Source organism: Podarcis pityusensis (genome assembly GCF_964106645.2).
Source record: "Podarcis pityusensis genome assembly, chromosome: 17".
NCBI classification, from domain to species: domain Eukaryota; kingdom Metazoa; phylum Chordata; class Lepidosauria; order Squamata; family Lacertidae; genus Podarcis; species Podarcis pityusensis.
Window position 1 is genome coordinate 1,811,829 of NC_138042.1, and position 60,948 is coordinate 1,872,776.

Sequence of the window (60,948 nt, forward strand, 5' to 3'; positions counted from 1 at the left end):
ACAAGAAATTTTCATTAAAATGCTCACAATTGTTAATAAGGAATCCTTTTAAAAAACATCATCACAAATGCAAAATGTGGATAACTGAACAGAAGGCCGGGAAAATGAGAAACCGAGATAAAGCAAAATTGATAGATTCACCTCCTCCCCCAACTCTTTCTCTTACTAAAAGCAGTTGCTTTGGCTAGGCTGTACCTAGCCTGCTCCTCCAGAATGTTCTTTCTAGGCACTCTTGAGTTTTGCTGACTTATCTTCCTCTAGCAGAAAGGATACAGCGCCCTCAGCCCACCACCAGCAGAAGCCTTCTTATCTTTCCTGCATGTTGCTTGCTCTCCTTATATTCATATAGCTCATCCTGCAGTCTCACAGCAAGGAGAGAACACCAGCCTCACCGCCTGCCATTTGTCTTGCTTGGGTGCTCTTTACTCTTCCAGCCACTTTTGTGACTATCCCGGCAGGTAAGTGAGCCAGCCCCCTCTGTGTCACTTTTTGGAGACTGGGAAAAGTGCACAAACCCTGGGATTTCCTGTTCTAGCTAGCCAGAGGTGGGGGTGGATAATGGAAGCCAAACTGCTGCCTTTGACAGAAGCTGCTTGGGTGGTCTTGTTTGGCCCATCATTCTTTCAGCCTGGCCAACCTGACACGGCAGTTGTTGAGAATAAAATTGAATAACCTCATGTATATCTTTGAGTTTCATAGAGCAAGGGGAGGAGAGGAACATGGTGAAGGAAAAGAAGTAAATCTATGGGATTTGTGTTGCTACTTAATAGAAAAACAAAGTCAATTCAATTGTTTATCTGCTATGTATATATCCCTTACCTCATTGAAAAAGATTACAAAACTGATTAAAAATTAAAATCAGTTAAAAAGACAGCAAGAAGTCAAAATGAAAGGAAAGAATTAAGTTAGAATAAGTATGGCTGCAATCACACAAAGGAGAAAGTCCCTTTGAACTTAGTGGGACTTACTTCTATGATTGAAGATGCCCACACTTGCACGGCAAGTAAGTAATTAATGCCCTGCTCTGCTACTCAAAGGGTATTCAGGGTAGCTTCACACCATGAAAATGCAGAGGGGAAAATAGGCGTCAGAGAGGCAAAAGATCATGTTTAAACTGCAGTAATCTAAAGGAAAACAGAAAGCAGCAGCAACAAACTTTAAACATTACAAGACTGCTGAAAAAGAAAAAGAAATCAACTTGGAGTGTAAAAAAAACTAGATTGGGATCCTGACAGATCTTCACTGAGAGGATGTTTGAAAAGAGAATTGACAGTACTGGACACAATGGACCCAAAGCGGCTTCATATGCCCCTGATGAGAAAATTGCTGGTTATATATTTATATTTCTTGACATTATTTCATGTACATTCCTAAGCATTTGGGTTGGTGTTGATGACAACTTTACAAACTCATCGATGGGTCATTGGGCAATGCTTCTAAACCAGAAGAAGTAAGCCAAGGGGAAAACCTTGGATTCCTTTTAAAGGTTGGTTGGAGATAATTCTTTTGGAAGCTAAAACTCTGCTTTTCTCTCTTTCTTAACAGTAATGAGATCCTGGAAGCTCTGCATTGACTTTCTGTGGTGTGCTGTGACCCTCACGGCATTTCCAGGTCGGTGCTCCGAAACTGGGACTGTACACTCAGCTCAACCCCATTTCAAAAGGCTCCTCCAGAGAAGCTATTTATTCAGCATTTGCAATGATTTGCTTGCACAAAGCATATTTAGCGGTTATTGATATTCATTCTGATTTGCTGGGAAGTCAAGTTGTACTGCAATGAGCATTTATTCTGATATGCCTGTGGGTTGTTTAGAGGGGCTTGTCCACTTTGGGGCATCGTTTAGAGGCTGACCCCCCCAGTCCACAGCCACACATACTGTGTATGAAGAGCAGCTTAGGTCTTTCCCATCCATAGCAGCAGGCATTCCCTTTTGTGTTTGTCCCTGCCTTCTAATTTGTTGGTTCTGCTATACTATGAAATACAGATGGGGCAGGCACACAGATGGCTGCATGGGCACCATGGTGGGTTAAAAACACACACAAAAAACTCCACCCAGCAAATACACAAAAGTGTACAGTCAGGCCATTTCTGGCACACCATTTTTCATGTACCGTATTTTTCCATGTATAACAAGCCCCTGTGTATAACATGACCCCTATTTTGGGGGACTCCAGATAAGGAAATCCCCCATATGCACTATCTGTGTATAAGACAACCCCCAATTTTAAACTTGAAAAAATATATACATGGAAAAATACAGTAATTTGTGCAAATAGCTGGTTTTGTGCAAATCTGAGGCGTCAAAAGGGAGAAAACTTATAAGGCCACGCTCCATTCAGGAGCACACCAGAAATATTTATGAGCATGGCTGAAAATGAAAGCAATGTGAAAGCAGCGGGCACTGAAAGGAGAGTAGCAGAAAGTGAAAATTGATTCACCCAACCCAAGACACCAAATCAAATTGTCTGTGACTCTCTTTGGTCTGGAGCCTCATTTCTGATGCACAGTGTAAATTAATAATGCAGAGTTTTTAAGTGAAAGAATAAGAGCTTTATTGAGTTAAAATAAACTTCTTCATAAACAACATGCTTCCAAACAGTTTGACTGAGATTCCATACTGACTCTGCTCACAACTGAGGCGGACGGACTCTGACTGAAATCTTACAGAGAGAACAAAAGAGAAAATGGCTGCCAAGTCCCCTGCCAGAGTGACTCCCCAGTTAGCAGTTATGCCTGAATAACTTTAGGAGGCCCAAATGACTGTGCCGTCCCAGCCCTTCCCAGCCTGCTTGGCTGCTTCTGCTCTCAGAACGTGACAATTTCCCCTGATTTATAGAAAAGACCTGTATCTCTATTGGCAGCAAGGATGCCACCTTGCCACCACAATTTAAGGGGCTGGTGCCACGTGACATGCACGAGTGATGTCAGCACATCATGCGCATGCCACAGGGTGTGTGAGAGTGGCGTGAGCACGCCAGCAGGCTGCACAATTAAAATCAGCATGTGCAGCGTGTGCACACGCTGCTGAGGACCCCCCCCTCCCCCATGTCTGGTACAGAGTTCCACAGGAGTGGGTGGATAAGATTAAAGGCTTGGTTTCTCATTGTTGTCATATGAGCCTCACCAGCGCAGGGAATGACTAGAGACACTCCTGCAGATGGTCCTGAGGTCGTTCAGGGCTTTGTAATCAATACAAGAACCTTGAACATGGCTTGGTATCAGATAGGCAGCCAGGGGCAGCAGTTTTAACAATGGTGTCACATGTTCTCAACCAGAAGCTCCCAACAGCCTTCTGGCCACGGTGTTCAGCACCAGCTGGAGCTTCTGAACTAGATCCAGGGCAACCCCACATGGTCAGCAATCTAGCCTCAAGGTCACAAACATGTACTACAGTGAACAGACTTTCCCTGTCTGGGAATGGCTGTCCGTGGCAAACCAGGCAGGTGGTAAAGGGCCCTCCTAGCCACAAAGGACAGTTGGGCCTCCAGTGATCTCCTGGCCTGCTACACTCTCCCCAAGTTCGCCCATCCCTGGCATACCTTTTTCTGTCTTTTGTCTGTTCCTCTCTTATGGGATACAGTTTTCTGCTTGACCCGTGCTTTCCAGGCACGAGTCTGAGCAGTTTTCCCTTTGCCCTCTCCTTTCCCAGGGAAAACCTGTCCTTTCGTACTAAATTGGAACAAACGTCAATCTGGAGAAAACTTGAGTTGCCATTTGCTCTGACTGAGTGCCAAAGAGTGGTTTTCCCCAGGGGAAAGCAGTGGAGCAAGAGGAACTGTGGACAAGCCCTTACTTCCTCCCGCAATTAAGGAGGCCCAGGGCCACGCAACGTCAGCACACTGTACGCACATTCCCTGTGGCAGGTATTCAAGATGTCAGCACCCGCCGCAGCATGCTGACATCATTCACACACGCTCTGGGGCATGCTGATGTTCTGCGGTTTGCGCATGTGATGCAAGCATGTGATGCAAAGAACTTGGGGTGTCCTGGCCCTTTAATCAGAAATATGGGGGCCTGGCCCCCCACTCCCCCCTACTCAGTGCCCCTGCTTCCCCCAAACATTTCCTCAACATTTATATACCCTCCCCGCTATATTATTGCATTTTCATACAAGTTGTATCTGTTGTGTTTTCAGGGGCTCCGCAGGAGCAGGAGTTTCTGAGGATTTGGCCCATGAAGCCTGTGGTGGAATTTGGAGGCTCCATTGTATTAAACTGCAGTGCCAGTTGCAAGAACATTGCCCTGGAGACCAGCTTAAACAATGCTCCAGCAGGGGACGGACCTACTTGGAGAGCCTTCAGCCTCACCAACATCAGCAGCTGGGAACCAAAACCACAGTGTTATGCTACATGTCAAAGTAATACATTTCAGGAAGCAGCCATCACCGTTTACCGTAAGTCATATTTTAGACTGCCTTGGAATAATCATTCAGCTCACCTTGAAGGGAAGTGGAGCTTACTCAGTGAAATACAGGGGGGGGGGGGGTTCCTCTGCTTAGAGCCACAGATTCAAATCCGGCAGGAGTCCAGACTAGAAAGTGGTTGAATGTGCACCCCACTGGCAGGGAAGTCTTTCTTTTTCCAGCAGCCCTTTACTGACTGCTTTTGTTGAAAGGGCTGGTGCTGTGCTGCTTTTATGGTAACTATTGGTATGTTTTAAACAGATTTCATATAGTTATATCGTTTTAATTCTACCAATATTCAGCTGTATTTTAATAATGGACTTTTTAATGGTTCTTGTTCTTATCTGTAAGCTGTCGTGAGTCCTGTCAAGGAAAATAAGAAATACAGAGTCAGACCATCGGCCCACCTGGCTCAGTATTGTCTGCACTGACAGGCAGTGGATCTCCGGGGGTTTCAGGCAGGGGACATTCCCAGCTCCACCTCCGCCAGCTCAGTTTAGCCCTAAAACAACGTTGTGAATTCCCCTGAGATCTGCAGGTGAAGGGCGGTATACAAAACAAACAAAGACGGGTGATGATGATAATCCTAAAACAGAAATAGCTTTTAGGAGATGCATGGATTCTGACTTTCTTGAAGGAAAGAATTCCACATTGAAAGATAACCAGTAGGAAAACCTCCCCCTGCAAAGCCCATCCAGTCTGGTTTTGGCACCCATCAAGGAAGTCTGGCTTCAGGGACTTGAAGTGAGAACATTTGTGATGGAAGCAAACAAAGCAAATTTCCATTTCCCCGTTATTTGTGCATGTCAGGATGCTGTTTTGCATAATTCAGCTGATTATTTTACAGAATGTACATACAGGAGCTCTGTCTCTTGTGTGCATCCTGAAGGAGTTGGACACTAAATGCCCCATGATCCCTGGATGGAGGGGTGGTGGTGAAACATGCCTAAACATGACAAGACCAGCAGGCCCTTGCTCCAGCTTTGCGCTCCTTTCCTCAGGTAGCACAGGGCCAAAAGCCCACAAAAGATCAAAACAAGTCCTCTTCAGTGACTTCTTGCTCGCCTTGCGTTCTGCTGAGGTCCTCTCACGACAGCAAACACAGGGCCCCAGAGTTTGTTAGTGGATTGGTGACAGCCTCTTTCCAGCTCCTGAGCCCCTTGGTGCCAGAGCAGCCTTTCCCCAGGCTATGGGACTCCAGGAGGGACAGGTCCAGTGGACCCCCTTGAGTGGCGCTTCTTGTGCCGGGGCCACAGTAGCCTCTCCGCTGGTGGCGGGGGCAGGAGACGCCTCTTGGCAGAGCCCCCTGTCCCTTGCTGCTGGCCGGGGAAGGGACTTCCCTCAGCCAGCCAGCCTCTGTCTCTCTCAACCTCTCCATTTGTCCGGACGGAAGCAGCTCTTCCCGCCTTGCCCATCTTTGGCCAGGCTGCTGCGCTGGGAGTCTCCCCTTCTCGCTGGAAGGAGACCCAAGGAGACGGTGTCCTCACGGCTTCTACTTCTCCTGGCTCAGCCTTAGCCCTCCGGTTAGCTCCTGTCTGAATGCTCTCCCAAGACACTCCACACTGTCTTCCAGGCTAAGCCAAAAGAAGAAGAAGAAGAGTTTGGATTTGATATCCCGCCTTTCACTCCCTTCAGGAGTCTCAAAGCGGCACACATTCTCCTTTCCCTTCCTCTCCCAGAAGGTGAGTGGGGCTGAGAGACTTCAGAGAAGTGTGACTGGCCCAAGGTCACGCAGCAGCTGCATGTGGAGGAGCGGAGATGCGAACCCAGTTCCCCAGATTACGAGTCTACCGCTCTGAACCACTACACCCCACTGGCTCTCTCCTTTCTCTCGCTGTAGATAATTTCCGCAGAGTGGATGTTACACACATTGGGCAGAATCAACTCAACAACTCTTCCTCCCAAAACTGTCCCTGAAAATTCTATCTCTAGCTTTATCTCTGGGCCTGGCCAAGGGAGGGCAATGGGAAATCAAGGAAAGCAAGAGAAATGCTTAACTAACTGACCAAAACCCCGGCCTCTATCTCTAGCTCAGAAAATGCTCTTTTTATTCTCCCTCCCTCCCCTCTGGCTGGCTCTCGCCCTCTGGTGGAATTCTGAGGGACTGCATGCCCAGACTGCTCTGGCTCTGCTGTCCGTCCCAAGAGGCCTGGTGGGAGGGGTGGGGTGTAGGTACACTAGAGAAGGATGTCAAAGGCGCCAGAGTGATCAGTTCCAGAGCTTTGTAAAGAAAGGTATAGACTTACCTACTGCAAATCAGCCTGCCAGCTTCCCAAGCCTTTGCAGATGTGGGACAGACACCACAGCAGAGAGATGGCTTGTCTGTGCCCAAGCAAAGGTGCATAACATTCTTCACACACAAAGCAGCATTTGTCACTTTGCCTAAGGCTTCCCGTTGCTTCACCTGCCCAGATGAGGGCATAGGTGGCAAATACCCAAGTCTGACAGGTAGTTCCCCTTCCTGGGCTCAGAGCCCAGTATCCCAAGCCCACAGGTAAGGATAGCATCACAGCAAAGCCATTTAGCCTATATCAAAGCAAGTGAATATAAGCATAAATCAGCTCACTGCTACAACAACCACCAGTTAATTGTGGGGTTATCTTGACTACCAAGTTGGTGTTAGCAAAGCTTCTGGAACAGTTCACCTTTGGTTCAACACACTTTGCAAAGGAGGAAGCTGGAAGTGGGCTGAGAGGGGCTGCCTCATGACCTCATGGGCCTCATCCTTAAGGCCTGGGCACACCACCCTCTGTCCTGGGAGCACGCAGGAAGAATTATTTCCAGAGGAGACACAGAGAGGCAGAACCTTCACCCTTATGTTCTTCTGCCCCCTCTAAAATAGATAAACAAATGAAGAGTTGTCACTTTTTATTCTGTTCCAGGAGCTCCGGAGCGCGTAGTGTTGGATCCGCTGCCCGAGGTGGAGGTGGGTAAGGAGTATAATGTGACTTGCCGAGTTTTCAATGTTGCCCCCATCCGGAACCTCACCGTGACCTTGTATCAAGGGGAGAGGAGGCTGTATGTGGAGACCTTTGAGGACCACAGGAATCCTGAAGCCGGCAGTGTTGTGGTGACAAGCAACAGCATCACCGCTCAGCAGAAGGACCACGGGGAGGAAGTCACCTGCCATGCAGCTCTGGACCTGAGGCCGGAAGGGCCCTTCTTGGAAAAGGCATCAAATAATCAAAGTAGAGTGGCATGTAAGTGTCTGTACCAGGGAAAGTTTGGGGCATGGTGGCTATGGCAGCACAAGTGTCTGGTTTTGAGGAGTTAAGGGCTTATCCACACTTTCCTCTTGTCCTACTGCTTTTCCCCAGGGAAACCACTCTTTAGTGCTCAATCGGAGCAAACGGCAATTCAGGTTTTTCCCAGATTTCCATTTGTTCCAATTTATCGCTAAAGAGTGGGTTATCCCTTGGAATGGAACGGGGCAAGAGGAAAACCTTTTGGGCCCGTACTTTCTAGATGTGGGACAAGCAGAAGTCTGTACAAGCACAGGTTTTTGTGAGGCTTACTGGGCCTCTACAACCTACGTAGCCTTGTCTCAATGTTGTATCTGAGGACTAATCCACACTTCCTCTTGTCCTGCTGCTTTTCTCTGGAGAAAACTGTTCTTTCACATTCAGTTGGAGCAAATGGCAATTTGGGTTTTCTCTGGATTGATGTTTGCTCTGATTTAGAGCTGAAGAGCAAATTTTCCTTAGGAAGGGTGTGGAGAAAGTGACAAGTCTCCTAGAGATCCATGCTCTCTAGGAACAGAACAAGTGTGGGTGAGCCTGAGAGTACCTTTTCTCCCCCTCTGGGAGCCAGTGTGGTGTAGTGGTTAAGAGCGATAGACTCACAATCTGGGGAACCGGGTTCGAGTCTCCGCTCCTCCACATGCAGCTGCTGGGTGACCTTGGGCCAGTCACACTTCTCTGAAGTCTCTGAGCCCCACTCACCTCACAGAGTGTTTGTTGTGGGGGAGGAAGGGAAAGGAGAATGTTAGCCGCTTTGAGACTCCTTCGGGTAGTGATAAAGCGGGATATCACATCCAAACTCTTCTTCTTCTACTTCTCTCACCACCCAGTCAGGAGCTGCACTGGGGGGGGGGGGGAATGGGAGCCACCCATTATTTTTTTTAAAAAGTGTCCCTCTACACTCTCATACATGTGACTTGATATAGATATTATTACAGAGGCCATCACAATCCCTTCCGAGAGGTAGCAAGATCCCAGAGGTCCTGGCACTTAACCAGGGTTGCATTTCTGTTGAGAAATTAAGGCACAGTGGAGATCAGTGTCTTTAAGATATATGGTTCATTGTACACAATTCGCAACTTGAGTCTTGATGGAGGGAGAGTTCACAGCATTCTCCTTCCCAGCAGCACAGCAGCAGTGGATTCAGAGGCATCCTAAGCACCATCCCCTCATCCCTCTGCCACAGCCTGCTTCTGCCAGCCAGCCAGGCTGGCTGCTGCCCTTCCGTCCCTGCATGGAGCTCTGCCCATTCCCTCCCCTTCTTCCCAGAAACCCTTCCACCCAAAATCTCTGTTGGAAAAGGACACCCTCTGCCCCCGTTTACCCTGGCAACCTTCCCCTCTCAGTTCTTCTGCTTCTGCCCACTTCTCATCTGCATGGTCCGTTGGTCTTAATGGCCTGCCACTTAGTTCTCCTTGTGCTTATTTTAATGGCATCTCTTTTTGCAATCTCCTGAACTGATTTAGCCTGTATTCCCACTGACCTGGCATCTTCCCTGCATACTCCCAAAATCAGCTAAATTTACTACATTTAGGATTATGAGGAGTCTTCCACCTGCCACAAAATCATAACATTTTAAAGCTATAGGCAGGGGTGGGGGTACCTCAGGTCTGGAGACTAAATGTCCCCCCCACCCCAGCCTCTTTTCTGACCCTCAGGGTGACCCCACCCATGCCACGTCCCTCTCAGACTCCCTCCTGCATCCTCCTGGAGGAATCTGTCCTTGAACTATGACAATGTCTGTCGCTTGCCTGGAGGGTGGATGAAGAGGTGTGCTTGCGGTCTGTATGTGTGTGGAAACCTCTGGCGTTTGCAGGCTTCAGATGTAGCTCTGCAAGGGTAAGAGTCACAGTCGTTGCTCAGCTCACTCTTGCCTCTGGCTCACCACTGCCATGTGGCCCTTGGAAGATTAGGCAGTGCTCTCTTTGGGCCACATGCCTGCTGTTGGTAAATATTTATAATAAAATGGACAAGTCAGTCTATTTCTGTCCCATGTCAGTTTTGTACACGCTTACTCACAAACCTGTTCTGTCCCATTTTCATATTAATCTATAATTTTAAACAAAACAATCAGTATGAAAATTAGCATTTAAATACAGGCTTTAAACACATTTTTCTCCCCCAAAATTGCAATTCTAAATGTATTTTCTGCCCTGCAATACTAGTTTTAAGATTTATTTTGGTAATGTTTTTGAACTAAGAATTGTACCAGCAGATTTGGAAGGTGGCAATCTGCACCAAGCATATTCTGGGAGGTGCGGATTAGGTCAATTTGTACAGTGATTCAAATTTGTTTGCTAAAAACCATTGGCCATCACAAACCTGCAAACCATCAGGCAAGAGATCCTTTTAAAAATAAAAAGCTTAGATGATCTTCAGCACATGCGCATTGTCCCCCATGGGTCTGATGAGGATGGTGTAGTCAACACTAACAAGTTCAGTGTGAATCAAGGGTGGCACTGCCAAGAGGCATTTGACGCATTCAGATCTTGGCAGTGCAGTGGACAGAGGAGAGGAACATGGAAGCCCAGTGGGCTGCCTGGCAATCTTAATGTTTCCCTTGCTTTATGTGTTATTTCAGACCCTCCAGAGCAGGTGATCATGGAGCTCCAGAAGTCTTCCACAGGCCAAAGCTGGCACTATAACCTGAAATGCCACATTGTAAGAGTGGCCCCCCTCAGCAAGCTCACAGTGACCTTCTTCAAAGGGGCGGAGAGGCTACATTCACAGAAACTCTGGAACTATACCAGGCCTGAGCGTGCCAACGTTACAGTCACCCACCCCATCACCCTGGGACCGTGGGACCATGGAAAGGCGGCCACCTGTCATGTAATGCTGGATTTCAGCCCCAACGAAAAGCCCTTCACTGCCGCATCCCACAAGGTGGCACTCAGGACTGCTGGTGAGTTTGTAGGCATAACGTGCTCTGAGTCACCTTATTAACAAACCAACCAGCCACTGTTTTATTTGAATCAATGCTTCAGCTTAGGGCTTGCAACATTTAAGTGAGTTTCTCCACTTTGGGATTGTGCAGCTTCAGTCTCACCATAATGTATAAGAACCATTGTCCTCAAGTAGCATAAGTGCATAGCTGCCACAGATAATTTAAGCGCACAAACAAATACAAATACATTGATGAGAGAACAGATTCCTTCCTAACCAACCAGCCTTCTCCAGCTTTGCAAGTGTTTTGGACTACATCAGCCCCCCCCCCCAGTTGAGGCTGATGGGAACTGTAGTCCAAAATAGCTAGAGAGTGCCAGGTTGAGGGAGGCTGCTCATCTACTGTCTTCTCCCTTCTCTGAGTGACAAGGGCAAGTGAGTGGGCACAGTTCAGGTAAAGTGTTGCAGCATAAGGTTTCACTCATATATCCAAAGTGCCTTATATGTCCAGCATGCTCTGTAATTACTATTCAGACTGGCAGCCACTCTCCAGCATCTTACCCACCCTTACCTGCCCGCCACACTTTCCAAGGCACAGCTCCATGTCCAAGCACTCTTTGTGTGTGCGTGTTTTGCTCCAGAGCTTTCCTCTCCTCCGAGGGCCTTCTGGCAGCTCCCTCACTGTGAGAAGTGAAGTTACAGGGAACCAGGCAGAGGGGCTTCTCGGTGGTGGCACCTGCCCTGTGGAATGCCCTCCCTTCAGATGCCTAGGAAATTAAGAACTACATAATTTTTAGAAGACATCTGAAGGCAGCCCTGTATCAGGAAGTTTTTAATGTTTGATGCTTTATTATGTTTTATATATTATGTAAGCCGCCCAGATGGGCGGGGTATAAATAATAAAATTTGTATTAGTATTCCCTGTGAAGACCCACTCTTTAAAGCTAAATCAGAGTAAATGGCAATCTGGGGGAAATCTGAATTCCCCTTTGTTGTGCTTCAGCTTTAAAGAGCAGATTTTTGCAGGGCAACCTCCAAAGTACAATATAACTTTTCAGGTACTGAAAGTTGATGCTGACATATAATCAGATATGCCCATTCAGCAATAATGTTCTCTAAATTCACTGCATGTTCAGAGCTAATTTTGTGGGACATAAAGTGACATTGAATTTACTGTTTGAGAACTGTGACACCAAGTTTGTTGAACACATTGAAACTGAGGTATTCAATTTGCTCATTAATGTTCCGGAGAACCTTGGCCTAAGTTGGGCAATATGATGAATGTTTGTGTTTTTTCTCTCCCTTGGATCTAGATCAGAGGTGGGGAACCTTTGGCCCTCCAGATGTTGTTGGACTACAACTCCCATCAACCTTCTCTCTTGGTCATGCTGGCTGGGGTTGATGGGAGATGCATTTCAGCAACATCTGCAGGGCCACAGGCTCCCCACTGCTGATTTAGTTTGCCTGTTACCTTTGCTGATGTTTAGGGACATTGCCTGCCCCGCCTCCCTGCTTTCCTCTTCTCTTACATTTCTTCTCACTTTCAGAATCCTGCACAGCTATAGTTGTAGCTGCTTCTTCTATAGCCATGCTATCTCTCCTGCTGGTGAGCATTCTTGTCTACTATCTGGTCTGGGTGCCTGCAGCTTCTAAATAGAACCCAGGAGGGCAGAACAAATGTCAAGCTAAGTAAGTCGAAAAAGCTTTGTCACAGTGATAAAGACGACCGCACAACTTGTGTTTTATGAACATCCAATACAGAAGCAATGAGCATAAAGCAACTATGAAGCATTTTGTACATGGAAAAGTACTGTGAACCTTTTTTAAAAAAAAGTAACACAAGCCGGAATCACAATCGGTCTTGAGCCTGACACCCAGGGGAGGTGGGGAGAGGCATGTTGTCAGGCCAATAGCCTTATTTCCCTCCACTGCTCTCTTCCTTCTCCTGGAGGTGCACCAATCAGATGCCCAAGTGACACAGTAGCTGTCTGAATGATGTGCCACCCATTCATTGTTTTTAAGGACCTCTCATATTTCAGAAGCTTTGTCTACAACCAGCTGCACGAATATAAGATGGGGAACTCCTGGCTTGCCTATAGAATTGTAGAGTTGGAAGCGACCCCAAGGGTCATCTAGTCCAACCCCCTGCAATGCAGAAATCTCAACTAAAGCATCCATGACAGGTGGCCATCCAGCCTCTGCTTAAAAACCTCCAAGGAAGAAGAGTCCACCGCCTCCCGAGGGAGTCCATTCCATGGTTGAACAGCTCTTACTGTCAGAAAGTTTTTTCTGATGTTTAGTTGGAATCTCATTTCCTGCAGCTTGAAGCCATTGTTTCAAATCCTGCCCTCCAGAGCATGAGAAAACAAGCTTGTTCCATGTGACAGACCTCAAGATATTGGAAGATGGCTATCATATCTCCTCTCAATCTCCTCTTTTCTAGGCTAAACATATCCAGCTCCTCCAACTGTTCCTCATCAGGCTTGGTTTCCAGACCCTTGATCATCTTGGTTGCCCTCCTCTGCACACATTCCAGCTTGTCAACATCCTCCTTAAACTCTGGTGCACAGTTGTCACCAACTGACACTGAGTCACTTTGATAGGGAAAGTTTGAGCTCAAATGCATACCAACCTGATCTCGTTTTTTGACAGAATTACAAGCCTGGTAGATGAAGGGAACGCAGTGGATGTAGCCTACCTTGATTTCAGCAAGGCATTTGACAAGGTGCCCCATGATATTCTTGTAAAGAAGCTGGTAAAATGCGGTCTTGACTATGCTACCACTCAGTGGATTTGTAACTGGCTGACTGACCAAACCCAAAGGGTGCTCATCAATGGTTCCTCTTCATCCTGGAGAAGAGTGACTAGTGGGGTGCCACAGGGTTCTGTCTTGGGCCCGGTCTTATTCAACATCTTTATCAACGACTTGGATGATGGACTCAAGGGCATCCTGATCAAATTTGCAGGTGACACCAAACTGGGAGGGGTGGCTAACACCCCAGAAGACAGGATCACACTTCAAAACGACCTTGACAGATTAGAGAACTGGGCCAAAACAAACAAGATGAATTTTAACAGGGAGAAATATAAAGTATTGCACTTGGGCAAAAAAAATGAGAGGCACAAATACAAGATGGGGGACACCTGGCTTGAGAGCAGTACATGTGAAAAGGATCTAGGAGTCTTGGTTGACCACAAACTTGACATGAGCCAACAGTGTGACGCGGCAGCTAAAAAAGCCAATGCAATTCTGGGCTGCATCAATAGGAGTATAGCATCTAGATCAAAGGAAGTAATAGTGCCACTGTATTCTGCTCTGGTCAGACCTCACCTGGAGTACTGTGTCCAATTCTGGGCACCACAGTTCAAGAAGGACACTGACAAACTGGAACATGTCCAGAGGAGGGCAACCAAAATGGTCAAAGGCCTGGAAACGATGCCTTATGAGGAATGGCTAAGGGAGCTGGGCATGTTTAGCCTGGAGAAGAGGAGGTTAAGGGGTGATATGATAGCCATGTTCAAATATATAAAAGGATGTCCCATAGAGGAGGGAGAAAGGTTGTTTTCTGCTGCTCCAGAGAAGCGGACACGAAGCAATGGATCCAAACTACAAGAAAGAAGATTCCACCTAAACATTAGGAAGAACTTCCTGACAGTAAGAGCTGTTTGCCAGTGGAATTTGCTGCCAAGGAGTGTGGTGGAGTCTCCTTCTTTGGAGGTCTTTAAGCAGAGGCTTGACAACCATATGTCAGGAGTGCTCTGATGGTGTTTCCTGCTTGGCAGGGGGTTGGACTCGATGGCCCTTGTGGTCTCTTCCAACTCTATGATTCTATGATTCAATGAAAGAAAAACAAAAAGGGCATTTTTTTCCTTGAGGTGGGAAAGGTTCTCCTTTAGAGGAATCTTTGCGCATTGCATCCAAGTGAAGAAACAAGAAAAGTGCAGGGAAGCTTTTTATGTCCTATTTGTCTTGCCCCACTGCTACAGTGCATGACTTCAACTCAGTCGTGTTAAAGGGGAACAAGTCTATATTTGTGGTTTTCCTTCATTTGATTTATTGCTACCCTTCACCATAAGGTCCCTGGGCAGCAATTTATCAGGTCAGACTAGGATACGGCTGCTATCACCAGAACCTCCTTTACACCCAGGTGTTTGAGAAGCTCAGGCAGACCTGTGCAGAGCTTGTCTGAGACCTGGGGCAGGAGTCTTGTTCATGAGATGTCACCACCTCATCTGATCTAGGTGCACAGTAACACTATCGAAGCCTTGCAGTGCATAAGGACTGGCAGGGGCATTTTGTCCATTCAGTCTGTGGTCAGCTGGGGTGTTCTGGCATGGGGCGTTCTTGCCATGACAGCGTAGGTTTGGCAGGGCTCCTCAGCCGCCTTCGTCCTCCAAGGCCTGGGGCAAGCGAAGCTGGCTGTCCCCACCTCTCTGCACAAGCCTGAACTCGGGATCCCAGGTGGTTTGCTAGCTTCTTAAAAGTCTGGACAAGTGTGCTCCACGCAAGGGCAGGCCGACTCATGATGTGGCGGAAGGACTTGCCTCCAAACACCAGATCTGGGATGCAGTTTGCTCTTCCACCTCAGGCTGCAGCACGTCTTGCTCCAGGCTCATGCAAGCAAGCCAAGGCACATGCCACATTCTTTCTGAAAAATATCAACTTCCAACTCTCAAAGGTGTGTCACTGCTTCACCCCTCTCCATGCAAGTACAAGACGAAGGTGACAGAGCCAAGGTTATGCAGTACCTTTATTGGAAGATTTTGGTCAGTGTCCACAGGTCAGTGAGACCACCATTTTAAAAATTTATTTTATTGTTACATTTATATCTCACCTTTGCTCCAAGGAGTCTAGATGGCATACATGGTCCTTCCCTTCCCCATTTTATCCTTGCATTTTATCCCTGTAAGTTAGATTAAGCTAAAAAAAGGTGACTGCCCCAAGGTCACCCAGGGAGTTTCATGGCTGAGTGAGGATCTGAACCCTGGTCTCTCAGTTCCTGGTCGAACACTCTAACCACTACGCCACACCTGAGAATTGTGGCACCCCACCATCCACTGGAGCTATGTATGACAAATACATTTGATATTAAACAGCTTTTTCTCAGCTGGAACTCACCGAAACTCAGTTCTACCTTTCAGGTAGGCGCCATTGCCCTGGTAAGAGAACGAGGGAGGTGTTCATGGTGCGTTCTGGCACCTTTTTTTCTAGAAACAGCACTGATCTTGAACATAAAGTGAGTGGGAATGTAGGAACCTATGTAGGGAAAGCTATTTTTAAAATTTGTGAGTTTTTTGTGGGGTTTTTGCATATTACAGAATTATTTTGTATAAAGTGTTTCAGTGTAGAATTAGCACAAAATCTGCATGGTCCTCATCACTTCTGGGAGTCTTCCATTCGGGTGGATTCTTGAAGACTCAGATTGGGTACAGTGTCTCAGTATGTGTGTAATATATGTACTTGCACTGAAAAACCTGTTCATGTGTTCTACACATGGGTTCCACTCATCCCTGTGTTGAATTATTCTTAGTCATAAGGGTCCTTTTCAAAGAAAGGGGGAAGATATATCAATATCCCACTCTGAAATGCCGCAAGGTGAATTCTGCACCTCTATGAAGCATCTTGGATGTTATTGAAGATGGTGTTAAAAGCAAATAGACAACTTTGGATCTTATATGTTTGCTTGTTTTGCTTTTTCAGATAGGTGTGGTATATCAGGACTGTGGCAGAATTTAACACTTTGCTTCCCCACAATCCTGATCCAATTCAGGGGAGAGTGGGTGCTCACCCGACAAACCTTAAATACACGAATAATATCATTTCTAGTTTGGTGGGCCCTCACTTATCAGGAGTACCTAGGCAAACAGTATGGGCAGGTAGGAGGAGAATGTGATAAAAGGAGTAGGAAGAGCGTGGATTACAGATGAAATATGTTTGCACAGAGTCTGCTTGGCACTGTCACCTCCCTGGCACATGGGAAAAGAGTATCAGGTTTGCAGTGGCGTAGCCTGGAGGGGCTGCAGGGGTCATGGCCCTGGATGCATTTTTTGAGAGGGCACAACCAGGCGCCCCCACAACAGGCTCCCTCATCAAGGCTAGAGCTGTGGGGCAGGAAGCCGTGCCTAGGCAGGGCCTCCAGGGCCTGGCTCCGGTGCGTGAGGGAGCTGTGGAAGCAGCTTCCTTGTGTGATGGCCCAGCGCCACCAGCTGGCCGCAGCTCCACTCTGGGTCAGGCCTGACCCAGGGGCGGGAGAGGAGAGTCGGCAGCAATGTTGCTGTCCCTCTCCTCTGCTGGGCTCTGGCACATGAGGGAGGGCTGGCAAAGCCCCACTGGGCTCCCTCTTCGCCCTTGCTCCTGTGCGTCCTGCGTGTCACAGACCTGCCCTGGGTGGCGATAGCATACGCTCTGCTGTGGCAGATTTGTGCTTAAAGAGAAAATTCTCTCTCTCACCCACCCACACCAATTTAAGTCCTTTTTGTCTGGAGTGAACTGAAAGGAAAGCAAGGTGGGATTGGCAGGGAAGATATCACAAAGTCACGAGGCTGGAGGCGGCTGCACTCAGCCCTTAATCTCTTCCTCACTTGCTTTGTTTGGAGTCCCCACGCGTGTGAGTCATGCTCCTGCTGCCTCAGATAGGTCAAGGGCCACCTCCAGCAGGCACAAAAGTGGCTCAGTGTGACACACAGCCTGGAGGAAGTTGCTGGAGCTCTCCAGTGCCTAGTGGGGAAGGGAGTCACCAGAGGAAATCGACCTGGGGGACTGGGATGCCAGGCATGAAAAAGAGAAGAGAGCAGAGCTGTGCAGTGGCAGTTATGTACCCTACATGCACCCTACACTTGTCTACCAGGATCAAACACCTCCCTTCCAACTTCCAGTGTTTATTTCTCTGCTTTCTTCATTCTCCTGAGTCCTTCATTTCGCCAGTCATCCCTCCTGCAACTGAACTGAGATACCGCTCCATATACGGCCTTTGCCAGCCGGGTGGGTACCTTCTAGGCTGGGCTGATGGAAAGTTGTTTTTTAAAACATCTGGAGGGTAGCAGGCTGGCGAAAGCTGCAGTTGTGATTATGTCATTGCAAAGCTGCACTGGCTGAAATTCCCCATCTGTTAAATATTGTTACAAAAGCTGGGCGCTAGCCCTACTCTCTGTCAAGCAACAGCAGAAGTCTATGGGGTTCCAGGCACTGACACAGGGCCTGTGTTCTTTGGAGAATTGAGACACGGCAAATGGGGCTTGTTCACCACAGCAGTGCAGCCCTGGAGTCAAAGCCATCTCTCCAGTCTTCAGCCAACCTACCAAAGATGGATCCTAGTCTTTTATCTCACCCTTCTTCCCAGCACATATTGCTCAAAAGACTCTCTTTTTGTGTCACCTCAAACACACACCCCATCACCATGGCAACTTCTGTCTGCCCAGGCTCAAGATTCCTTTTGGATGGGCCATCAACACCTTTTGTCATGTTAATGGCTCTATCCCAGGTTAGTCCCTGACTTGGAAAGAAAAATTAGCCTGTACTTTTCCACCGACCTCCTGTTGTCCCTACAATACTTGGGGTATTCAGTGGTCTGTGTTTGCCTGAGCTTGAGTCTGGACTAAGGATTCTGAGCTCCTGTGTTCTGATTCAATACATGTAGTCCAATCACAGAACATTTCAGGATTTAGACCTCTGCCATTGGCCCTTGAACTCTGAGTCGTGATTAGCAGTTTGGGAGTTTAGACAGCCAATCACATTGGGAGTGGGAGTGGCCCAGGCCTTCAGAAATGTATATAAGCAGTTGCTTTGCCCCTGTTTCCCAGTTATGTAGTTCAATAAAGGTTATTGTAGTTGACTGTGTCTTGCCTCATGGGAACCCACCTACACTTCACTTCAAATAATTAAAATCCTATCATTTAGGCCCCCCCCCCCACAAATCTATAGCAGTATAAAGCCACCCTATACTTCTTCACATTTGGTCTCCTTATGTGTGGTGATTACTATAAGCAGAAATACTATGCATCTCACAGTAACAGGGAGACCGTCACCAGGTGCTCAGTCTGCTGCCCAGAACAACTTATTGTTGGTGGGCAGCTGCAACCCCCCATCACTGATTGTAGCTTTGTTTAAAAAAATCTGTGTGTGCCCTTTTAAATTAGGGTCCGTGATAATTCCCCAAGTGCTTGGTAGAAAAGAGGTTGAAAATGGATCTCTGCCTGGGTGTAACTCATAACACCTAACTAGCACCAATGAGGGAGACACCAAGGGTTCGCCAAGAATTTCACTTGACCTGTCTTTTGATTGCATTGTGTGCCATCAAATTTCCCCAGGTCTTATTGTCTTTCGTAGTTGTGCCTTGCAAAAATCCAATCTTACCTGCTGAATTGGATCTTATCAGGTTCGTGGGAAATCCGAAGAGATATTTCACTAAACAGAGCTTCAGTTCAGCAGGTGCGCTCAGATTTTCACAAGGCCCAGCAATGGAGCAGCAAGAAAAATCTCAGGTCCAGGGGAATTAATCGGTGCACAATGTGATCAAAAGATGGGTCAAGCAAAAAGGTGGATGAGCCCTAAATTAAACCAATTTAATTTGCCCCTGAGGAGTCTTGCCCAAACATCTTTACAGTTCAGTGAAGGGAACAGCCCCAAATTTGTGTCAAAATAACTATACAGTTCAGTAAGAGTACATACTTGGCCAAATTCCTATCTGTTCATAACGGATATTCCCACAATATAACAGGGTTCTCTCCATGGGAGTATCAAGGATTTATGGGGGGGGGGGGGGAGAGGCTTTATGTTAGGGGGACAGAACCAAGCTATCTGTGGCAGGATTGGTCAGTTAGGTATTTTTATTTACTTACTTGATTTAGGGGGGCCGCTGCCCCTTGGCTACACCGATGCCCCCCCCGGGTGGTTTTTTTGGGAGGGGGTGCAGTTCATCTCTACGTGATTCAAGAGTGTGCTTTTGGGTTGGAATTTGAAATAGCAAGCCTGCGCGCCTCCCCAAAAAGGCTTTTTGCAACCATCTGGCACCTTCAAGTGCAGGCTGAAACTGCCCCCATATGCCCAGACTACAATTCCTATTACTGAGATGCAGGCTGCTGCTAGGAATAACCCTTGCAGCCGCTTGTTCCCAATCAGACTATAAGAGCATAATCTTGTGCATGCTTACTCATAAGTAACTCACTGAGTTGAATGGAGCTTTCTGCAAGCGTGTCAAGGATTATAGAATAAGCCATCTGAGAAGCACCTGCCACACAAAAAAGCAATTGCAAGCATATCAAGCCAGCACACAGCTTGAGGTGAGAGAAGGGAAGGGGCCAGCAGCAGACATTTATCCAGTTGTTCAATATTGTTTTATCCTGCCTTTCAACACTAAATTTCCAAGGTGGCATAAAACCTATTTTTAAACCAATTTACAACAGAACAATTAAGACAAATAGCAGAATGCTCTGGGCTTGTTTAAAAACTAACCACCGAAAACTTATTCAAAAGCCATTAAAAAGCCAATTTTGTTGTTGTTGTTGGCATTCATCTGTCTTGAGAGACAATGGAGTGAGTCTCCAGGGGTGAAGAGGAACGGCTGGAAAATCACCGTGCCTGCTGTGGCTGCCGAGACTGGTAGCCCGTAACTGCTGCCTCCTACATTGTATTTGCTGTGCTAGCAGCACTGAAGTGACCTTCATGGGTCACAAGCCTGCCTGTGGCAGTGTGCAGGGAGGTCCTGGGCTGCCCAGAGAAGATCAGCTTAACTGATGTGGTCCTAAGGAAAGCAGAGCAATACACTTGGCACCAGCTTGGCTGCAGGAGCTGGCACAAAACTCAGGAAAAAATAACAATTTTTACCAGACAGATAAAAACCACCCCACTTTATGCCAGGTAAGGAAATAAGTGAGGGGGGCATCATAGGCACCAGTGTGCCAGAACCACAAAAGGCCTGTCTCAGGCTATTATTATTCTTAATAATTAAATTTATATACCACCCTATACCTGAGGTCTCAGGGCAGTTTACAAGATAAAATTACTATGTAAAAACAGAAACAGCCAAATAACCTCCCCCACAATACACAAAACAGTTAAAAACAATTGAAAACTATAAAAATAAAAAACACATGTCTGTGCACCATCTGAATATTCCAAATGACACATCACAACCAACCCACCTTTAAAATGTGCTTAAACTGGCTACTTTTATTTTGAAGAAAAAGTGGCCACAAGGCTTCCTGGATCTGGATTCCATGCCAATTTCTGCCTGAAAAAAATCCCTGTTTTAGCTGCAATTTGCTCTGAAGGTACTGCAGCTGTTTGCTAATTTCAGGGCAAATAGCAGTTGAGAAGGGGAATGTTTTTTTTAAAGCAGAAAGCTGATGCAGAACCCCAGCCAGAACATCTTATCAATTTAAACACTTTTAAAAGGATGCATAAACTGATCAAACTGATCAAAACCATAGAAAGCTATTTTTAAAAATGGGTTTATTGGAGCATGTCATTTGGCTCTGTTCCGGAGCTGGATTTTCCATGTTACATCTTGCATCTTTCCTTCTAGTTTCTGAGCTAAAGCATCTAATCACATAGCCAAGCTGAAGATGTACCTTGCACCTTTGGGAACAAGAGATGTCCATGGGGCAGGTGGACTTTGCCCTTAAACGTCATTGCCATCCATGCATTGTGAATCTCGAGGCTGGAAAACTATGAACATATCAGTGCTGCAGGGTCTTTCCTTGGTCCTAGCAAGCTTCCTCCTGCTTGTCACAAGGGATTACTTCCCAAATGTAGATTCATAACCAGCATTTGCTACTGCGGAGGCATTGGCTACGCCAGGTGTGAGGTAGTTTTGGCCCTCCAGATGTTGCTAAACTGCAACTCCCATGCTTGCTGGAGCTGATGGGAGTTGTACTTCAGCAACACCTGGAGGACCAAAGGTTCCTCACACCTGGGCTACAGATGGATGGTGATGCTTTCATAGAACCTGTTAGGACTGGTGGTCCAGGGGAGGAGGCTCCGTAGCCAAATTAGCCACTGAGCGGGCAGGCTGAATGAGGAAGCCAGCAAAGCTGAGGGTATACTGGTGAGCTGGCAGTCTCTCAATAGCTTAGGATTGGCATCAGAGCTGGCACCAGGGGTTGACATTGTTGGGCACCTGCTTAGGCCCCCCATCCAAGCAAGGGACCCACTGCACTGACCCCAAAGCCCTGGGCTATGCCCCTCCACTTGCTGCTGACCACCTTCCCTCTCTCAGCAGTGAGAAGAGCAACCTTCACCTTCACCTTCACCTGCCTTGCCTTTTCCTTTTGGACAAGGCAGAAGATATGGCCCAAAGGGAGAGTGGCAAGGGGCACCTCTCTCACTGAGGGCACGTTCTCTAAGGACGGCCTTCCCTGCAAAATAAAAGTAAAAAATGAAGTGGACACATTGGGCCACAGCAGACAGGTACATGCACAGGCATTTCACCACTACACCTGCTGATTCCCACAACGGTGTTGCTGGTCAGTGCTAGTCAACTTGCCCTAAATAGCTCTTCCCTTTGGAAGCTCCTGTTTCAGAGGCAGGAGGCAGAGCCGTAGCCGGGTGATCTTGCGCCCCTGGCAGAACCATCCAGATTGTGCCCCCCCAGCCACTGACAAGTTAGCTCTTAGAATCATAGAATCATAGAGTTGGAAGAGACCACAAGGGCCATCGAGTCCAACCCCCTGCCAAGCAGGAAATACCATCAGAGCACTCCTGACATATGGTTGTCAAGCCTCTGCTTAAAGACCTCCAAAGAAGGAGACTCCACCACACTCCTTGGCAGCAAATTCCACTGTCAAACAGCTCTTACTGTCAGGAAGTTCTTCCTAATGTTGAGGTGGAATCGTCTTTCTTGTAGTTTGGATCCATTGCTCCGTGTCCGCTTCTCTGGAGCAGCAGAAAACAACCTTTCTCCCTCCTCTATGGGACATCCTTTTATATATTTGAACATGGCTATCATATCACCCCTTAACCTCCTCTTCTCCAGGCTAAACATGCCCAGCTCCCTTAGCCGTTCCTCATAAGGCATCGTTTCCAGGCCTTTGACCATTTTGGTTGCCCTCCTCTGGACACGTTCCAGTTTGTCAGTGTCCTTCTTGAACTGTGGTGCCCAGAACTGGACACAGTACTCCAGGTGAGGTCTGACCAGAGCAGAATACAGTGGCACTATTACTTCCCTTGATCTAGATGCTATACTCCTATTGATGCAGCCCAGAATTGCATTGGCTTTTTTAACTGCCGCGTCACACTGTTGGCTCATGTCAAGTTTGTGGTCAACCAAGACTCCTAGATCCTTTTCACATGTACTGCTCTCAAGCCAGGTGTCCCCCATCTTGTATTTGTGCCTCTCATTTTTTTTGCCCAAGCGCAATACTTTACATTTCTCCCTGTTAAAATTCATCTTGTTTGTTTTGGCCCAGTTCTCTAATCTGTCAAGGTCGTTTTGAAGTGTGATCCTGTCTTCTGGGGTGTTAGCCACCCCTCCCAGTTTGGTGTCACCTGCAAATTTGATCAGGATGCCCTTGAGTCCATCATCCAAGTCGTTGATAAAGATGTTGAATAAGACCGGGCCCAAGACAGAACCCTGTGGCACCCCACTAGTCACTCTTCTCCAGGATGAAGAGGAACCATTGATGAGCACCCTTTGGGTTTGGTCAGTCAGCCAGTTACAAATCCACTGAGTGGTAGCATAGTCAAGACCGCATTTTACCAGCTTCTTTACAAGAATATCACGGGGCACCTTGTCAAATGCCTTGCTGAAATCAAGGTAGGCTACATCCACTGCGTTCCCTTCATCTACCAGGCTTGTAATTCTGTCAAAAAACGAGATCAGGTTAGTCTGACGACTTATTTTTCAGAAATCCATGCTGACTATTGGTGATCACTGCATTCCTTTCTAGGTGCTCACAGACTGTTTGCTTAATGATCTGCTCCAGAATCTTCCCTGGTATTGATGTCAGACTGACTGGGCGGTAATTATTTGGGTCCTCTCTTTTCCCCTTTTTGAAAATAGGGACAACATTTGCCCTCCTCCAGTCTGCCGGGACTTCGCCTGTTCTCCAGGAATTCTCAAAGATGACTGCCAGTGGTTCTGAGATCACATCTGCCAGTTCTTCTCTTCTTTCCACCTCTCCTCCAAACCCCCTCCCTTCCAACTATTCAATTCACCCTCTATTTAAAACCATTTCTTATGAGGCAATAATTGATATTTATATTTATGGACATAATTTTAGCTGATTTTGCGCCCCCCCAATTGCCTGTGCCCCTGGTGGGGGCCCACCTCACCATCCCCTAGTTACGGCCATGGTAGGAGGGGAATATGGGGGCGGGGAGAGATGGTTGCCACCTGAGTCCTTATGGCAACAGAGCTAATTTATGCACATGCACACAATTCCAGAAGCAGGTATGGGCCGAGGCAAGAATGAGTGGCACCTAAGCCAGGGTCAGGCCACTTTGAAGTGCTTTCTAGCTGTACCTGCTGCACAGTTTGCATTTCGGAGTTGGGGAAGGTTGCCCTGTGCTTGGAATTGAGAGGTTCTCTGAAAGTTTGCCTTGTGTCCCAGAGAGGAGAGCAAAATGAAATGGATCTAGGCAGCCTAGCTTTTGCCATTGGAACAACCTTTGAACAAGAAGGCTTGCCAAAGAATCCTCTCCAGGAGCTGGCAAGACTTATCAGCACACCCACCAGACCAGGTTCTTGAAGGTGTCCAGGGTCCAATATGGCCCCTTGCTTTCCTTCCTAAATAGGGGGTGAGCCATCTGTCACTACAATTATGTCATCTGCCCACCTTCTCGTTTGGTAGTGCTCATCTCAGCCCATTAGAAGCCTAAGTCTATGTGTTTCCCCTTTCCCACTAAAGTGCATCTAGAGGGAAATAAGCCTTTTTCGAACAATGGAAAGGGCATGGTTCTCTAGCTCTCTACCATTTTATCCTTAGGAATTTGCTGATGCAGTTTTCTGGTACGTAAAAACAACACGGTGTATTGATTCATCTTAACAACTAATACAATAACAACTAATATTATGTATTATTATGAATTAATCTGCTTTATCAGATGCACAAAGTATTATCCTGGATGTGTGTGTCTCTGTGTGCAGGTGTGTGAAGTTTCATGTTGCAGTCTCCCTTTGAAGTTTGTTCTAGGAAGGACACTCAAAGAAAATAAACTTCAAAGACAGGCTACAGTGTGGAATTGCAGAATTATTACACTTTATCAAGAGGTTCAGTGCAATTACTTGTGGACTTGATGGAAACATTTTTTTTTAAGTGCATTTGTAATTGGCTTGCCAATGCCACAATGTTTGTGTCATGAAGACCTGTTCTGTGAATTACTACCATTAAGTACTTAGTCATCACTCACAATAAATTTTCATATTTCATTTCCCTTTAGATATTCCTTTTTTGTAAGTCCACTACTCCTAAAATTATTTGTGTGTATTATATACTAATATCAAAGCAGAGTGCACAAAAACCTTGTTCAAAAACAGTGCATTTGCTGACAGTTCATTTCTGGGCTCAGTTGAAGGGGTTCACAGCAATGTTCATAGCCCAAAGCAGGGCCAGCAGGAGACATTCTGGTACCTGAGGCAAAGCATCCCCGCTGCCACCCACCCTTTTCGTGCTGCCGCTGTGCACTTGCCTCTCCCTCCCAGCAGCAAGTCTCTTTCTTTCTTTTTAATTACCAGCGCCACATAACCAACATGTCTAAGTCTGATAAATGCATGAAGGGGTTAATGCCATAGAGTAAGTGGTCCTGCCAGGCTTAGCTAGGTCATTCTTTGAGAAAAAGCCCTTGCAGGGCTTCATCATCAGGAAGTAGGGTAGGACTCCTCCAGGAAATGCCACTGCAGAGCCTAGCTAGGGGAGGGGCAGTGGCACCCCACCCAGGTGTTTGTCTTTTGTGTTCTCCTTTGTGGTGACTTACTGTTGGTACACTTTGGTGAAAGAACCATAGCAGAGATTTAAAACCACAAAACATCCAGCAAATTAAAGCATGGAAATCTAGGCTGTTAGACCTTTAAAATATGCCCAAATTCTTTCCAAAATAGTCCCCTTTTCTCCTAGCATAAGGAAAGACCACACATTTGATAAATTAAAAAATGTTTACTTACAAACTCTCCGAAGGTCGGGTTCATGTGCTTTTCTATACAGCATTCAGAAAACACAGGCAGTAGAACTTTGCTTAGTTACAGATGATGGCAGTCATCTTTGAGAATTCCTGGAGAACAGGCGAAGTCCCGGCAGACTGGAGGAGGGCAAATGTTGTCCCTATTTTCAAAAAGGGGAAAAGAGAGGACCCAAATAATTACCGCCCAGTCAGTCTGACATCAATACCAGGGAAGATTCTGGAGCAGATCATTAAGCAAACAGTCTGTGAGCACCTAGAAAGGAATGCTGTGATCACCAATAGTCAGCATGGATTTCTGAAAAATAAGTCGTCAGACTAACCTGATCTCGTTTTTTGACAGAATTACAAGCCTGGTAGATGAAGGGAACGCAGTGGATGTAGCCTACCTTGATTTCAGCAAGGCATTTGACAAGGTGCCCCATGATATTCTTGTAAAGAAGCTAGTAAAATGCGGTGTTGACTATGCTACCACTCAGTGGATTTGTAACTGGCTGACTGACCGAAGCCAAAGGGTGCTCATCAATGGTTCCTCTTCATCCTGGAGAAGAGTGACTAGTGGGGTGCCACAGGGTTCTGTCTTGGGCCCGGTCTTATTCAACATCTTTATCAACGACTTGGATGATGGACTCAAGGGCTTCCTGATCAAATTTGCAGATGACACCAAACTGGGAGGGGTGGCTAACACCCCAGAGGACAGGATCACACTTCAAAACGACCTTGACAGATTAGAGAACTGGGCCAAAACAAACAAGATGAATTTTAACAGGGAGAAATGTAAAGTATTGCACTTGGGCAAAAAAAATGAGAGGCACAAATACAAGATGGGTGACACCTGGCTTGAGAGCAGTACATGTGAAAAGGATCTAGGAGTCTTGGTTGACCACAAACTTGACATGAGCCAACAGTGTGACGCGGCAGCTAAAGAAGCCAATGCAATTCTGGGCTGCATCAATAGGAGTATGGCATCTAGATCAAGGGAAGTAATAGTGCCACTGTATTCTGCTCTGGTCAGACCTCACCTGGAGTACTGTGTCCAATTCTGGGCACCACAGTTCAAGAAGGACACTGACAAACTGGAACGTGTCCAGAGGAGGGCAACCAAAATGGTCAAAGGCCTGGAAACGATGCCTTATGAGGAACGGCTAAGGGAGCTGGGCATGTTTAGCCTGGAGAAGAGGAGGTTAAGGGGTGATATGATAGCCATGTTCAAATATATAAAAGGATGTCCCATAGAGGAGGGAGAAAGGTTGTTTTCTGCTGCTCCAGAGAAGCGGACACGGAGCAATGGATCCAAACTACAAGAAAGAAGATTCCACCTAAACATTAGGAAGAACTTCCTGACAGTAAGAGCTGTTTGCCAGTGGAATTTGCTGCCAAGGAGTGTGGTGGAGTCTCCTTCTTTGGAGGTCTTTAAGCAGAGGCTTGACAACCATATGTCAGGAGTGCTCTGATGGTGTTTCCTGCTTGGCAGGGGGTTGGACTCGATGGCCCTTGTGGTCTCTTCCAACTCTATGATTCTATGATTCTATGATTCTAGTGGTGAAAGTGCCTAAATTATTGGTATAGGAAGACATTAAAGGCTTGTAAGAGTCATGTGTTTTAAGCTTAGAGCAACCAGCTCAGACCTCTTCACACCCTTAGCTTCTCAGGTAGACTGGGAGCGAACAATAGGTTTTATTACCTTCCTTCCATGGTGCAGGGGAATAAATTAGCTAAGCCTGGCAGAGCAGCTTACTCTATAACATTAACCCCTTCGTGCATTAATTAGACTTAGGCATGTTGGTTATATGATGTTGATTATCCCTCATGTTGGTTATATGATGTTGATTATCCCTCATGTTGGTTATATGATGTTGATTATCCCACACTTAAGCATTGTTTCACTTGTGGTAAGGACACAGTGAGTCACTTGTTTCACAGTAAATAGTGAGTATTTTGAAAAAATTATAAAAAGAAACAAATATCTTGAGAGACCCTCTGTGTTCTTACCACAACTGAAACAATACTTAAGTACATGTAACTGCATTTGTTTGTCTCAGTACCCTTGTGTCTCCTTTGACAGACAATGTTAAAGTTTAGATTGCAAAATCTGATTTATGTTCATCCATCCATCCAGTTAATACCCTCCCCTCCTCCTGAAGGAGGAATGTTATTCTGTCAAGTCTTGTATGCACCATATTGATGAACTTACCATCATCCTCACCACCTTCATCATCATTATCATATTCCTTTTGTGCAAACCACACCTGGCAAGTAATAAGCAGGAAAAAGGGTGTCTTCTCAAGGAGTTCCCCATTTTGATGACAGCTGTCACCATGCAGGAAGAAGGGCCTGGAGGGAGTGGGCCTTTTAGTATGGGCAGTGCCAGAAGAGAGGCAAGGGAGCACATGCCCCCCCAAAGGAGATTTCCCCTCACTTGCCCCCTGCCCCAATTGCTGGACCCCTGTCATTAAGATATACTGCTATTTTTCTTCAGAGGTGTGTGACACAGCCAGTGGCAGACCTACATTTCAGGGGTCCTGAAGCTTGTGCTATAATGGAGGTCCGTTTGCAACCAGAAACAAGGTCTGGGTAACCACTGTTCTCTTCTACAATGGATTGTTCTTTTAAAAAACAACTATTGCATCTCAAATTTTGAATAAAATTACTGTATTATCTCACATGTCAAAGTGTGAATAAAAAATCCTTATGCCTTATAGTTTTCTTGCCTATGCCTTATAGTTTTCAAGTTATGGGGCAGGGGATGAAAATTAGAGAACTGTTACATTCATGCATGATGCATCATAGAAAGATTTGAGTTGTGCCACTCAAATTGGTTCTCCTAGACAATGTGGACTAAAGTCTCTTCTGGAGCCCTCCAGGATTAGGGGGCCTGAAGCTTAAGCTTCATTAGTTTCATTAATTTTATAATGAATGATTTTAGAGTGTTGTTTATGCTGTACTTTTGTACTGTTTTATTGTTGTTAGCTGCCCTGAGCCCAGCTTCAGCTGGGGAGGGCGGGATATAAATAAAATTTTATTATTATTATTATTATTATTATTATTATTCATAGCAGACCCGCCCCTGGGCTCAGCTCACCCACCCAGAACTATACTTTGCTTCTCCTGTGCCCTCCCCCAAATTATCTTCCTGTTGCAGTGGCAGAGCGTTCCCCACTGGGCAGGCAAGTGTGTGCCAGGGCACTCACAGTGCGCCATGGGGGCGGGGCACACCTTGGGGATGGGGGCACACCGCCGGACCGATCCCCACCCTCTGGCCAGCTGGCTTTGAGGGGTGCATGCATGGCACCCTGTGAGGCCAGCAGCACTTTGTGAGACTCGAAAGAAAGGCGTTGGGCTGTCAGGGCGCAATGGGCTGTTTGTGTCCTTCTCAAGCGCCCTCCAGCTGGAAGGGGGCTGAAAAGGACACAACAGCTCACAACTGCCTTGTGCATCTGCAAAACTGTGCCCGGGGTGACGCCCCCCCCAGCCCCCCCTACACCTCTGCTCTGTTGCTGCCATGGCTTTTTAAGAGGGAGGTGCTGACCCAAGAAGACTCAAGACCTTCCATGTGAGACCTGCAGTCAGGCAGCTCCCCCTGCTGGAAGAGCAAGAGGTTTGTGCAAACAAGTTCTCTGACTCCTCCACCAAGATCTCAAGCACCTCATCTCCTTCTCCCTCTCCGGCTCTTTCTCTTCCTTTGTGCCGTTCACAACCCGCACCTGGAAGACTACTAAACTGCAGGTGGGCTTCTGCCCATTTTTTCAGGTGACCCATTTGTGCTTGTGGCAATCCGAGCGGGGGTCCTGCATTTCCCCGCCCCACCTCCGTCTGTGGCATCCATCACGCTGCCCACAATGGGAAATGGGATGCAGGAATGGGTGGACCATTCTGCTGATGCTATGGGGCCGGGTCTCTTCCTGAGGAGTTGAGGCGGGTGGGAAGAGAAACACGCAGCCTCTGGCCCCGGAGAACAGCAGGTCTCCAGCTTCTGCTGCTTTCTGTGCCGCCTCTGCTGCTTCCTCTTCCTTAGATACCAAGTTAGCAACGCTAAACCAATCCAGAGCCCCCCCCCCGCCTTCTCCCCCCTCCGCTCTCTAGGCTTCTCTCTCCAGCTCAGCTTTGCTTTCTCAGCCATGAAGACCCAGAAACTCGGACATCTCTTGCTCGGCTGCTGCTTCCTCCTGCTGCTGCTGCTGCTTCTGGGGCTGGCAGGTAAGGGTCTCAGCCGATGCGCTTCTTTCCTCCAGTCGATGGCGATGGGCTTCTCGGGGAGCTGGTAACAAAAGCAAGGGGGCTTGGAGGGGAGGCTCGCCTTTCCTTGCCACTAACGGAATCTGCTGAGATGGATGCAGCTGGATGGATTCGCCTGGGCTGTGCGAGGCTAGAAACAAGGAGGTCATTCTCCAACCGTGTGTGTGTGTGTGTGTGTGTGTGTGTGTGTGGGCGCGCGCGCAATTCCTGGGGACTTTACAGGCATCTCTGTCTAGATATCTTACAGGGACTCGGCACGTGCCTGTGACCAGACAGCTTGCGGTCCCCCCCCCCTTTGTAAACCACCCTCTAATGCTGTATCCTGCATTCCCCCCCCCCCTTTCATTGGGAAACGATAAGACTCGTTCTTCTTGGCTTATAGTATAAAGTGAACCAGTGAGGAAAGCTTTTGTTTCAAGCTCTTTCAACCGATGGTTTAAGCACAGCATTTATTTAACAAAATTTATATACTGCTTTATTGTAAGAAAACCTCCTGCTGTTTAAGAAAATTGTGTTTGTGCGTTCCCAGAGGTGCTTTGGGTTCTCTTCCAGGGGATGTCCGGGTAAAGTGTCCACTGGGATCATAGTCTGCCCTGAGGTTTTATCTCTGGCTTTTAGAATGGAGTTCTGAAGTTTAATTCTCACTCCACGGAGGATGGTTGTGAGAGATACTCTGCATATGGTCAGGGCCAAAAAATTAATAATTCTTATTTCCCATACCACAGCATCAAAAACAAAGAAGTCTCAGTTCAAGTGTCGGCAGAGTTGAAAGACAGGGTTCTGAAAGGGAGGGGCTGGAAGTCATGATTGTGGAGTTCTGGCTCCCTTGCCCTATCCTGTAGACTCAGGGACCCTGGCAACAATTTACTTCCCTCTTGTTGCATTCGCACAACTAGAAGCAAAGGAGAACAGCAGGACTCCTCTCCCTTTGGCAGAAAATGCTGACAGATGGCAGCTTTTCCACGATTAAAGGTGTAGAAACCCTCTCCTTCTGCAAACAGGTGCTGCTTGTGGGCGTCCCTTGGGGCACCTGGTTGGCCGCTGGAGAACAGGATGCTTTGGCCTGATCCAGCCTCAGGGCTCATCTTATGCACCTGGTCATTGTATATACACACACATACATCACACACCGCTGTGCATCTCTTTGACACAACTATACGTAACTGAACGGAATGCATATGCTTCCCCTGTATGTCTTCCTCCCTGCTCTCTGCTGCCATGCTTGTGTCAAAGTTTAGCTTGAAAGCACCTCTGGACAGAGACGTATCTAAATTATTGCTCTGTGTCTGTTCCTGTTGTTGCTATTTTTTACCCGCCCTTCACCCTAAGGTCCCTGGGCATATTACATCAATTTAAAATGTGGTTTAAAACTCTTTTAAAATTTACAATTAAAAATTAGAATCACCCAAAATAAGATAGGCCTGAAAGCGTCAAAGGCATTCACTGAAAACTGTAGACTCCACTGACTACCAGTCTGCTTCTGGGCACATTCCAAACTGTCCTGGTTATGACCTAAAAAGCCCTATATGGCTGAGGTCCAAGCTATTGGAAAGACCCTCTTCCCTCATACGAACCTGCCTGGGCCCTGAGCTCTTTGTGGGAAGCCCCCCTCACACTTGGTGGGGAGGAGAGCCTTCTCAGTGGTGGCTCCTCCTGGGCAATTTTGGAACTCCTTGGCTAGGGAGGCCAAAATGGTTTCCTCCTTCTTGTCCTTCTGGCAGGAGGTGAAGACCTTTTGGTAACTGACTGCTTTTAATGAAAGGGCTGGTGCTATGCTGTTTTTATTGTAATTATTTGTATGGTTTGAATAGTGTGTGTGTGTGTGTGTGTGTGTGTGTGTGTGTGTGTGTGTGTGTTCTATCAGTGTTTAACTGTTCTTTAATTATTGTTTTTTCTATGTTTTTAGCAGTTCTTATTTTTGTCCATGAGCCTTAAGTCCCATTAATGGAAAAGGTGGGGAATGGATGGATGGATGGATGGAATTCCTTCCTAACCCCCCAGCATGTCTTCTTAGATACTTCTGCTCCTTTTGCTCCACCCGTGGAACCCCTCACCCCTCCACCAGAAAACCCCTTCCTTTCACCAACTCTCCCTGCCACTCCTCATCTTCTGCAGCTCTGGTGACCCTGAGTTAGATGCTGGAGGAGCAGCCTCTTGACCCTTCCCCAGATTCTCAGCAGCCACTTCATGTCACAGGGTGCAGAGCTGGGCCATTTAAAGGTGGTCCTAACAACGTTCTTCCTTCCACACAATTATGAAGGCTGCAGATCTCCTTTGTATCTGCTCATCACTTTCCTTAACTTATGGACTCTCTTGTTCAGGGATGGAGAAACACCCCCCCCCTCCCCGTGGAAGGCATAATTCCCTTCTGAAAGTGGGGGGCAATCTATCGGGGGCCACATAGCAATCAGTGTAGGGGGGATGGAGCAGAAGTGGGTGCTCTCTCTCTCCTGCTGCCACTTTCCACAGGATAACCTGATCTTTAATGCTGAATTGGAACAAACAGCAATTTGGTTTTTCAAGGAATTGTTTTCAGCAGTAAAGAGTGGGCTTAGCACCCAGACGCAGGGCTTTAAAGCATGAACTTGTGCCTAGAAACATGCCACAAAAGGAAGTCTGGATGAGCCTTCAGTGATAAAGAGCGGGTTTTCCTGGGTGGAAGCAGCAGGGAAAGTGATGTGTCAATGAGTCCAGTGTTTACAAACATGCATGTATTGGGGGGGGGAGTGCATTAAATTGAATCATAGTATTATAGAATATGTTGGTGAAAATATCATATAAAAACATTATAGTAGGAGGAATTGCTAGCAGCACTGTGTACATTAGTCAAAACTGCATAGAAAAATGTGTTTATTAGGAGAAATTCACACTAAAATGCTGAAGAATTTTCATGAGGATTTTAAAACCATCACAAATTGCTGCAGAAATGTGGCAAACAAAATTTAAAATTGGAAAACTGAGAGAACCAAAATCGGCAGATCTTTCCATTCCTGGATTTACTGCGAGCCTGAGAAATCTCTATGTGGGACAAGAAGCTACAGTTAGAACTGGATATGGAACAACTGATTGGTTCAAAATTGGGAAAGGAGTACGGCAAGGCTGTATATTGTCTCCCTGCTTATTTAACTTATATGCAGAATTCATCATGCGAAAGGCTGGGCTGGATGAATCCCTGGCTGGAATTAAGATTGCCGGAAGAAATATCAACAACCTCAGATATGCAGATGACACAACCTTGATGGCAGAAAGTGAGGAGGAATTAAAGAACCTTTTAATGAGGGTGAAAGAGGAGAGCGCAAAATATGATCTGAAGCTCAACATCAAAAAAACGAAGATCATGGCCACTGGTCCCATCACCTTCTGGCAAATAGAAGGGGAAGAAATGGAGGCAGTGAGAGATTTTACTTTCTTGGGCTCCATGATCACTGCAGATGGTGACAGCAGTCACGAAATTAAAAGACGCCTGCTTCTTGGGAGAAAAGCAATGACAAACCTAGACAGCATCTTAAAAAGCAGAGACATCGCCTTGCCAACAAAGATCCGTATAGTTAAAGCCATGGTTTTTCCAGTAGTGATGTATGGAAGTGAGAGCTGGACCGTTAAGAAGGCTGATCGCCGAAGAATTGATGCTTTTGAATTATGGTGCTGGATGAGACTCTTGAGAGTCTCTTGGATCAAACCTCTCCATTCTGAAGGAAATCAGCCCTGAGTGCTCACTGGAAGGACAGATCGTGAAGCTGAGGCTCCAATACTTTGGCCACCTCATGAGAATCATAGAATCATAGAATCATAGAGTTGGAAGAGACCACAAGGGCCATCGAGTCCAACCCCCTGCCAAGCAGGAAACACCATCAGAGCACTCCTGACATATGGTTGTCAAGCCTCTGCTTAAAGACCTCCAAAGAAGGAGACTCCACCACACTCCTGGGCAGCAAGTTCCACTGTCAAACAGCTCTTACTGTCAGGAAGTTCTTCCTAATGTTTAGGTGGAATCTTCTTTCTTGTAGTTTGGATCCATTGCTCCGTGTCCGCTTCTCTGGAGCAGCAGAAAACAACCTTTCTTCCTCCTATATGTGACATCCTTTTATATATTTGAACATGGCTATCATATCACCCCTTAAGCTCCTCTTCTCCAGGCTAAACATGCCCAGCTCCCTTAGCCGTTCCTCATAAGGCATCGTTTCCAGGCCTTTGACCATTTTGGTTGCCCTCCTCTGGACACGTTCCAGTTTGTCAGTGTCCTTCTTGAACTGTGGTGCCCAGAACTGGACACAGTACTCCAGGTGAGGTCTGACCAGAGCAGAATACAGTGGCACTATTACTTCCCTTGATCTAGATGCTATACTCCTATTGATGCAGCCCAGAATTGCATTGGCTTTTTTAGCTGCCGCGTCACACTGTTGGCTCATGTCAAGTTTGTGGTCAACCAAGACTCCTAGATCCTTTTCACATGTACTGCTCTCAAGCCAGGTGTCACCCATCTTGAGAAGAGAAGACTCCCTGGAAAAGACCCTGATGTTGGGAAAGATGGAGGGCACAAGGAGAAGGGGACGACAGAGGACGAGATGGTGGGACAGTGTTCTCAAAGCTACCAGCATGAGTTTGACCAAACTGCGGGAGGCAGTGGAAGACAGGAGTTCCTGGCATGCTCTGGTCCATGGAGTCACGAAGAGTCAGACACGACTAAACAACAACAAAGGGATGGATAATTCAATTAAGTTTGCATTTAAAGGTGAATCTGCATAATTTTCACTTTCTGAAACAATGCACAAACTGAACACAACCATCCTTCAAAATCCACACCTCTCAGAATTTTGCAGTGCTGTTCTCCAGCTGAGTAATCTATATTAGGGCAAACACTAGGGCAAAGTGTGCATAAAGATGTATATATTAGTGGAAATAATGTATGAAAATGCATTGTAATTGGAACAATTGCTTTGCAAAACTGTGTTTATGAGATAAAATTTCATCCAAAGCTGTATATATTAAGAGAAGCTAATTGATGAATTGTCATGGGGACTTTAAACAAAATACTTTGCAAGCTGATGTGGAATGAGGAGAACTGAATTTAGGACTGGAAAGATGAGGCACCCACAACAACCAATTAAACTGAGTGTGAAGCACAGGACCAGGGGTCAGAAAAGGGATTATTATTATTATTAATACTTGACCCATCTGGCTAGGTTGCCCCAGCCACTCTGGGTAGCTTCCAACACATATAAAAACATAATAAAGCATCAAACATTAAAAACTTCCCGATACAGGGCTGCCTTCAGATGTCTTCTAAAAGTCAGATAGTTGTTTATTTCTCTGACATCAGACGAGAGGGCGTTCCACAGGGCGGGCGCCACTACTGAGAAGGCCCTCTGCCTGGTTCCCTGTAACCTCACTTCTCACAGGGAGGGAACCGCCAGAAGATCCTTGGAGCTGGACTTTAGTGTCAGGGCTGAACGATGGGGGTGGAGACGCTCCTTCAGGTATACAGGACCAAGGCCATGTAGGGTTTACAGGTTGGCACCAGCACTTCGAATTGTGATCAGAAACATACTGGGAACCAGTGTACTTTAGGACCGGTGTTATATGGTCCTGGCAGCCGCTCCCAGTCAGTGGATTCCAGTGGAACATAGCAAATTCTGCAGTGTTCAATAGTTATACATAGTACAGTGGTACCTCGAGTTAAGAACTTAATTTGTTCTGGAGGTCTGTTCTTAACCTGAAACTGTTCTTAACCTGAGGTACTACTTTAGCTAATGGGGCCTCCCGCTGCCACCACTGCATGATTTCTGTTCTCATCCTGAAGCAAAGTTCTTAACCCGAGGTACTATTTCTGGGTTAGCGGAGTCTGTAACCTGAAGCGTCTGTAACCTGAAGCATCTGTAACCCGAGGTACCACTGTACAAGCAAAATTTAGTATGAGCAAAGGAAAGCTTCCTAAGAGTTTCAACTTTCACTTAAGAAATACAAAAGTCCAGTCAAGTGCTGGGGAACTTTCTGTCCATAGTCTACTTTTAAGACCACATTCTGCCTTGGGTAACATGCTGAAGAGCAGACCCCTGCAGAGCAGTGGCAGGCAGGTACACCAACGCCCTCCAACTTTTCTCTGATTAAAATAGGGACACCCTATTCCATAACAACAACAACAACTACAACTTTATTATTTATATCCCATCTATCTTACTGGGTTTCCCCAGCCACTCTGGACAGCTTCCAACATATATAAACACATAATAAAGCATTAAACATTAAAAAAACCTTCCCCATACAGGGCTGCATTCAGATGTATAGTTACTTATCTCCTTGACTTGGGGATCACATAACTCCATACCCTTGGATGAAAATAGGGAAGTCCTAAGGAAAAGCAGGAGATTTTGGAATCAAATCAGAAACCGGGGTGACTTCTGTAAATCGGGGACTGTCTCTGGAAAATAGGGACACTTGGAGGGTCTGTACACTTACTCAGGCCTCAGACCAGCTGGGGGAGCATGAGGGGCCTGCCAGACTTACACTGTCACGCCCCAAATGCCCTGCACCTCCCAGTTGACTTGGGACTCCCACCCTGGGCCTCAGACAAGCTCTGCATGGGCCTGCTGGGGAGTGCAAGCTAGGTAGGGTTGCCACATCTTGGAGAGCAAAACAGAGGACAGTCCGAGCCCTGGCTCGGGTGGGCAATGGCTGTGGCATGTAGAGCAGCCCAAGCCCCAAATGCAAGGAATATTAGATCCTCTCTGTTTTAGGACCCTGTCAATCTCTGTGTGACCTTCTTCTTTTTTGCCAACTCCCTGACAAAACGCTTATGAGCATGTGCACTATTTCAGGAGCTGAACAGCACACTTTTGATGTGACCATTTGGCCGAAAAACCCTGTGGTGGTGCATGGTGGGTCTCTCTGGCTGAACTGCAGTGCCAGCTGTCAGGAAACAGATGCCAGGGGAAGCTTGGAGACATCTCTGATCAAGGAGAAGAGAGACAATGGGACCGGCTGGGCAGCCTTCCAGCTTGTGAACATCACGGAGTGGGCACCCACTGCAGAGTGCTCCTTCAGCTGTTACGGAAAGCACAGATCTGTGCATGCAAGCATCACGGTGTATCGTAAGTAGCTATGAAGCAAAGGCTATTTTAAAAACAAAACAAAATGTGGTGTTTGCATCTTTTTCCTTTTCTCTAGGGAACTTGTAGTGGCTTGCTCCTATGCAGTCTCTGATCTAGGCAAATACAAAATCCAAGCCAGTTTGGCCTCAGAGACTGAACAAGATGAACGGCGTCAGGCCAAGCTAGTTTCCTTCCCAAGGGAGGATGGCATTGCAGTGGATGCCCCACAGCTTAAGATCCCTTCCTTTCTCAAATCCCAGCATGAGCAGCACCATTTGAAAGTTCTGAGGTGTATCGCCTCTTAGGAGTAAAGAGAGGTGCTCAAATGCACATTTCTTAATAGGCGTGAATATGCTTGCCTTTGACTCCAAAGGAGTTTTCTTGGGATCTGGTGGATGATCTCCTGATTGCTGTGGTGGCCCTTTGTTATATGCATCATAAAAAATAGGACAAAGAGGGACAGAGATTTGCATAAAATTTGCATAAATACATACATTTAAAAAGAATGACCATAGAATCATAGAATCATAGAGTTGGAAGAGACCACAAGGGCCATCGAGTCCAACCCCCTGCCAAGCAGGAAACACCATCAGAGCACTCCTGACATATGGTTGTCAAGCCTCTGCTTAAAGACCTCCAAAGAAGGAGACTCCACCACACTCCTTGGCAGCAAATTCCACTGTCAAACAGCTCTTACTGTCAGGAAGTTCTTCCTAATGTTGAGGTGGAATCTTCTTTCTTGTAGTTTGGATCCATTGCTCCGTGTCCGCTTCTCTGGAGCAGCAGAAAACAACCTTTCTCCCTCCTCTATGTGACATCCTTTGATATATTTGAACATGGCTATCATATCACCCCTTAAGCTCCTCTTCTCCAGGCTAAACATGCCCAGCTCCCTTAGCCGTTCCTCATAAGGCATCGTTTCCAGGCCTTTGACCATTTTGGTTGCCCTCCTCTGGACACGTTCCAGTTTGTCAGTGTCCTTCTTGAACTGTGGTGCCCAGAACTGGACACAGTACACCAGGTGAGGTCTGACCAGAGCAGAATACAGTGGCACTATTACTTCCCTTGATCTAGATGCTATACTCCTATTGATGCAGCCCAGAATTGCATTGGCTTTTTTAGCTGCCGCGTCACACTGTTGGCTCATGTCAAGTTTGTGGTCAACCAAGACTCCTAGATCCTTTTCACATGTACTGCTCTCAAGCCAGGTGTCACCCATCTTGTATTTGTGCCTCTCATTTTTTTTGCCCAAGTGCAATACTTTACATTTCTCCCTGTTAAAATTCATCTTGTTTGTTTTGGCTCAGTTCTCTAATCTGTCAAGGTCGTTTTGAAGTGTGATCCTGTCCTCTGGGGTGTTAGCCACCCCTCCCAGTTTGGTGTCATCTGCAAATTTGATCAGGATGCCCTTGAGTCCATCATCCAAGTCGTTGATAAAGATGTTGAATAAGACCGGGCCCAAGACAGAACCCTGTGGCACCCCACTAGTCACTCTTCTCCAGGATGAAGAGGAACCATTGATGAGCACCCTTTGGCTTCGGTCAGTCAGCCAGTTACAAATCCACTGAGTGGTAGCATAGTCAAGACCGCATTTTACCAGCTTCTTTACAAGAATATCATGGGGCACCTTGTCAAATGCCTTGCTGAAATCAAGGTAGGCTACATCCACTGCGTTCCCTTCATCTACCAAACTTGTAATTCTGTCAAAAAACGAGATCAGGTTAGTCTGACATGACTTATTTTTCAGAAATCCATGCTGACTATTGGTGATCACAGAATTCCTTTCTAGGTGCTCACAGAGTGTTTGCTTAATGATCTGCTCCAGAATCTTCCCTGGTATTGATGTCAGACTGACTGGGCGGTAATTATTTGGGTCCTCTCTTTTCCCCTTTTTGAAAATAGAGACAACATTTGCTCTCCTCCAGTCTGCCGGGACTTCGCCTGTTCTCCAGGAATTCTCAAAGATGACTGCCAGTGGTTCTGAGATCACATCTGCCAGTTCTTTTAATACTCTTGGATGCAGTTCATCTGGCCCTGGAGACTTGAATACAGCTAAACTAGCCAAGTATTCTTGTACTATCTCCTTAGTTATTCTGGGCTGTGTTTCCTCTGCTGAATCATTTGCTCCAAATTCTTCAGGTCGGGCATTGTTTTCTTTATCGGAGAAGACTGAGGCAAAGAAGGCATTGAGGAGTTCAGCCCTTTCTGTGTCCCCTGTTTGCATTTCACCATCTTCTCCTCTGAGTGACCCCACTGTTTCTTTGTTCTTCCTTTTGCTACGAACATACCCATAAAAGCCTTTTTTGTTGCTTTTAACCTCTCTAGCAAGCCTGAGTTCATTCTGTGCTTTAGCTTTTCTGACTTTGTGTCTACACGTGCTGGCTATTTGTTTGAATTCCTCTTTGGTGGTTTCCCCCCTTTTCCATTTTTGGTACACATCCTTTTTTAATCTTAACTCAGTTAAAAGTTCTTTAGATAGCCACCCTGGCTTCTTTAGGCACCTTCCATGTTTCCGTCTCATTGGTATTGCCTGACGTTGTGCTTTTAGTATCTCCCTCTTAACAAACTCCCAGCCATCATGAACTCCCTTTCCTTTTAGTATTACTGTCCATGGGATCTCACCCAGCACTTCCCTAAGTTTTATGAAGTCGGCTTTCTTAAAGTCAAGAAATTGAGTCCTAGTATGCTTGGCTGCTCCTTTCCGCTGTATAGTAAACTTCAGAAGAGCAGAGCATGATCACTCGCGCCTAATGATCCTTCCACTTCTACCCCACTAACCAGGTCATCAACATTGGTTAGGACCAGATCTAAAATGGCTGTTCCTCTTGTTGCTTCTCCCACTTTCTGGACAATGAAGTTGTCTGCAAGACCAGAGCTTAAATAGAAATTTAATGCAGTTCACATCATGGAGAGTCTGTGGATAGTGGGCCAGTTCAGTCTCCTGTCTGTTGAGAGGCAGCTTCAAGGTGCCTTCTGCTCTCCCTCCTTAGGCTTCTTCATCTTTAAGCTGGCCTTGGACTAGGCAGCCAGGCAAGCAGAGGACCTTCCCAATAATATTTGAAAGTCTTAATTAAAGGACTGTCCCCTGTAAAGTAGGGTGTTTGACCACCCTAGACTCTCCACCCAGACTGCCTGAATGGGCCTCATGCAGAGGGTCAGCAGGGATGGATCCTGGTGACATAGTAGTGGAAGGTTAAGGATGGCATGTCAGGTGGCAGAACCTGGCTATGTCTAGTGGTTAAGGAGGAGCCTGAGGGTCATGAGAATGGCAAATAGCAAATATCATCAAGTAAAGCAGAAAACAGCCTACCTCTCCTTTGTTTCTGTCCCTTCACCTTGAGTTCTTACTCTTCCTGGAGATTCTGCTGTCTATGGAGCAGTCATCCTGATTTGTTGCACAAAGATATTAGCTATTTATTGAGCACTCATTTTGATTTATTTATGGGTAGGTTATGTACAATTGTGCATTGAACAATTACCCCCTTTTTCTCATGCATTTCCCTATTGTGCCAAAAGCTCTGCAGCCCCCCACTGTGGTTAATTAACAATCAATTGCTCTGCCCAGGGAACTCTGGGAATTGTAGCTCTTGGAGGGGGAGAGGGGTCTTCTAATAATCCCAGAATTCTTGGGGGGGGGGGTTAAAGTATTCATGAGTGTTTAAAGTAGCATCATAATGCTTTAAATGTATTGTGTGGATGTGGCCTACTTGTGGGATTTCAACAGCAGCAGCTGCCATTCATGTGTAATCCCTGTTGTGGAGGTGGAGGGTGATTAACAAAACCAATCCTCCTGGCAAACCCAAGTTTAGGACATTCCACACCTTCCCTAAGCAAAGATTCTTTTTCTTTGAGAGAAATAAGTGGCTCATGTAAATGTAAACAAGCTTTAATAATAAACTGAGAGAAAACTGTAACAAAACAGCATAATGAGAGAAACTAAATACAACATGAGGCAAGTCTGAGGCAAGAAGCAAGAGGAGGCTGGCGGTCCCTCTGAAGGGAGCCCCCCTGGAAGGGAGCCCCGCCCACCAGAAACCAAGCCTTCCGCTGCTCAAATGAGGCCCCAGTGTTTTTCTTACCATCCCATCCCAATGTGCTTCCACATATCATTCCAGAGATTCCAGAGCAGGTAGTGTTGGATCCATTGCCAATGATGGAGGTGGGTAAGGAATATAACTTGACATGCCGGGTTTTCAGCGTTGCCCCTGTCCAGAACCTCACTGTGACCTTGCATAAAGGGAAGGAGGAGCTGTATGTCAAGACCTTTGAGGACCACAGTGACAATGAAGCCAGTGATGTTGTGGTGACTCACACCATAGCTGCTCGGCAGGACGACCACGGGGAGGAAGTCACCTGCCATGCAGCCCTGGACCTGAGGCCGGAAGGGCCCTTCTTGGAGAAGGCAGCCTTCATCAAGGTCCTAAAGGTCTTTGGTGAGTTGCAAGCTTTTTATCGTTTGTATACTATTTCTTCTCCTCTTAAGAATGAAAATTAATTTTGAAATTTTCACTGAAAATTAATGACTTGAATTACTGTAAAATGAGAAAGAAAATAGCTCAGAATTTGAAGAATGAACTGGCAGAAGCTGTGTGTTTTTTACAATAGACTGTCACACATTAAGCACACACACACTTCTATATTAGTGGAATGAAAATTGGAAAAGTGTATTTAAAATGTGTGTGTCCAGCATCATGAGGACATGAGAATATAAGAAGTTGCCTTAGGCAGAGTCCAGTCATTGGTCCATCTGCCTCAGTACTGTTGTCTTCCCTTTATTCTGGTATGCACACGAACAGTCAGCCAGCGCCAAACATAGCTTACTGGGAATGAGCCAGTGTGCTGCTGGTGCAGGGTGTTCAAACTATGCCTGCCCTCCTCCCTCTTTGCTGCACTGAGAGGAAACACACCAGAGCATTGGCTTAGCATAACATGGGAACCAGCTTTCCTGGTTTCTCTCCCTCTTAAAAAGCCATGTGAATAAACGATGCAAGACCAAATCAGAGGTCGGAGAGGCATGTGAGGTCAATTGCAAGGCAGCAGAACTGGGGAAAAGAAAGTAGAGGAGAGAGAGAAACAGGCAGAGGAAGGTGCAAACACGTTGCCAGTGCAAGGGGGGTTTTCCTCCATGCCTCTGTCGCCAGCTCTGTCACCAGGGCAACTGGCTGGCTGCTACGTAAGCTTGCTGACTAGCACTCCTTGTTGGGCTGGAAAGCGTGTCTTCAGCTGGCTGAGTGGTGGCAAGCAGCTGGTCCCAACACAGAACCAACCTTGTTCGTTATGCAGTTGGGATTCCTTTTGCTTTCACTTATTAGTACTGTTATAGATTTGAGGGAACCCCCCCTAAACCCTAGAAATTAATAATCATAGGATTTTGATAGCGTATTGAAGGGAAGTTTGGAGGCCAGTGGAAAAACAGGCTAAGCTTCCTTTCCAAGCTAGGGCCTCACCTGGGATAGAGGCATTAACATGACAAAAGGTGTTGATGGCCCATCTAAGAGGAATCTTGGGCCTGGGCAGATAGAGGTTGCCATGGTGGCAGGGTGTGTGTTTGAGGTGGCAGAGGAATAGATAGTCTTTTGAGCAAGGTGTGCTGGGAAGAAGAAAGGGAGAACAAAGTGGGAGATCCATCTTGGGCAGGCTAGCTGAAGGCAGGCTGGGAGAGATGCCTTGCACTCCAGTGCTGCTCTGCTGTGGGGGACAAGCCCCTCTTAAGAGGACCATGCTGTAAGAACTGGACTCCCTCCATACAGACTGAAGGTGTAAATATGTGAATGAATAATATTTCTTAAAACTACAACAGTCTCCTCCGCACCGTCAGTTCTCCAAAGGAGCACAAGCCCTGGGGGAGCACCTGGAGCCCACCTGGAGTCTTGCTACTGCTCAGCAGAGAGTCGGGGAGGTGCCCAGCTTCTGAAACAGTACCTTGAAATGAAACAGAAGGAATCAATAGCCGCCAATTATCCAGAGGCTCTTTCCCCGCCTTTCATGAACCTCTTTGATCATATTAGCAAATAAATATTTCAGGAAACTTCAGGGCACTTGATGCAGTCCAACCAGTTTACATAAAGCTATTTTCTGATGCTGAAAGTGGCCACAAGAAGCTGGACCACTTCAGAATGCCTGCTCCCTTCCTTGGGTCCTACAGCTTTTCAGTCACTTCCTCTGCGCGAATACAATTAGTTACAGGACGCTGGATTTGAGAGGCTCTTGATGTGTGCCAGTTTAGCAAGGACCTCATTCTCAGAACAAAAAACATAGCTTGTATTTTTTCCCCCTGAGTAACTACCAATTTCCAGTTCTGTTTTCAGGAAAGGCATTCTACTGCCGGTGGGCATGCAGGAAATATGCAATTATTATAATCCTGTTAGTGGGAGTCTATTAATAACTCTGTGACAAAGACACTGCCTGTTCCCCTCAATCTTTCTTTCTTTTTTGGTCTCTGAGCTTGGTGCTTTAATGAAGCTGCGAGGGATGTTTGACTCACAGCCTTTGTTCAAGTACCCTGAGACAAGCTGCCCCCAACCTCACCTGAGCAAATGGAACATTCTGCAAATGCATTAGGAGAGTTCAGTGATGAAAGGGGGAAATGCAGGCAGCTTTTCTTTGCGTGGTTAGCAGTTCACAAACACACAGAAGACATGGTAAATTGGTAAACATCATTTATTTGCTATGTTTATTTTTCACTTTTCTAAAGAGCTCAAGGCAGTTTTCAGAAATAAATATGCCATGTAATTAAAAACACACCAGATTCTTACAAAAATATCATTTGGGAAGAACACCTAAAGCAGCAGTAAGAGCAAACCATGAATGACTGCATTATTTTCTTAATTTTAAAGCATCCACAAGCTGCTCCAATTCTTGATGCACATAGTTATGCATGATGGGTTGCACCAGAACACATTTGATCCCAGACAGACCTATTGTTCATGCTAACTTATTTTCAACTGGCAGATGATTTTGCAGTTCCCACGGTTCCCATTACCATTCAAGTTTTCCTAGTTATTCATTTCTCATTTAGAGGAGGCAGCAAAAAAGACTTTCTGGATCTGGACCCTTGAGGTCTAAACAAACCAGGCGTCATGATAAATATGTGGTTGGCTGTGTTCCCAAAAAGGAGCTGTCCAGACCTCTCTGCCTGGCTTTCAGACCCCCCCCAGGCCACACCCTTTAGCACCTCCACATCGAACCCTTCTCGTGCCTTTTGGTCTTGCTGGAACTTGCACTGTGATGACGTCTTTTGCTTGCCTCACAGGAGGATGGAAAGATGTGAGTGTAGAAGCCTTGGACTTCTGTGTGGCTGGAAATGCAGCCTCTTGCATTGTCCATGCATTGGTCCGCCCACTTTTGCCTCTGGCTTCGCCCAAAGCTGGCATGATGTGGGCCCAGGAACATAAGGAAATATGTCCCATGGGATAAAAAGGCTTCCTTGCTCCTGATTTAGAAAAATGGACCTTGTTTTTTGTTTGGCAGCCAATGATATGAAATGAAGCTGGGAAACGTGGAAGGTTCATGGCATTGTAAATTGGAGGAGGTGAAGGCATGTGAAAGCTGGTTTTGGTGGACACCACACATTTAACCACCCCGTCTAGTTTCCCTCTAAGGGCATCTTCATTTTAGAGCAGCTTTATGGCCACAGACTTCTCAGATAATGGCTGGCATTTGACATTTTGACGTACCGGTAGCTTCCAGTTGGCACTAGACAGCCAGAGAGCTCAAAACAAACACTCCCGCTCACCAGCATCTAGCTGGAAACCAGAGGGAGCATTTTTGAGTAGTTATACAAATAACAATCTTCTTCGTGGCAACTGCAGGTTTCCCTGAGCCTTCCTTGAAGATCTTTCCATCTCAGACTCTTGTGAATGATTCTGTGACCATTATATGCAATTCTTCTGATACTCAGCCACCCGGCATTTCTCTTCAAATCAAAATTGCTTCTGGAAGGACCCTGGTGTCTGGCAACCAGCTCTCTCTGCAGTCCACCCTTATAGCTGAGAAGGAAGATAATGAGAGGGAATTCATATGTGAAGCAGAATGGGGGATTGGTGGTGAGACCATCCTTAAGCAGACGTCTGCCAATCTTACTGTCTTCTGTGAGTATAGAACTTCCCTTCCAATAATGTTTGGTTTTGCTCTTTTTATGGTAAAAACATAATATATACACTGTATATGAGATGCAGCAGCAGATCCATACAGCTGTGTCTTTCAAGCAGCAATGCTGTTTTCAAACTGCAAGGTCAGAGGTCACATGTGTGAATGCCTGCCCCACATCTCCAGAAGACTTGAACAGGAGGCATAAGGGGTCTATGAGGTGGGAGACGTCGGGGTAGAGATCCACCTGGTGAGCTAGAGAAAAACGTGGTTGCACCTTTCTCCATATTTGCTGAATATGGAGGAAAGCAGGGCTTGAACAGCTTTCTACCTCCACAACCAGAAGAACCAGGCCTTCCCAAACTTGCCTAGCCTGAGGCATTTTGCCACCTCTGGCACCTGCCCTGTGTCACCTGAAAAGTGAATCCCACAGCATCTTCTGTGATACCACAGGTGGTCTTATGACAGCCCTTTCCTATTGTTTTCTGCTTCACTGCTGCCACTTGAATGGCTTATGCAGCCAGACCTCAGAAACAGATTGGGACGATGTACACACCCACCCACAAAGAATCCGGGAACCACAGTTTACCCCTCACAGAGCTACAATTCCCAGCTTCTTCATAAACTCCAGTTCCTTTAGGGGGAGGGAGATATGCTTTAAATGAATGGGGTGTACACAGCCACAGTTTGCTGAGGCAATGTATGTGGTGCACTTTGGGCACTTAAACATAGGTCTTTTGGAGGGTGGAAAATGTGCTTTATAATTATGGTGTGTAATGTGCGTTAAATGTACTGTGTGCATCCAGCAAGCATGCTGGCTTATCCCTGCAAGTGAGGGTGCCAGCACTGCAGGGCATGTGCAACTAATGTCAGCACCCTGTGCAATGTGTTCATACCATGTGCACACACTGTGCAACACGCTGATGTCAGTCGCACATGCTGCATGGTGTGCATGCATGAGGTGTGCACAGCCACCACAGAATTTTGAGGGGGCTGTCCCCTCCTTGAAAATTTGGGGGGCCCTCAGTCCCCCGCAAGATGGCACCCCTGGTATGCAGCCGGGGTCATACCTTTCCCCAGTGATACTGTTCTTCCTCTTGCCCCCTTGCCACAACTGCAAGCTGCTTGGATGCCAGCCTAACTGCTCTTTCAGCGGGTGCCAGGACACTCTGACACTTGCAGACTGCTGCAAAAACAGAAATCCAGCAAGGCCTATCACACTCCCCCTGCCACTGCTGCTTCACATGCAGTGATAATAAGACAGTGTTCACAGAATTTAACAGCCAGAAGGAGAAAAGGAGACAGACTTAACTCATTTGCAGTTTCCCGCCAGTCAGGAAGAGCCAATAAAATGTGATTATATGCCATAGTGGCTGTGTCAAGGACTCCTGGGACTGGGGCTGGTGATGGGGGGGTGGGCATGGCATCAGTGAGACTTCCGGGGTGGCGCCACTGGCAATGGCGGACTCCCTCTGAATTGGAGGGACTAGCTCCGCATGAAACGGGTCTTTCCGCTGCGGCGTAGCGGGGACCCTTCTGGAAATCACAGGCAGATGAAGCCTGTGACCGTGGGACTCGGCGGGCACCCTTAGCGCCCCCCCCCCAATCCACAAAGGAACCCACAAACGGGCTCCGAAGCGAAGAGGGGGAAGTGGCGCGGTGCTGTGAGTCAATCGCTTTTTCTGCGGAGCGAAGCCGCATAGTCGTTGCCGGAGAGCGCTGCCCTTTTCCTGGGACAATTTGGCATTTAAAACAACCAACCGTGAGTACTGGAACATTGAATATTTGGACTTCAAATAAGAACTGGCGAAATAAAAAGGAATTTGGACTTTAAAATTAACCCTAATTTGGTACTGAAACGGGAAGGTTTAAACAGGAAGTCACCCCTCCCGTTTCCTCGTAGTCAGAACAAAGCAAAGACAGCGCAAACTAGAGCCTTAAAAATCACTTTTAAAGGATCAACTTTCATCATTTAAAATCACTGAACCCCCCTTTGGTAGCAGGGGAAGAAGGGGGACCTTTTCTGAGCTGCTTAAACCTGCAGAAGTGAATCTAAAGCAAAGTAATTTTCCACCGTCCTGACCCTGGAGCGGGGTGTCAGAATTGACGTTTGAAGCTCATTGACCAGAAACAAATGTCTTTGACAGATAGTTAAAAGAAGAGAAACATTGTGACTCCATTGTTTCCCTTCGTCTTTTAAAAGAACAAATATGGACAAAATATCTTAAAAAAGAAACTTTGTTGCTATTGTTTTCAAGAAAAAGAACAACCAGAAGTTTTCCCCCCTAGTGGGGAACCGTGAAATTGTAACTAATTCCTGGGAACTTGCAGCTGTCACTGATTACAAGTGTGGGAAAGGATTTGTGACCTTGTAGGACAATGTCTTCAGAAGCACTGTTGGGTGCTTTCTGTAAAATAAATGCCCTATTGGATCAGTTAAGTCAGAAGACGGATTTCATGACTAATGCGGCCAGAACCTTTGAACAGGTAGGGGGAAACTATATGGAGCCCACCCAGGAATCAAAACAGGAGTGTGCCATGACAGAACAACTGAAAGAAGAGGACCTTGCTGAAACTTGGGCGCCAGAGACGGAGGGAGCTGCGGCCCAGCAGGAATATAAACTCTTGGATTTGATAAATGAACTTGGAAAAAATCAGACTTGGAAAGATAAAATCTGGTTTGGTTTGGAAATGGGGGGTTGGATAGACCCCCCTTTACAGGGAGATTTGGACTTTTCAAGTCTGGAAAGGGGCCGTCAGATGTTTGGAGCTGTGGGGGCTCTCAACTATCCTGGACTGTGGAAAAGGGATCGTCTTGCTGAAAAGGGTCAAAAACACTACCAAGCTGGAGTTCCCATGAATAAAAGGGAAATATAAAGAAGAGGTACGAAAGGGACATGGAAGAGACTTGAGGGCCTCGGATATAAGATTGCCAGGTTAATGTGCTAGATTAATAGGATAAAAAGGACTGACAAAACCCGGGACCAGGAGGAAGGGACGTTGGATGAAGACTGGATTGCTTTTTTCTTTTATTTTTATCATTAGGACTGTTTTATAAAATTGATGAATGTTAGGAAAATGTTGAAATGAAACTATTTGGCTCTTATAAAAATGTGTAAAGAACTAGGTAAGAATGTTATGGTTTAGGAGAAGTTGGTAAAAATTAAGATTTAAGTTTTAAACTTTAAGGTTTTCTATAAGATAAGATGAAAATAGATCAAGGTAATGTGATGACAGAATACTATGAATTATGGAAAGGATTTGCTGTGATTATTATAAAACAGGATACAGGAAAAGGGAGGAGGAGGAGGTCAAGGAAAGAAGGTATTGAAAGTGGAGAATTGGAGAATGATGGTTTTATTTTTTTATTTTTATTTTTATTTTTCTGTCTTGTTTTTTCCTTTGTGTAATTCTTTAAAAAAAACTCTTTTTTCAATAAATATCATTTTTTTAAAAAAATGAAAAGAGTTATATTGTGGAGTGGGGGCAAAGGATAATCCCAGATTCAATACTTCAGTTTCTATAGCTGTAAGTGGCTTAGAGGACAAATTAATTACTGCTACCTGTGGTACATCCTCAATGAGCGGGAGTGAAAATTTGAACACTGAGGTGTAGTTGCTTCCTTCTTAAAAGCTCTGGTATTAGGTCTACACATAGCTCTCAAGGATGAGTTGCCTCCACCAGCATTATGTTGAACCCCAAGTCCCTCATCTCCTGACATAAGGCTGGCTCTGATGTGTCCTAATCAGAATTCAAAGTTGTAGCATCATACCAAGTGATTTTCTTGAAATTTGTAGTTCCCTTATTAAACCACCAGTACACCTGCTTGTTGTTGTAATTGTGTTGATCTCTTAAGAATTTTGACTTTTTAAATTCATTAATCTGCTCTGACTACTGTTTGATATTGATATCAAGTTCTTTCATCTTTGTTGCAAGAGTATCGACCTCTTGCTCCTGCTTTAATGAGTCTTAGAGTGTCTTGATACATCCCTCCAACTTTTCTGTCTCATTTACCGCAGCTACTATAATGAGTAACATTAGGTCAAACAAGCATTTGTTAAGAATTAATGACCGCTCCCTACAAAATGCTTCATCGTCCTTAAGAGGGTTGGTGCCTTTTGTAAGCGTCAGCCTCGAAGAATGTGTTCTACTTTTAAATATTCATTAAGCCAAACTGCATGTAAATGCATTCTCAAACGTTTTCTGTGAGTATTAATACGTTAAGACCCGCCATTGGTCATATTGTCATATCCCAAATTCAAATAAGTTAGTTTAGATGTTATTTTCTCTCTCTATCCTCTATCCTCTATTCTCTATCTGTAAATACAAACAGATGAACTCTCGCCATAATCCCCACAGAGTATAACAATACAATGGTGGTGATTCAATGAATACTGAATCTGACACAAGATAATATCACCAAGGCAACTATCTGTAAACAAACAATAAAGACCCATAAAATGGCAAAAGTAGTTTCTTTCCAAAATAGGTTTTATCTTGAACTATTGCAAATGCAATAACAAAGAGTCCACTTGTGAGGTGGCTTGTGACAATAAAATTCTGAAACCAGAGTCAGCCCAGGATTTTTTGATATCTGAAGCCGAAAACATAACAGGCAAGGCCGGCTCAGCCACAAGGCAGAGTGGGGCAACTACCTTGGGTTGCTCCCCCTTTTATGACAACCAGCTGCCTAAGGCAGTCACCTGATCTGCCTCATGCAAGGCCCAGCTTTTCTTAAAACATTCTCACATACACTTGCCTGTACCAATGAGGCTTAAGTAACCATCTGCCCAACACCACCCAAATGTTCCAGACCAACATTCTCCAACATTAAACCTCCCCCCCTTTATTTCTTACCCAAAGAGAGAAGAGCCTCAACCAATGTGTGTGTTCCCTCTGCACATTGCAGATGTGCCGGAAATGGATGAGTCCACTTGTCCCAGCAACCATACGTGGGTAGAGGGGACACACCAAACCTTACACTGCCTGGCTGAGGGGAACCCCAAGCCAACTGTGGTTTGCTCCAAAGAAGGTGTGGCTCACAACATGGAAAAAGAGGAACGGGTTAACCGGACCCAAACCGGCATCTATAACTGCACTGCCACTAATGAGCTCGGCTCCATCACCAGAACAGTCACCATCTACGTGGAATGTAAGTGAAATTTCTGTGTTATGAGCTATGTGAGGCAAGCAAGAATGGGGTCCAAGCTAGCCACCTGGGGACAATGGCTCTGAATTTAGCATCACGTATGTCAGGTGGAACAGCCTACTGGGTCTTGATCTCAAGCAGGAGCTCACGGTGTGGCAGCACCTTGGAGAGCCCTCAGTGAGCAACCTGCTCAAGCTTGGCAGAAGCCTTGTGCACACCCTGCTTCCCCCTCCTGCCCAAGGAGCCTGGCTTCTGAAGTGGCCGCTCGCTTGCCTGCCCGTGAGTGCTTCTCTGCTTCTTGCCTTGCTTGTTCCTTTGACCACTGGGCAGGAGCTATGGAGTGGGAGGTAGTTGGCTGCTCAGACTTTGGACGGACGGACGGACGGACCATCTACTACTGGGGGGGGGGGCTTTTCAGCCCTAGGGTTACATCCCATTCTAGGCAAGCCAGTGCTGGATGAGACCAGAAGCAAAAGTGTACTGAATGGTGAACACCATTTTACCTTTGTCTAGTATGCCGGTTTCCACGCACCTTCTCATGCCCCTCTCAGTCCTCCACCCAAGCAAGCAAGAAGCATGAGCAGGGCTCAAGTATACTCTGGGTTGGGGGGGGGAGTATACATTTTGGCCAGGCTAAATACTCCAGGAAGTTGGCCTGGGGAGAAGAGAAAGAGAGCTGGGTGGAGAGGCCTGCAGGGCTGCATTTGTCCCCTGGCCCTGGTCTCTTAAAGTCCTGGTCCAAGATCTGCAGGTTCAAAGCTGCCAGACTCAGGTTCTTCAGCTGGCAGTGTGGTAGACACAGACTTGATCAACTCATCCTCCTCCCTGGCCTTGGCTGTCACCTGAGGCCACATCCTTAATTATAAGACCATGGGGTCATTTGGGCTGCTTTTTGGTGTAAGACAAGTTATTCCTGCCCAGCTTTCAGTAGATGTATTGTCCATCTTCTCTCTCTTGCAGACGGGCCTCAGCTGAGTGAGTCTGACTGCCCAAGTAACCAAACTTGGGTTGAAGGCAGCCAACTGGATTTCATTTGCCAAGCTCATGGGGTCCCAGTTCCAGATGTTTCCTGCATGAAAGATGGTAAAGTGTACAATTCCAACAAATTGCAGAACATCACACAAAGCCATGCTGGTGTTTATCACTGCAACGCTACCAATGCACATGGATCAAGCAGCAAGATGGTCACAAGCAGAGTTGAGTGTAAGTGCAACTTGCACCTTGCATGCATGATGTGTGCAGCTGATGATGAAGAATCCAAGCAGAAGCAGCAACTAGGCATGTGCAGATGATCCATACTTTAATCCCACAGGTTTTAACAGAATGTAAGAGTAGACAACTGACCATAAAATTTGTCTAGCTTTATAGTGGCAAAAGGTGATCAAGTTCCCACCAGAAACGTAAGAAGTATAGGAGGGTATATTTTTTGCTCTGTTGAGGCCCATATGTCTTCAGCGGGAATTGTCAAGCAGTTCCTCTGGCTGCCGCAACTGTGAGCCACTAGCAGGGTTGTGTTATCCTACCATAATTACCACTGTAAAATCAGATTCTATTTTTCTCCCTGTCTTCTAGATGGGCCTGAGATGAATGATTTGAGTTGCCCCCATAGCTGGATCTGGACATCAGGGACAGAGCAAATGTTCACCTGCTCTGCTGGGGGAGAGCCAGAGCCAACCATTGAGTGCATTAAGGATGGTGTGACGTACAGCCCTGGGCATCTCCAGAGTGTCACCAGAGACTATGCCGGCACCTACCTCTGCACAGCCACAAATGTGCATGGCTCCAGCACCAGAACTGTGAGCATTCAAGTGGAGTGTAAGTGAGCCCTGACCTTCTGTCAAATGGGGAGGCCATGCTGGTAGGTTTTTGAGTGGCTGCTTTCAGGACCCAGCCAAACAAAGTTGCATCGTTCTGTGTTGTTTTTTTCATGAGTGCTTCTTGTTTTAGCTGATTTCTGGCTCTTGGTGCAAGCAGCTTCTGACTGCTGTTTTAATGCCTTTGTCCTTCCTCCATTTGGCTTTTTTTTGCCCTCACAGTCCTCACTGACCCACAGAGTGGCTTAGTCCTGTTGTTAATGGCATACCTGACATGATGAGATTGTGGGCTCTTTGGAACAAAGTTCTACTAAATGACAGTGTGGCAAAATGAAGCTGAGGGCTGCGAAAGAAGACAGAGGAAGGAAAATGCCAACAAGAAGCAGCAAAAGCCACCAAAGGCTGACTAGCAGTAGGAAAAAACACAAATGCTTAGAAATGGGAGAATTTGGGCGTGAATGGGTGTGTAATTTATTTCATTGCTTTGAATATAATTTCTTTAAAGTGAATATTGAAATTGAAGCCTGTTCATCAGAACAGCCCTAACTCTTTTTTTCAGCTGGCTTATGATTAGTTCCTACCATTGTTCCTCTTTAAAGATCAAGCCTAAAACTGTGGAGTAGCAATAGGCAGGGAGTTTGTGGCCTCCTGGGGCAAAGGGTTGAGGCACACTGGCAAGGCAGAGGCCTGTTTTAGTTTCAGCTCCATTACAAAGAGGCATGGCATGGAGGGGAGATCCTCAGGCCTGGGTGCCAAAGGCAGCCCACTCTATGTGGCTCTTGGGAAATCTCCCCTGACCACACCTCCAGCAGCTTGGCTTCACCATCTGTTCTGAACTTGCCTCCTTAATGGGTGAGTGTTTCTTATGCAACATGTTTATAGTTTTTGCCCCAGCTGGTGGTTTTTCAAGTTCACTAACTCCAGAAAGAACTGCTTCCCCAGCTGCCACAAAAATCTGTCTAGGAATTCTTGCAAAATGTCCCTGTCTCTCTTAACATTTCAGATAAACCAGAAATGGATGAATCTAGCTGTCCAAGTAACTGGATCTTGGTGGAGGGGGCGCTGCCCTCCTTTATCTGTAAAGCTGAGGGGATTCCGCCTCCAGAGGTTACATGCACCAAAGATGGCATGACATACTTCCTTAGCCAAGGACAAGGGATCCCACTCTACAATGGAACCTTCTGGTGCAATGCCACAAACCGGCTTGGGACAGTGGCTAAGGCAGTTGTGGTTACAGTGGAAAGTGAGTGTTGGTTGTGGTCTCTGGAGAAGCAACACATCAAGCCAGTCACCCCCTCACCCTCACCTGGCATGAGAACTGGCCCTAGTCCTTGGTTAAGCTGGGTGGCATCCTGTTCCACTAGGAGTCTATACTTCCCTCCTGCCACCTACTTCAGGTGGGTTGATCTTCCCTTTTTGCCAGGTGAGGAGGAAGAAGAAGAATGCTGTAGTCTGGGAGGTTTCCCAGGTTTTGAGCCGCTTTGAGGGGAATTTGTTTGCTTGCATATGTGTTATACAGTATATTTCAACCTTCTGTATCCAAATCTCTATGTTCCTAAGTGATACACTTTAGCTTTGACCCTAAGCCAAGCATCCAAGAGTGGCATCCAAAATGTCTGGTGCAGAAATCCTTACCAGAAAAAACTTGTCCTTGTAGCCATTGGCGTGCTCTGGTCCAGGGGGTCACAAAGAGTCGGACACAACTAAACAACTAAACACCAACATGGTAGTCAATGTGGTGCCCTCCAGTTTTTAACTACAACTCCCATCTTCCTTCACGATTGGCCGTGGTTTCAGGGGCTGATGGGATCTGTAATCCATGATATCTGAAGGGCACCATCTGAAATGTCAAGGATGAGCTAATATTAGCTAATAATTTATCACAAAATTTTTGGAAGCCTAAACTGAAAGATTACAAAATAGCCAACTGAAATGGCAACAATGCAAAATCTGTTTTGAAACCAAGCCCCCTCATTGCAGAGCATTAATTTAGGCATAGTTTGGTGGATAATGTAGCCTTCTGTGACATAGTTTGGTGGCAGCTGTGTACATACAGAGGCTCACCCTGCTTATGTCAAGAGGAGTTTCTTGTTATATCAATGTGTTTCAGCCAAACCTAAAATGGATGAGTCCAGCTGCCCAAGCAACCAGACCTGGCTTGAGGGGACTTTGCATTCGCTGGCCTGTGAAGCCAATGGGACTCCCACCCCGCTGGTCATTTGTGCCAAGGAGGGAGGCATTGAGGAGTTCTACAGAGAACGGAATGTCAGCAGGAATGACTCTGGCATCTACCAATGCAAGGCCACCAATGGCCACGGAACTGAGAGATGGTTGGTGAATGTGCAAGTGGAATGTGAGTAGGTGAAGGAATTTGTTTCACTAAATTTTTTTTAATGTGAACATACCTAATTCACACTTTCTGCAACAGTACACAAAGTGAAACACAGCTATCCTACAAAAGACACATGTATCCAAATTTTGTGATGCAGTTCTCCAATCAATTCTCCAATTATACAAAGATGTGGAAACTAGGCATAAAAATGCATATATTAATGAAGATAACATATGAATGCATTTATTAGAGAACACTGCTTTGCAAATATGTGCATATGAAGCCAAGTAGCATACAGTCATGTGTACGAGGATAAAATTGCACTAAATTGCTGAAGAATTTTCATGAGGACTTAAAAAATGCAAATTGATGCAGAAATGTGGAGCTCAGCTTAAGATAAGACTGGAAAAAGTAGAAACTGAGAGAAGCAAAAATTGAAAGGTGAGTCATCAGTCTAAACCAAGGCTGGACCAAAGACCTGGCCCAGTTTCCCAAAAATATTACAGTGGTACATCAGGATGCGAACAGGATCCATTCCGGAGCCCCGTTCGCATCCAGAAGCAAACATAACTAGCGTCGGCACATCTGCGCACACGCACGTTGCTTTTCACCACTTCTGCGCATATGCGTGATGTCATTTTGAGCGTCTGCGTATGCACGAGTGGCAAAACCCAGAAGTAACACGCTCCGTTACTTCCGGGTTGCTGTGAAGCGCAACTCGAACGTGCTCAACATGAAGCATATTCAACCCAAGGTATGACTGTATTCAATTTTCCAAGTGTCCAATTTTCTGTTGCTTTCTTTGGTGGGTGGTATTTCTCCAAAATTTTCAGAAGGCATTGCTGCTGGAACACCACACTGCAATGCAACATTGCATTCCAGGTGGACTAAACCACAAGTTATTCATTTCCCCTCCCTCTGAGTTTTCCACTGATACCTCTCCAGGCTGGGAAAGTGCTTCAGATGGAAAAGTTAGGGTGATCAATTGAGTTACACCTGGTAACTCTTCAACTGAGCTTGCTAGCAGCACCCAAATATTACAGTGATGAAGAGCAAAGAAAGGTAGCCTCTTCTTGGGTTTGCTGGCTGACCTTAAGCCTCCTTCTCTTCTGTTTCCAGACAGGCCTGTTATCTCCATTCTGGCTGTCAGTGGTACCTTACCCATCAGAAGGGGAGAAAACTTTACCATCACCTGCCAGGCGGATGGGTCTCCAGCTGCCAGCTACTCCTGGAAGGTGCCTCAGGCCTCCAACCTCAACTACGGTGGCAACAACAGCACAGTGACTGTTGCCAGCGCAGATGGACAGAACAGTGGTGTGTATGAGTGCACAGCCAGCAACAAGCATGGGCAGCAGCACAGCCAGGTGGAGATCAAGGTGGAAGGTGAGGCCCCATGGCAGAAAGGATTTGAAATACTGCGTGCCCTTTTGGTTGCATCTTGAGTGCTAGAAGTCAGAGCTAGACAATCCACCCCAACTGAGTGTTGGCAAAGGAGCAGGTCAGTCAAGACTATGTGAGCAGCAGGTGCAAGTGCTTAACAGGTGTGTGTCCTGGAAGCTTAAATCTATGCCAGGGGAAGAAAACTAGGCTGTCAGTATTTTACAGCAGGCATAGATCTGCATACTGGAAATTTAGGATTGCACTATTAAAGTGGATTAAAGCACAACAAATTCACTTTTTAAAAGTGATGGATGGCAGCTAACAGATTGAAGATGAATCCCAACAAGACAGAGGGTGGGCAGGTGTGGGGGACTCCCTGGTCCTGAATGGAGTAACTGTGCCCCTAAAGGACCAGGTGCACAGCCTGGGAGTCATTCTGGACTCAGCTGTCCATGGATGCGCAGGTTAATTCTCTGTCCAGGGCAGCTCCATCTGGTATGCAGGATGAGACCCTACCTGCCTGTGCACTGTCTCACCAGAGTGGTACATGCCCTGGTTATCTGCCACTTGGACTACTTTGAAACTACAACTAATCCAGAATGCGGCAGCTAGACTAGTAACTGGGAGCAGCCACTGGGACCATATCACACTGAAAGACCTACACTGGTTCCCAGTACATTTATGAGCACAATTCAAAGTGTTGGTCCTGACCTTTAAAGCCCTAAATGGCCTTGTATACCTGAAGGAGCATTTCCACCACCATCGTTAAGCCCAGGCACTGGGATGCAGCACTTCTGGCAGTTCTCTCACAGAGGTGAAACTACAGGGAACCAGGCAGAAGGCCTTCTTGGTAGTGGTGCCCACCCTGTGGAACACCCTCCCATCAGATGTCAAGGAGATGACCTTTAGAAGACATCTGAAGGCAGATATAGGGAAGCTTTTTAAGGTTTCATGTTTTATTATGTTTTTATATATGTTGGAAGCTGCCCAGAGTGGCCGGGGCAGCACAGTCCGATAAGCGGGGTACAAACAATAAATTATTATTATTATTAAAGCAAGCAAGCAAGCAAGCAAACAAACAAACAAACTCTTTGTGGTTAGAAAAGTGACGGGAAAATGCACTGAAAAGTGTGGGGATAGCAAGTGATAGATGAGTATACACACCATGCAAGCAAATCTGGATGGATGTTCATTGTTATGTAACCTCCCCAGAAACAAATCAGAATGAATGCTCAGCAAAGACCAGACATCACCTAACCTCTGTGTAAGCTTTGTGCAGAGCAAATCAGAATGAATGCTCAACAGGTTGTATGGAGAAGCCTACAATGTTACAGTGGGGGTACAATCTCCTGCCTCGCTTCTTAGAAAAATGAAATGCAGTCACCAGAAGCTGAAAATATATGGGAGAGGAATGGCTGGGTGGTGAAGAGTGGGAGTTCATTTTATCCTTTTTCTTTCTGTTTTTCTGTTCAAAATCACATGCGCCCCCAGCTGTTTTTCCACTTGCAGGAGAAAAGATACAGACAGCCATTCTTCCCACCCTGCCTGCAAGTTGAAAAACAGCAGGAGGGAAGGCTGAGTGAATGGGGAAACACCTGGAGGAGAAAACTTTCCTTTTGTAAGGCAACACACTGAATATGCTGTTAAGAATACTCTGCTTCCTCCTTTGCAGATCATTGGCTTTACATTATTGCTGTCATAGCAATTGCTGCTGCCACCATGTTGGTCCTGGGAGGAATGGCTGGGGTCATTTACTACCTCAAATCCACAGCCTGTAAAAAAGGAGAGTACAATGTCCGTGATGCAGAGAATTCCACCGAAGCTACTTGCCTAAACCGTGAGAGGACCTGTGATGGTGACATCTATGGTATACAGCTCACCAGAACCTGAACAAGTCTCTGGACAGGTACCTCAGGCCTTGCCTGCTGAGACACAGCCAGAGAGGGATCGGTAAAAGACACCTTTCCTGTACAACCACCAGACTTCTATCACCATCTCTGTCTCTGAAGGAAGGGGTCATACACTGGATTATACAGTGCTCTGCTTCACTGTGGAGTTGCTGAGCAGCCCATTGAGAGAGACACCATTGAGGGTTGTCAGGGTGGAGAGCCAGTTTTTGTGCCCCATGGTTAGGGTGCCAGCCAGACATTTTGCATGGCACTCTCCTACATGGGTTTATCCATCTTCCTCCTCCCAGATTCTCTGTTGCTCCTGCTGCTGGAAATATGGAACTGCATTATCTCTTCAAAATGGTCAATGGTCACTGCCATTCTGATTTGTAGTCTGTTTATACCTGTTAGCCGTACTTCAAATGATTTAAGCATCATTCTGCTTCACTCTGGGAGGTTGCAGTTGACTGGGGCCTTGCTAAATGGGAAATGGCAGCTTTGGATCACACATTCTTGCATACGGAGCAGGACTTCATCATTTCTACGACAAGATGAAGAGCGCCATTATTTTTTTTTTAAAAAGAAAGAAACATACAGTGGTACCTCGGGTTAAGTACTTAATTCGTTCCAGAGGTCTGTTCTTAAGCTGAAACTGTTCTTAACCTGAAGCACCACTTTAACTAATGGGGGCCTCCTGCTGCTGCCGCACCGCCGGAGCACATTTTCTGTTCTCATCCTGAAGCAAAGTTCTTAACCCGAGGTACTATTTCTGGGTTAGTGGAGTCTGTAACCTGAAGCGTATGTAACCTGAAGCATATGTAACCAAGGTACCACTGTACTCTGAAGGTGAGGAACCTGAAAGGACATTGAACAAATGCACTTATAAATCATTGGTTACCCAGAGACTGAGTCAAACTACAGTGGTACCTTGCAAGACGAATGCCTCGCAAGACGAAAAACTCACAAGATGAAAGAGTTTTTCGTTTTTTGAGTTGCTTCGCAAGACGAATTTCCCTATGGGCTTGCTTCGCAAGATGAAAACGTCTTGCAAGTTTGTTTCCTTTTTCTTAAAACCGTTAATACCCAGGGTGCATTGCTTGAAGACTTTAGTGATTTTTGAAGCTTTTCCAAAACTTATTTTGCAGCCATTTGGTAAGTTAAACTTTTAAAACTTTTTGGGGGGGTTTTGGATTTTGGGTTGCTTCACAAGACGAAAAATTCGCAAGACGAAAAAACTCACAGAACGAATTAATTTCGTCTTGCGAGGCACCACTGTAGATTAAAATACCATGAAAATGTGCTTAATCTGGATTAACATTGTTCCATTGTATTGTAACCATCATGCTATTTTAATTATACTAAAGTAAAATCCATTATTTTCTGAAAAACAATATGAGGAAATCCAGCCAAATCAAATGATTCCCATTTAAATCCATGCCTTTCATTAAGATAGTTTAATTGATCGGCATATGTAGATTCAAAAGCTGAACCTTTCCCCACCCACTGGACCTAAGTATGATGAAATATAATAAAACCATAGCATTGTAGAGTTGGAAGGGACCCTGAGGGTCAGGGTGTAAGAGATGCTTATAGCTGAGTTTCTGTTGAGAAATCTGCCTAGAAGTTTGAAAAGGAGACCTTCCTCAGGGTGCTTCCATTTAAAGATCAAACTATGCATGATGGCAGCTGTCATGGCTATTGGGTTGTTCTTGTTTTTATTTGGATTATGTATTTTGTGCTTTTATATTGTGATTTTATTCTGTGAACCGCCCTGAGACCTCCGGGGATAGGGCAGTATACAAATTTAATAAATAAATAAATAAATAAATGCTTTTTTAGTCACACATCTGCTATACTTACTGCCTCCCTGCTTGCTCAGTCAGGTGCCTTTCCCAATGGTAACATACATACATACATTCTACTCCGCCCATTTGGCTGGGTTTTCCCAGCTGCTCTGGGTGGCTTTCAACAAAACATTAAAAACAGAATAAAACTTCAAACATTAAAAACTTCCCTAAAGATGTCTTCTAAAAGTCGAATAGTTGTTTATTTCCTTCCACAGGGAGGGCGCCACTACCGAGAAGGCCCTCTGCCTGGTTCCCTGTAACTTCACTTCTCACAGTGAGGGAACCGCCAGAAGGCCCTCAGTGCTGGACCTCAGTGTCCGGGTTGAATGATGGGGGTGGAGACGCTCCTTCAGGTATACTGGACCAAGGCCATTTAGGACTTTAAAAGTCAGCACCAACACTTTGAATTGTGCTCCGAAACATACTGGGAGCCAATGTAGGTCTTTCAGGACTGGTGTTATATGGTCTTGGCAGCCGCTCCCAGTCACCAGTCTGGCTGACTCATTCTGCATTAGTTGCAGTTTCCGGGGCACTTTCAAAGGTAGCCCCCCATAGAGCGCATTGCAGTAGTCCAAGCGGGAGATAACCAGAGCATGCACCACTCTGCCGAGACAGTCTGTGGGCAGGTAGGGTCTCAGCCTGTGTACCAGATGGAGCTGGTAGACAGCTGCCCTGGACACAGAATTGACCTGCGCCTCCATGGACAGCTGTGAGTCCAAAATGACTCCCAGGCTGCGCACCTGGGCCTTCAGGGGCACAGTTATCCCATTCAGACCAGGGAGTCCCCCACACCCACCCGCACCCTGTCCCGTACTTCTGTCTTGTCAGGATTCAACCTCAATCTGTTAGCCACCATCCATCCTCCAACTGCCTCCAGACGCTCACACAGGACCTTCACCACCTTCACTGGTTCTGATTTAAAAGAGAGGTAGAGCTGGGTATCATCTGCATATTGATGAACACCCAGCCCAAACCCCCTGATGATCTCTCCCAGCGGCTTCATATAGATTATTAAAAAGCATGGGGGAGAGGACGGAACCCTGAGGCACCCCACAAGTGAGAGCCCAGGGGTCTGAACACTCATCCCCCAACACGACTTTCTGTATAACAGTGCCCCCAGCTCCCACTCCTCTAGACGGTCCAGAAGGATGTTAAGGCCGCTGAGAGATCCAGCAGAACTAGGAAACAGCTCTCACCTTTGTCCCTAACCCGTCGGAGAACATCGACCAGCACGACCAAGGTGGTTTCAGTCCCATGATGAGGCCTGAATCCCAACTGGAAGGGATCCAAATGGTCCGCATCCTCCAGGTGTGCGTGGAGTTGTTCAGCAACCACCCACTCAGTCACCTTGCCCAAGACTGGGCGATAGTTGGCCATATTGGCCAGGCCCAAAGATGTTTTTTAAAGAAGTGGTTTAATGACTGCCTCTTTCAGCAGGGCTGGGGAGACTCCCTCACAGAGGGAAGCATTCACCACTATGCAGAGCCCA

General features: G+C 46.3%; 2 protein-coding genes across 8 annotated transcripts; both read left to right on the forward strand.

Annotated features, from left to right (window-relative positions):
• The first annotated feature begins 161 nt into the window (after nt 1–161).
• On the forward strand, nt 162–13,471 carry LOC308467082 (intercellular adhesion molecule 2-like). Of its 4 annotated transcripts, none has more exons than XM_080988495.1 (7): nt 162–458; nt 1,546–1,611; nt 4,136–4,393; nt 7,285–7,602; nt 10,223–10,543; nt 12,072–12,213; nt 12,968–13,471. In XM_080988495.1, exons 2-6 carry the CDS (start codon nt 1,548–1,550, stop codon nt 12,179–12,181), a joined length of 1,071 nt encoding a protein of 356 aa, XP_080844621.1. In that variant the 5' UTR covers nt 162–458; nt 1,546–1,547; the 3' UTR covers nt 12,182–12,213; nt 12,968–13,471. The 4 variants fall into 4 exon arrangements, with proteins under 4 accessions (XP_080844621.1, XP_080844622.1, XP_080844620.1 ...); XM_080988496.1 differs by having other exon boundaries at nt 13,177–13,468; XM_080988494.1 differs by lacking the exon at nt 12,968–13,471 and having other exon boundaries at nt 12,072–12,312.
• A 15,779-nt stretch (nt 13,472–29,250) lies between these two features.
• ICAM5 (intercellular adhesion molecule 5) lies at nt 29,251–58,182 on the forward strand. 4 transcript variants are annotated; one of them, XM_080988446.1, is made up of 12 exons: nt 29,251–29,386; nt 29,753–29,833; nt 36,688–36,960; nt 41,076–41,393; nt 44,772–45,050; nt 49,958–50,200; nt 51,158–51,400; nt 51,770–52,012; nt 53,015–53,254; nt 54,122–54,364; nt 55,463–55,726; nt 57,396–58,182. In XM_080988446.1, the coding sequence occupies exons 2-12, from the start codon at nt 29,755–29,757 to the stop codon at nt 57,611–57,613; spliced, it is 2,643 nt and encodes an 880-aa protein (XP_080844572.1). In that variant the 5' UTR covers nt 29,251–29,386; nt 29,753–29,754; the 3' UTR covers nt 57,614–58,182. The 4 variants fall into 4 exon arrangements, 3 of the variants coding, with proteins under 3 accessions (XP_080844572.1, XP_080844571.1, XP_080844573.1); XR_013981128.1 differs by lacking the exons at nt 29,251–29,386; nt 29,753–29,833 and adding an exon at nt 33,954–34,604 and having other exon boundaries at nt 55,463–55,841; nt 57,396–57,509; XM_080988445.1 differs by lacking the exons at nt 29,251–29,386; nt 29,753–29,833 and adding an exon at nt 33,954–34,604.
• Nucleotides 58,183–60,948: the final 2,766 nt, after the last annotated feature.

What these genes read in the sequence shown, in the direction of transcription:
- ICAM5 (XM_080988445.1), top strand. Translation starts at nt 34,226, where the DNA reads ATGCAGCCCAGAATTGCATTGGCTTTTTTAGCTGCCGCGTCACACTGT. An exon ending in GGTCACAAGCAGAGTTGAGT is followed by an intron (nt 51,401 to 51,769) that starts GTAAGTGCAACT and finishes CCTGTCTTCTAG; the next exon opens with ATGGGCCTGAGATGAATGAT. An exon ending in TGTGAGCATTCAAGTGGAGT is followed by an intron (nt 52,013 to 53,014) that starts GTAAGTGAGCCC and finishes TTAACATTTCAG; the next exon opens with ATAAACCAGAAATGGATGAA.
- LOC308467082 (XM_080988495.1), top strand. Translation starts at nt 1,548, where the DNA reads ATGAGATCCTGGAAGCTCTGCATTGACTTTCTGTGGTGTGCTGTGACC. An exon ending in TAATCAAAGTAGAGTGGCAT is followed by an intron (nt 7,603 to 10,222) that starts GTAAGTGTCTGT and finishes GTGTTATTTCAG; the next exon opens with ACCCTCCAGAGCAGGTGATC. An exon ending in GGTGGCACTCAGGACTGCTG is followed by an intron (nt 10,544 to 12,071) that starts GTGAGTTTGTAG and finishes TCTCACTTTCAG; the next exon opens with AATCCTGCACAGCTATAGTT.